Genomic DNA, 72,089 nt, shown 5'->3' with positions numbered 1-72,089 from the left:
ACCAGGTTTAAAGAGCAGCTTCTTAACCTTTAAGGACAAGAAATGACTCTGCCAGTGGTCCCTGCATCAGAGTTCTCATGACGCTCAGATAAAATACTTTCCAGTCAGACTTCAGGAAAATGGTGCTTGAGTATTGGCTGACAGTCTTAACAGTATGTGCTTCCATCACACTCTGTGGGGAATTCTGGCAATGATCTAGCTAATGATTTAATTAAAAGGTAGGCAGTCTGCCTATTTTATATTGAATTTCTTCAAATGACACAATTTTTGTTGTTGCTGATTTTTGCTTTTGTTGTTTTTCCTTTTATTCCCCGCCAGGGGAGAGCGCAAACTCAGGGCCCCATTACCACAAATTTTGCAGTCAAGTCTCCAAAATTTGGGAATCTCAGGAGTCAGCACAGCTTTGGTTGTTTTTCCTAACATTCGTGGCCTAATGTTTCTGTGTGTGTGTGTGTGTGTGTGTGTGTGTGTCTTTTCTGCAATCCCATCTGAAAAACACATAAATTCACCAATTGCATTTTATTACCTGGGTGCTAATATCCTCTATCAGTCTATCCTTCAGAACCTGCAGGCCATGATAGTCCAGGAAACATACTAACTTTTGTGAAAATTCAGGATTCGGGGAGAATTCTAGGGCCAAACAGGATCATTCAGTTCTTCATGCTGGATGCTGTATCTTCATCTTCACAGCCGCACAAAATGTCGGACACTCTTTCTGGTTTCACCCAGAGAATCCACATTTGTCCTGTTAATCAGCTTCTCATCCTCCTGGTGGCTTTGCTAGTTAATTTGCTGTTTGTTACCGGTAACATTCCCAGTATGCAGTGACACACAACTGTAGGTGAGGAATTTCAGCTATTTTGGTATAAGATCCTGTATAAAATGTAAGATTATGTGTGAATAACTTTATCAATGATGACTTTGTGGACAAGAAATGTCTTCCTGTGCCAAAGGTAAATTTTTCATTGTTGCAGGTACTCTTTTCACCTTAGAATGACTCTTGAGCAGATGTAAGAGTATAGTTGTCAAAGGAAAGCTCTTCCTTCTTAGTGACTTACAAAAGCCATTCCTATTTACAGCATACATTGAATGGGAGCCACTTTGGGCTGAATTCAATGAGATTTCTAGATTTAGCTGACCTTCAAACTTTTGAGTATCTAATGATTTTCCATAATCTATTGCAGAAGAGAAAATGTGTATCTGACAATTTAAGTATTCCTGGTTTTGTTCTGAGTGTCTTATAAAGATGTAAGTCCCCGAGAGAAGAATACAATTGCCTTTATTCCTAAAGTCATCCTAGTCATCCTCACCTTTCTCAACCATCTTCTTCATCACTTTCTGTGGCCTGAAAGAACAGGAGCTTGGTCTTGGAGAATGGAAAAATCATGGAAGGGAATGTGTTCTCTGAGGAAGCAGTCAAGGTTCTCATCCCAGATTGATTCCTTTTAAACTTTATTACAAACTTACAAATCGCATGCATACCAACATAGCCCATCAGATATAGTCTCATGATGTATTTATTCAAATTGAGGTCTTACTCACTCTGAATAATACACTTGGGATAATAGGCCTCATTGCCAGTATGTCAGTTTCTTCCTCTTCTTGGGGAAACTCTGAGGTGAAACGCTCAGGGATTGAAGCATGAGGTTTTGTGACTGCTTTATTTGTGAACCTGGCTCTTTCTCTCAAGGAGAAGCATATGCAAATAAAGGCCCTCCTTCTGCTGATAAAAAAAAACACCCCAATCCCAACAATACAGTTCTTGGAGAAGATCCTCAGTACCATAATCTACAAGAGTCCCTATTATGCAATCTGTATGAACACAGACTCATCATGGAGTCTGTACTAAGCTGTGTTTTTCAGGCAGCTATTTCAATAAGTAATGTTATTGAGAGCAAGTGTGTGTGAGTGGGCATGAGTTACAGACAGTTGACATGTGTGATCGTTTTCATGACCGGCATATACTGTTTGAAAATGTCAACTGTAATGTGCAACTGGATGAGTGTGTAATGTGCAACTGGATGAGTCTGAAGGAGACTTGATTGAGCATAAGACATCTTTGAGATTCTAATGTGCAAACTCTGGATTTACATTTAGTAACTTTTCCATGACCTGTAGCAGCCAAGTTCAAGGCCTGCAGGGTATCTTATCAGTACTGTTTATATCACGTATTGTACAGATTCCATGAAAGCTGGTTTACCATCTCCAGAGACATTGCCAAGAACACACTGTATCCGCTAAAGGACAGTCTAAAAGTCAATCACACATCCATGTATAATGGTGGGGAAGAGACACAGAGAGAAGTCAGAGTGAATACAGACACAAACCTCCTATGCAGGGAGGGAGGGAGCTGTTTTGCAGGGCTCTGTAAGGGCATGGACAGAAGGAAGGATTCTGGATCATGAGTATTTGGAAAGGGAGTTTCTAGTCTGTGTTTCTATTGTGATCCAGGGTTCTTCATCTCATTATTTCACACTAGGAATTTATGTTTGTTTGTTTTTTATGATTCAGTGCCTACCCTTAATATCTGTGAATTCAAAGTTGTATTGTAAGAAAAGAAAACATTCTCATAGAGAGAAAAACAGCCAACCAAAATGAGCTTGTTCCATAGATAGTAGAAAATTTCCAGGGGTAATCAGCATCTCTTTTGAGAAGGTCAATGTGCTAGTCCTGGTAGACTGGAGAAACAAATTCATGGACACTCCTACCTGTATAGGAAAAAAGTTTATATAAAGAACAATGACATATTGAGAACACATATCACTCCAGTCCAGACAAGCCCATGAGTCCAATAGTAGCCCATATGTCTGATACCGTCCTGTAATTCCTCTTCAGTCTCATGCAACACATGATACAACGCTGAGTGCAAGAAGATCACAGGTTAGTGGGTTGAAAGTCTTGTGGATCCAGTGGCATTAGAAGCATCTTACTGCTGGCGTGGGCCTCCACATGGCTCCTCCAGCTCCAAGGTTCTGGCTGCCATTAGCATAGCTCCATGTGGCTTGTCAACAGCAATGCCTCACAGGGAGAGAGTGTATCTAGCCTTCAGTGAGCTATTTATCTCCTTCGTACCTCCAAATGAGGTCACTAAGATGCGACCTGATTGACAGGATAGACTCCACCCCTTCTTAAGTTGACAAGAGTTCATGTAACTGCCAGTCGAAGAATCTTTCAGGCAGACTCAGTGGAGTGCCTGGGTAGTGCTAACTCTTATGGCTTCAACTAATGGCTGTACAGTTGGTGGTTTGAAACTTGGTGTCATTTATTCAAGTATAATATAGTGTAAAAAGTTGCTTTTCACCCAAACTAAAATTCTGTTGACATTGATCAGTTCCAACTCATAGTAATCCTATAGGACAAACTAGAACTGCTCCCATAAGATTTCCAAGCCTGTATTTCCTTATGAGATTATTCGACCACTAATTCTCTCACAGAGAAGTTGGTGGTTCTGAAAGATTGAATTTTCATTTAACAGCTAGGCAAGTCACCACTGTCTAACTGGGGTTGGTAGTTCTGACATATTTTTAGTGAATTTTTAAGTATTATATTCTGTCAAAAATCATCATACTTTAAAATTATGTATTTCACGAAGCCTTGCTCTTTTTCATCCAGACTCTTCCCCTAGATCAGGGGTCAGTAAATTTTTTTTCAAAAAAACCTCTGAAAACTATAATTGATGATTGCATTGGTCATATAGACTTGGAGACAAATATTCAACCTTACTGATTGTGTAAACAACAGCAGGCAGCAGAAAAGGGCATAGCAGTGTGATAATAGAATGCTATTCACAAAGACAGGAACTGGGCCATGAGCCTGTTAACCAAAGCCCTACACTGAGGGTCTGTGTAAGTAACAGATGATCTTCTGTTTCTTTTCTAAAAACAGTTTTATTGGAATTTCATGCACATATGATATAATTCAATCATACAAAGAAGAGGCATACACGTCAGTCTTCTCTGCAGTAGGAGCAGCTCGCCTGCCACTACCCTCATCCCTTAAAAATTTTTGTCAGCGCCAAATTCTTCTCCACCCCTCCTCTGGTCAGAAGCGCCTCCCAGCTGATGAGGTGACCCTTGTCTGTCGCGCAGAAACAGCACAGGCACTGACAGAGGAGCGCTTCAGCAGCTTGGCAGCCCCACATTCCCTGACCTCACTGATCTCTAGTCACAGCTTTCAAACCAGCATATCTCAATGGACTTTGACACAGCAACCACGCTCATTGGGGCTGCCACAGTTGGAGTGGCATCTATGGAGCCCGCATTGGGACTGGGTTTGGGAGCCTCATCCTGGGTTATGCCAGGAACCCTTCTCTGAAGCAGCCACCCTTCTCTTATGCCATCCTGGACTTTGCCTTCTTGAAGGCCCTCAGGCTTTTCTGCCTGATGGTGGCCTTCCTCATCCCTTTGCCATGTGAAGGAGCCATATCAATCCCCCCACATTTCTCAGTCCCATGTCTGTCTGCCCAAAATTTCCCTTCTCTGCACCTCCCCGGGCAGTCTGGGGAAAATAATTGGCTCAGAGTTTGACAGAGGAAAGACAAATAAATACTTTATTAATAAATATGTTTCTTTCTTTTAATAAAGTGGGGGGTATACAATTATCATCACTATCAATTAAAATTTTTTCTTCCTCTTTGTTCATATCATTACATTTTTATTTTGGCAAAATGTACACAGGAAAACATTCTCCAATTCAACCACTATTATATGTACAATTGAGTGTCTTTGATTATACTCTTCATGTTTACAACCATTATTGATATCCTATTCAAAATTATCCCGCCACCATTCATATAAACTGACTTCCCCCTAAGCAACAACCCTATCTCCTCCACCCACGGTAACCCTTGGTCAAGCTTTGTTTTTATGTAGTTTTAAAAATAGATGTATATAATATTCACATATCAGGCATCAAAGAACAAAAAATCATATCATTGTTTGCACACCTCCATGATATGATCGCCAAGGACAAACAAGTGCATAAGCAAATGTGGCAAAGAAAGCTGATGGTGTCCGGCTATCAAAAGAGATAGGGTCTGGGGTCTTAAAGCATTGAAGGTAAACAAATGGCCATCTAGCTCAGAAGCAACAAAGCCCACATGGAAGAAACACACCAGCCTGTGCCATCAAGAGGTGTTGAAGGGATCAGGTATAAGGCGTCAGAAAAAAAAATCTTACCATAGTGAATGAAGGGGGAAGTGCAGAGTAGAGACCCAAAGCCCATTTGTAGGCCGCTGGAGATCCCCAATCAGAGGGGTCTAGGGGAGGAGATGAGTCAGTCAGGGTGTAATGTAGCACAGATAAAGAATACAGCTTTTCTCTAGTACCTAAAAGCTTCCTTCCCCCCCCCCCCCCAACTACCATGATCCAAACTCTACCTTGCAAGTCTGGATAGAGCAGAGGATGTACACGGGTGCAGATAGGAGCTGGAGGCACAGGGAATCCAGGGTGGATGATACTTTCAGGACCAAAAGTGTGAGGGGCGACACTGGGAAAGTAGAGGGTGAGTGGGTTGGAAAGAGGGAACCAATCACAAAGATCTATATATGACCTCCTCCCTGAGGGGACAGACAACAGAAAAGGGGGTGAAGGGAGACTCCGGACAGGGTAAGATAGGACAAAATAATAATTTATAAATTATCAAGGGCACATTACAGGGGGGCGGAGGAGCGGGGAAGGAGGGGGAAAAAGAGGACTTGATGCAAAGGGTCTAAGTGGAGAGCAAATGCTTTGAAAATGATTAGGGCAAAGAATGTACAGATGTGCTTTATACAATTGATGTATGTATGAATTGTGTTAAGAGTTGTATAGGTCCCTAATAAAATGTTTAAAGCCAGGAAGATGGCCGACCTGGACACCTGCATACTCTGAGAGCTCCTCCAAACAAAGCAGATTTGGTGTCCAGGTAGCTGAATAGTAGGGGTCTGGTGAGTGAAATATCCCCCTGGGACAGCACCCCAGTACCACCCCACACATTTGTCCTGAGCAGGGGTCTAGGTGAAACAGGACCGGACTCGTGGGACATCTCTGGTCACTAAGCTGCCACCATCTCACTGGCGACTAGCCTAAGCTCCATCCCCAAACCGGACCCCCGCCCAGAGTCGCTTGCCTGCCCTGCTTAGACCAGCGCAGCAGGTCACGCGCTCCCCTACACCAGCGGCCCACTCGCGGATCCCCACTAGGAGAGAAGTTTTCCTCTCCCGTGGTTCCCCTCTCCCTTCAAGGCAGAGATCTGCCCTGGGGCCGTGTCCCTCCCTCCATTTATCCAAGCTCTGGGGGGCAGACCCGCAGGTTGTCTGGCGACCCCCACGGGTGACCACCACTCACACTGCTGCCGAGGACCTCTCCACCGGCCCTCTGTGTGCCGGCCGCCCACCCCCACCCACCCCCTGCAGCCTAGCAACAGCTCCACTCCCGGCAAGGACCCTGCGCTGAGCATTTCCCGCCGGCGGGAGCCATAGCCCAACCCGCGCCTGTCCCGGACCCTGCGCTTCCGCAGAGCGCCGTGGCCCGCACTGCTGAGTCTGCCCGAGGGCCCCTCCCGGTGCCAGGCACAAGAGTGGGTGCCTTACCCAGGATGCTGCAGGGACCCCGGCAGCCACTGCTCTGAGCTCTGAGCCTGAACGGAGGACAGGCGCCATTGCCCCCTGCCGTTTCGCACCAAGCCGCTGCTGTCCGCACAGCTCTGAGCTCTGAGTGGGGGCAGAGGACGGGCACCATTGCCCCCTGCGGTTTCACGCCAAGCCGCCATTGTCCACACGGCTCTGAGCTCTGAGCCTGGGCGGAGAACAGGGGCCATTGCCCCCTGCCGTTTCATGCTGCTGTCCAAGGGGCCTTCCCGAGCCCGCTCACAGCCCGGCAGATCAAACATTCCAACTGCGGTGGAGCCTAGGACTCAGCTTTGCAGAACCTGCGGAGCCGTCAGTGAGCTCCAGCCGGCTCTCACCACCTGGGGGCCCTGTGGGGTCCCCAGTGCCAGCCCTAAGCCTGCCGCAGCCCTCCCCAGCCACCACAGGAGACGGGCACAGTGGCCTGTGCCCCCCCACAGTACCCTTAGCTGTCCTAGCACTTCCCAGCTAGAGCACAAGGACTGCCAGTGGGGAGCAGCTGGACCTAGAAGGGCTTGCTGAGCTGAAGAGCATTCCCACCATCACATAGATCAGCACCATATCTTGGGACAACACGAACTCACCCACCTCTGCGCTCTATTAGGCATCACCAGCGCTTAGAGGAAAAGGGGGAAATTTTCAGATATACACATCTACACATCCTCCATCTAGCATAGGTTTTTTTTTGCCTTTTTGTGTTTTTTGTTTTGTTTTTAATTTCTTCTTCCCGTTATTTTACTTTCTGTGCTGTACTCTCTCTCTCCTTCCTTCCTACTTTTTCATTAATGCTTTTATTTCTCTTCTGCCCCTTTTCTATAGATTCTCCTTCTCTCTCTTTTTTTCTTCTCCTTCCACCTCTACTAGTATCACAGCTTGTCCCTCTTCTATTACAGATTCTCCTCCCTCTCTCTCCAATTTTTTTCTTCCTCCTTCCCAATATTTTGTTAAAAACTATTTTTAAATCGTTAACCTTTTAAATCCTTTTTATTACTAACCTCCACTCCCCATAAAGGGGGTTGCTAAGGGTACCCTGTCACACCTGGTCAAAGCAGCCTGAGAACACTCACTGAGGCTCCAGCCCCCATTCCAGCTGCTTATACATCTCTGCACTGCGGGTTACCAACCCAACAGGGAACTCGGTCTACACAGCAGTCTGACCCACCTTTACAGTAGGTCATAGGCAATTGCCTGAAAGAATCCTTAACAATAACATAGATAAGGTTACCTCGGTCTCCCAGAAGCATGGGGCCTATGAAAGAATCAAGAAAAAATCAACAGACCACATCACTCCCAACAAAGAAAGAAGAGAAACGAGGCACTTAAACAGACCTAATGTCACTCATAGAAGAAACAGATATGGATCAGCCACAAAAGGAAATCTTCAGAACTCTGCTTGCAGTAATACAGGAGCTAAGAGAAGCAACCCAGAATAAGGATGCAACAATAGAAGGGATGAAATACACAATAGAGGGGATGAAGTCCACAATAGAGGGGATGAATTCTACCCACCAAAGGGAACTGCAGAAACTAACAGAGGAGGTAGCAGAGGCCACACAAAAGGTCACAGAAGCTACATCTAGGCTTGAGGAGGCTGAGAACCGTATCAGTGAACTGAGGACACTCAAACCGAACGAAGCAAGCAAGAAAAACAATCAGATGGGAAAATTAATGAAACAGAAGACAGCCTGAGATCAATAACAGATGCTATGAAGAGGAATAATGTTCGAATAATCGGTCTACCGGAACACAACGTAACACAAAAATGGACAGCAAAGATAGCAAAGGAATTTCTGGAAGAAGATTTTCCCAACCTAGCAAAGGAGAATCAGACTTTCATACAGGAAGCAGAGAGGACGCCGGCTAAGGTAAACACCAAGAGCAACACGCCAAGACATATAATAGTAAAAATATCCAACTTAGAGGAAAAAGAGAAAATTTATGAGCATCAAGAGAAAGGAAGACAGTCACATACAAAGGAGCGCAGGTAAGAATATGCTCAGACTTATCAGCAGAAACCATGAAGGAGGAGAGAATGGAGCAACATCTTCCAAAAACTGAAAGATAAAAATGCCTCACCCAGAATCCTATACCCTGCCAAGTTATCCATTAAGATAGAGGGTAAGGGTCTTCCAGGACAAGGAAGAACTCAAAAATATGCTTCAAGTCACCCGACCCTGCAGAAGATACTGGCGGACTCACTATGGCCAGAAGATCAAGCTCCAACTAGAACCATCGGGAGGCCACCATATATCCCATCTCCATCTAGAAGTTAACATGCCAGCAACAAGTACCAGGACAACAGGGTCTCAGATGGAAAAGAGGACATGATAGAAACCCTCACTCAAACGCAGCACACTGATATGAAGGGAGATAGGTAAAGACCCAAAACACAAAACAGAGTATGGAAACTATGAAGCCAGAGATAGTAATAATCACTCTGAATACCAATGGGCTCAATTCGTACATTAAAAGTAAGAGGCTGGAGGACTGGATTAGAAAACATAACCCATCAATCTGCTTCCTGCAAGAGACCCACCTTAAGCTAGCAGACAAGCTGATGGTTCCCGGCTATCAAAAATATATAGCGTCTGGGGTCTTAAAGGCTTGAAGGCAAATAAGCAGCCATCTAGCTCAGAAGCAACAAAGCCCAAAGAGAAGAAGCACACGGCCTAAACGAATACAAGGTGTTGAATGGACCATGTAGCAGACACCAAGGAACAAAAACAATCATTGTGTGATCACCTTCCTCACATAATCACTGAAGACGAAAGTGTGCATAAGCAAGTGTGGTGAAGAAGGCTGATGGTGCCCGGCTACTGAGAGACATAGCGTCTGGGGACTTAAAGGCTTGAAAGCAAACAAGCGGCCATCTAGCCCAGAAGCAACCAAGCTCACACGGAAGCAGCACACCAACATATAGGTGATCATGAAGGGCAGAGGAGACCAGGTCTCCAACAACAAAGGTGGGGTGGTGGTGAGAATCATATCACCGTGAAAGAGGGGGAGTACATGATGGGGACCCAATGCCCAACTGTAGACAGCTGGACATCCCATCTCTTCCAGAGGGGTAGTGGGGAGGAGATGAGTCACTCAGGGTTCAGTGTAGCAACAATGAAACTAAAAACCTTCCTCTAGTTCCTGAACGCTTCCTCCCCTCCCAATTATCATGACCCCAATTTTACCTAGCGGGCCTGGTTATACCAGAAGATGTACAGCGGTGCAGTAGGGATCTGGAAACACAGGGAATCTAGGACAGACAAACCCCTCAACACCAGCGGTGGGAGTGGAGACACCAGGAGGGAAGGGGGTGTAGAAAGGGAGAACCGATCTCGGAGACCTATGTGTAACCTCCTCTCTTGGAGATGGGCAATGGGGAGGTGGGTAAGGGGAAGACGCCGGGGAGTGTAAGATAAGATATAATAATTATTTATAAACTATCAAGGGACCAGGGGTGGCATCGGGGAGGGAGGGGGACATGGGCAAAAAAGGGAAACCGAGCTGATTCCAGGAACCCAAGTGGAAGGTGAATTATGAGAATGACGAGTGCAACGAATGTGTAAGGGTGCTTTGCTCAATTGATGTATGTACAGATTGTGATAAGAGCCTTATGAGCCCCAATAAAAAGATTGAAAAAATAAAATAAAATGTTAAAAAAATATTCACTGACTTAATGTTTACAGTGTTGTAAAATATATATGTATATATGCATATATATCATAATGAATTCTTATGTTCTTTCCCCCTCCCACATTCATTGTTTGCTCCCAAAATTTCCTCACCCTTGCTACTCCTCTACTCCCCTAGGGCCCTATAGACCATTGCATCAGTTATTGTCTCTAGGGATCCGTGTCTGTGCATTGCAACTTTGGAAACCCAATAGAAACAACCAAAACCAAAACTAAAATAAAGCTGCAAGAAGAAAATAATAATAATATAAAGATAAAAATGAAAATAAAGAATGAGAAAGGAAAGACTACCATCAATATTTTAAAGTTCAGCAAAAAAAATACTGTTATGGAACAAGTGGGAAATACTTTACCTTAGAGCAAGTACAGGTTGGATCGAGAGGTAGGTCAACTGACCAATTGTCATATTATGCCATGGTCTGATCCACTGTGATCAAGTTCACAATCATCCCTGTCTGATGGTAAACCTTTTCAAGGGGATGTACCAGAGGTTTAATATGACTAGATATTCTTCAGATGGATTTTGAGTTCTCACTGTTCACCTACCCTTCGACAAGATGGATGTTCATCATTTGAGCTCTGGGACTTTTTCCTTCATTACATTTGAATTTAATTGTCACTATCTTTGGATCCCACATGCTGGTGTGCTTCTTCATTGTGGACTTCCTTGACACCTGACTTAGATGGCTGCTTCTTTGAAGACAAGCCTTTTAGACCCCAGATAATTGATAGCCTGGCACCATCTGCTTTTTTTCACCCCACTTTGCTGTAATGCCCTTATCTTCATTCATTTTTCAATGAAGGTAAGTATTGAACAGAGCCATGTTAAGATCTTGTACCCAGAATATGATCACCTAGAGGATGGATCTAGCTAAATCTTGTCATAAACCATGGGCACCTCTACCTAGTGCCTGGAAAGTGAACATGTGAAACTCCACAACTGTGTTACTCTGGGTTGACTAGGGAAAAAATTCATAGACATTCATATGTGTACAAGAGAGAACTTTATATCAAAGAGCAATTGTACATTAAGAAAGCATACCTGCCCAGTCCAGTTGAAGTCACTAAGTCTGAAATTAGCCCATATATCCAATACCAGACTATAAATTCTTTTCAGACTCACACAACATATACAATGATGTCGAATGCAGGAAGACCACATGCCAGTGAGTGGAAATTCTTTTGGATCCAGTGGAGGCGGAAACATCTCAATGCTGTCAAGGGTCTCCACGTGGCTCCTTCAGCTCCAGGGCTCTAGTGTCGCTTCATGTGTCTTGTTCACAGGAATGTCTCACAGGGCATGAGCTTGTGTCCCGCCTCCAGGGAACTATTTATCTCCTCAATGCCTCCAAATGAGGTCATCAAACTGCACCCGCACTGACAGACTAAACTCCACCCCTTCATTCTTAAGTCTCAAATTGACAACAGATTATGCAACTACCACAGCAACCAAGGAGGCAGATGAAGAGGAGGACAGGAAAAGAGAAGTAGGTGCCTTCTCTGTTTTATACTCTACTTAAATTTGTATCTTTATGTTATTATTATTTTTCTTTATGTTTCTTTTTTGGGTTTTTAATTGTTTTTGCTATTGTCTCCCTGTTTGGAAGCAAAAAAGAAGTGGATGCATGGAGACAATAACTGAGGCAATGGTTTATATGGAAGGGGGAGGGGAATTAGGGAGTAATTAGTGGATCTGTGAGGCACGAGTGAGCATTAAGCTTATTTGACAATGGATATACAACTCTTTTCTAGAAGTGTTTTAAGTATGGAAATCTGAATGTTATATCAGGAACATTACAAAAGAAAGGGGGGAGGGACTTGATCTATGGTTACCATGTGTGAAGGAGGAAGAATTTTTGCTTAGGGGATAGTGAATTAATTTTAATGGTGGTGGAAAAATATGCAGGGTGATTAAAATAATGGTTGTACAACATGAAAAGAATACTCAGTGGCACTGAATTACACATGCAGAAGTTGTTGAACTGGTGAAAGTTTTGTTACATACATTTTTGCAAGTATGTGAAATATATTACATGAATAATAATTATGGAGGGGAAAATTGTTCCATAATTGACTGTGGTAGAGATTGTACAACTCTTCTTGATGTGATTGAGGTATTGAATTATACGATAACTTGAAAAGTGCCAATAAAAGTGATTTGTTTTGTTTTGAAGAGAAGCAAATTCTCAGAAATGTTCATCATTTTACCTCCCACTTTAACCCTACAGCCTGCACATTTCATGGGGTACCCTTGTACTAAGGGTAGAACTGGGCTGCCCAGAGAGAAAGTGAAACATTCCAAGAATAATAGTATCCCCAGGAATTCCCTTCGTTATGGCTCACACCTCAGGCCAACTGTCTGCATTTCTACAAATCTACACATGGTTTTCAGGAAGAAATTGTTTGTCCATAGTGAGTGCAAATGATGAAGGGTAGAGATTGACCTCACAGAACAAAGGTCAGAAAAATTCCCTCTAGAGGCCATTACTCAGCTGCTCCTACTCAGAACCATCCTCCTTCTGCTTCCACATGCACAGCACACGTGAATCACCTAGAGTAAAATATGGTAACAGAGCTCCAAGTCACAAATGAAAGTCAGACTTCTTAGGTCTTCATCCTTACCATGTTGATCATAGATGCCTGTGGAGGTAACACCCTTCTGGATTCTTCCTGGTGACATGAATGTCCTACCCTGTAAGCACCTTCATGTCAAAAACAATGATTTTCATCTTAGAATGGTTTTAAATTATATCCCCCCCCCCTTTATTCCTAGGTGTGATTGTTCAGGTAGAGCTGCTACAGACCAGTCATGAGTTGGGAAAGCTATGTGCAATGTCTCAAAGTGCTATGTCTAACTTTCAGGTCTGCAGATATTAAGTTTCTAGATCTATCAGGTTCTGGGAAACACAACCTGTGTTAGGTGGCAAAGAAGTCTTGTGATGAGAGTCTTAGCAACAACTCAGTTTTCACATATTGATACATTGAAACCACAACAGCTCAACCAGCTGGGTGTACTTTAACTGAACAATCTGAAACCTGAGGACAATGACATGTAAATGTAGGAAACTTACCAGGAGACACAGTGAAGGCTAAATGGTCAAACATCTCAAGCATCACAACACTAACTGGGCAGCAGAGGGAGCTCAGGGTACATGGGACACAATCTTTGCCACAGGAGCAGGTGCAGGGGATGCCAAGTTTGTTTCCTCTTGTGTCTGGAGTTTCTCAGTTCACCCACGTGGAGTACCTCTTCAAGGACACTTCAGCAACTACAGTTCTCATGTCTCTTATTTTCCTGAAGGGAAGATCCTAAAAATTAAAATTCCTTGTTCTTCCTGAGAAGACAGGGGAGAAAGAAATCACACTTGGGACAAGTTGAAATCAATCCCAGAAGGACCGATAATCTCTCTAGGCTGTTAAAATCTGACCTCCATGTGCTTCTCTCAACATAATCAGTTACTCTCCATCCTAATTCTTTTTTACCAGTTACTGTAGGTTGAAACTATATGTGTGTGAATCCCAGCCCAAATATCTCCTGTGAAGAGAAAACAAAAGCAAACCTGATTTTACCATTTCTGAAATAATTGACAGTTGCATGTATTTTTGAAACTTGGAGAAACTGACATTTTGAGATTCTTAATAAAGCATCAAAATGTCTCATAGTCATTAGAAATCATATAATGGCGCTTGCCCCAATCCCAACTATGTGGACTCTCCCTCTTCCCTTCCCCCCACCCCTACCTAAAGAAGGCAATTCAGAGAACAGAACTGAAGCTGAAGCTTGGGGACATGTGCATCTGTGATTAGAGCACACGGGAGAAGCGAAGAGGGTAGGAGTGTGAGAAGAACACATCCTGACCCACTAATCCCCAAGGACGATATTACTGCTCATAGCAGATAAGGCACAGTGAGGATCATAGGGCCAGTCACACCACAAGACATGATGTCCCTAACTGAACCCTATCACTATGGGGGACAACACTGGAGACTCAGGGTGGGACTTGTGTCTGATCAGACCCCATCACATTGGGGCAAAATACTAAGGGCATGCAACAGCAAGGGAAGCAAAGCAATGAAGTCCCCGGGGAATGCCAAAATTAGATGTTGGGGACAGTGTGACACAGCATCCCTTCAGACTCGACTTGAAAGCATTCCTAAAAGTCAAAAACCAGCCTGCAACGATTTATATGCATTTCTTGTTTTGTCACTGGCTATCTTTTTGTTGTTATTTCTGTTTGTTCGGTTGGTTTTGTCTTCCTCTGTTGTTTTGTTTGGCTTTGCCTTGTTTTTGTTCTTATTAATGTCTCTGCATGTCGATCTAGATAGAAGACTGGATAAACAATTCAGAGAAGGAAAAACAGGACCAGTGGTCCCGGGGAGACATGGGAGAAGGAGAGGTGGGAGAATAGAAGGTGGGGGTGAGGGGATCAACCAACCCAAGGTCAAGTTAACAACAAATGAACTAAAATCGTTGGAGAGAAAGCATAGGATGCCTAGTGGGGATTAATCGAGGGCAAAGTCAGAGCGAGGAATTACTGAAACTCAAATTAAGACTGAACATGTTAGTGGGACAAGAGGAAAGTAAAAGGAAATGGAGGAAAAATTAGAAAGCAAAGGGCATTTACAGAGGTCTAAATATAGGCATATACCTATGTAAATATATTTATATGTAATGGCAGGGAAATAGATATGTTAGGTATTAAGGTTGAAGATGGAAACTGGAACTCAACTCAAATACTCCCCAAATGTAAGAACACTTTGTTCTAAAACCCTGCATTCTGTGATGCTCACTTTCCCAACACGATGGCGGTCGACAAATTGGGTGCATAAGCAAATGTGGTGAAGAAAGCTGATGGTTCATTGCTATCAAAAGATATAGTGGCTCTGGTCTTACTGGCTTGAAGATAAACAAACAGACATGTAGTTGAGAAGCAAAAATGGAAGAAGCACACCAGTCTGTGTGATCATGAAGTGTCCATGTGATCATGTATCAGGCATCAAAGACCCAGAACAAAAAAAATTTTTTTTAATCATATCCATGTGAATGAAGAAGTGTGTGCAGTGGAGACCCAAAGCCCATCTATAGACAATTGGAAATCCCCTTACATATGGGTCACAAGAAAGAGAAGAGTCAGTCAGAGTGTACTACAGCACCAATGAAACAGACAACTTTCCTCTAGTTCTGTAATGCTTCTCCCCCCACTATCATGACCTCAATTCTACCTTACAAATCTGACTAGACCAGAGTACGTACACTTCTACAGCTAAGATCTCACAACAAAAGGAATCCAGGACAGATAAAACCCTCAGGGCCAATAATGAGAATAGAGATACCAAGAGGATAATGGGAAGATGGGAGTAGAAAGGGGGCATCAATCACAAGGACTGACATATACCTCCCTCCCAGTGGGACAAACAATGGAAAAATGGGTGAAGGGAGACAGTGGAAAATGTAAAATAAAAATTTATAATTTATCAAGGTTCATGAAGGAAGAAGAGTGGGAGAGGGAGGGGGGAAATGAGGAGCTGATATCAAGGGCTCAGGTAGAAAGCAAACACTTCCAACATGATGATGGCAGCATATGTACAAATGAGCTTGACAATGGACGAATGCATGGATGGTGATATGAGCCATAAGAGCCCCCAATAAAAGTATTTAATAAAAAAGAAAGCATTAGTATTGTAAAGCATAATACCTAGATTTGGAGAACAAAATCAACTCCTTAACCATGGGAGACTTCCTCTAGTTTTAGGAAGATGCCCTGGAAACGTCCTGATGTGTTATGCAAATTCACGAACAGCATTGGCTTCTCTGGGAGATGTAGAGATCTTCAGCATTTAAAGAACATCTAAGTGTAACTTGATACCTTAAAATTCTTGGTGTGCAAAAGATTTGTGAAGGGAAGGCAAGCTTGATTAAGGCAAGACAAACCTGCAGGGAAGGAGCAAAACTCAGGAGCCACTGTCATATTCAGCTCTAGTGGACAATTAGGGAAGGTCTAGAAGGTGATGATGAGGGTTTTACTTTTAGCATATGAATTTCCTTTCCAAAAGATAATTTAAAACAGAATTAGACAAGGGAAGCTTGTGTCAGATTAAATATATATTTCTACGGGGAATATTTAACTGCATCAAGAAAAGAATAAGCACCACACAGAGGGGTGGGGAGGACGTGGGCACATTTCAAGGAAGTGTCTCTAACTGTAGGTTGACATTTCCATTAAGTCAATTCTTTCTCATAACAACCCTATAGGATAGAATAGGACTGCCCTTCTAGGCTTCTGCGTCTGTAAACCTTCATGGGTGTGGAGAGCATTCTTTCCCCTGCACAGCCATTGGAGATTTAAAATGATTGACCTTGCATTTAGCAGCCCATCGCATAATGAACTCCACACACAGAGCTCTCCAAGATATCTAGAACATCCTTAGCTACTCTTGGAGTGACTCTCTTAGAAGTCATTCAACATTACTTATGACTATATAGGCAAAAGGTATGCAAATAGACATCTCCCCTGCTGATGAAAACCATCCAAGTCCCAACTCTGAAGTTCTTGGAGAGGTGCTCCAACTCTGGAATTCCCAGGTGCCAACATTCAGGACTGAACACATCAAGTCACCATGGAATCTGTATTGAGCTCAATTTTCCTTTTTGGAATTTCAAATGGTGCTTTGATGCAGATAAAGTGTGTATGAGGGGGCGTGAGTGAGAGGCAGTGAATATGTTATGATTTTCATCATCAGGATGTCGGTGTGTTTACAGGTGTCCAGTGTGAGGTGGAGCTATGGAATCTGAGGGAGACTTTAGGCAGCCTGAGGCTTCTCTGAGACTCTCCCCTGCTGTCTCTGCATTCACTGTCTGTGTGTATAATACACAGAGGGTCTGCCTAGGCCCAGAGAATGGGCGGAAGTGGGTTTCATACATTAATAGTGTTGGTAGGAAAAGCCACATAGATTCTCTGAAGGGCCAATTTACCATCTCCAGAGACAATAGTAAGATATACTATAACTTCAAATGGACAATCTGAAATTCGAGGACATAGCTCTGTAATTCTGTGCAAAAGACTCAACAGTGTGGTAGTTATATAATCTGGTGTAAATTTGGGACTTGAGAGGATAAAGAGGGAAGGGTTGGAGTCTGTCAATTGGATCATAGCCAATGACGCCTATGTGTGGGCATCTCGATCTCCTGAGAATTCTGGGAAATCCCATATTCCATCTTTGAGGGGAAGACACTCTTTCTAATCCCTGGGAGACACCCTACTGACAAGGGTGACCCCCTGTGAGACATCCCTGAGTAGAAGCCATGTGGATCTACCTCATGAAGCCCTGGGTGCTGGAGAATCCATGTAGAGCCCCCGTCAGCACTGAGAAACTTACAATGCCACTCGATCCAAAGACTTTCTGCCCACTTTCCTGTGATCATCTTGCATTCTGGATCATTGCATGTACTTCATAAGTCTGAAGAGGAATTTATACATTGGTATCCGACATATGTGCAAATTATGGACGTATGGGCTTGGACCTAACTGGGGTTGAGATGCTTTCTTAATGTACAGTTGCCCTTTATATTAAATCTCTTATACACAATATGCGTGTGTCTATGGATTTGTTTCTCTAATCTACCCAGACCAACGCATACAGTTAGGGGAAGTCAGAGTTAACCAAGACACGAATGTACTCTAGTGGAAGAGGTTAGGCTGCAGGGGCCCTCAGGACCCAGAGCACAGGTCTCAGACCGAGGAGCAGGTGCAGATGGAGCTTCACCACTGGCTTCCTGTTGTGTCTGGGGATTCTTCTCCTTCTCGGTATCCCTCAGGGAATCAGTGCATCTCCTCACATCTTTCTCAAACACTCACCCAATCTCCCTGTGACGATAGGATGATTTTGAACTTAGTTTCTGTTTCGTTTTCCCCTTGAATCGCGCCACATTTCCCATATAATTGGTAATTCCTACATCTAGGATGAATTCTGTTCACATCATCTGCTTCATCAAGCTCTTTATGCCTTGCATTCAATACCCCTCCTGTATTCCCTCCTTCCCTGGGACAACAGTCCCTGCTGTGCAAAGGATCTCACTTTATTAGCTTGTGTGTATATATATTTTTCCAGACAACATATTACAAGAACTTATCACCAGTAGCCCAATCCTATATCAAGTCGCCTGTCTCCATTCATCCAATCGGAGACTTTCTTCTCTGAGTTCATTCATTTTATTAATTCACAGCTCCTGTCTGCCCTTGTCCACCACAGACTGATTTTAGAGTCCGTTTTTTTTTTCTCCAAAGGCTGTTTGTTTAATTCAGTAGTTGTGAATATTGATACAAGAGTGGGAAAAGGGAGACAAGACACATTTTATGCTTAGTCTCAAGGTACCTCCACAGAACTCACCTCCCTTCGTGCCCTATGTCCCCTTGTGCATGGGCTATACACGTCCTATTCTGCACAGGGCACCCACAGGTTCCCTTCAAGTTCTGTGGGTGGCTATGCCTCCACATATTATTGAGAGCAGAATATCCTTCTCTAGAGACATGACCAGGAACTGATTTTCCCTCAATTAGCAGTGTGACTGCTGTAGTTACGATCGTGTATTTCTGAGTCGGACACACAGAGGGAAAGGTTGTGGGAACCCAGACACAAACACCAATACAGGGATATGGCTGGGCTCAGGGGTCACTGAAAGCCCACAGATAAAAGGGGCCCTCAGGGGAGAAATGTAGAGGAGCCTAAGAAGGATTAGTTAAATTAGGTACCTATTTCCTCTACCTGCAGAGAAAATGTCCCTACCACAGACCTCCACATTCTTGTAGCTCAGTGTATGTTCTTGTATGCACTTTATTTTTTGTGTGTGCTTTTGTGTGTGTTTTGTGTGTGCTAGCACATTGCCTTAAGATGTTATACAATGTGACAGAACTTGTAGTCTGTTCTGCATTTATTTTATTATTATAATTCTAGTATATTTTAGTGTGTCTTTGTGGTTTTTCTTAAGTAAATGCATGTGTATTTATTAATCTGAGGGTATTATATGAAGATTTGTTAGTTGTAGTAGATGTGCTAATTTGTTCACAATATGTATGTGTATGTTAATATGACTGTTAGAATACAAATGTCATTTTGTGAGTTTCCTGCTAGTGTGTGTTCACTCCAACTCATCTGGGCTCTTCATCAAACTTTATGAGCTCGCATCTCCTTGAATAATCTACTGAGTGTTAAGAAATGACTTAGGCTGGGGGAATCCATTAGAGGCCCATAGTAATATGCACAGCAGAGTGTGCTAATCAGTGAAACTTCTTTTTGAAGTGGACAATAAGAGACACAGGGACATGAACAGCAAATCCTAGAGGTGAGCTGGTCAATGCAGAGACAGCCTTAACTAGGAAACAGGCCAAGGGGGATGCTTATTTTCTCCTCTCTGCAGCTCTTGTGTTTACAGATGGCAATGATAAAGCCTTTGTAAAAGGATGCATGCTATACTCAAAGAATGCCTAGTTGTAGGTAAATGGGTAAAGCCAAGAGCCAAGGTGACGGCTGAAGCTTGAAGGTAAATGAGATGGATCAAGGAAAGAGATAACTTATCTTCCGTCATCTTTGCCCAGAGCATGAGGTTCAAGCTCTCTAAATAATGTTCAACTGATGACAAACAACACAAACTGTTGGAAAGGGCTTATTCACTTGTATTCTAGGATGTCCCATCCATAGACTTGGGCTTCTAGGAAGAGGGTGGATAGCTAGTGTGTGGGCATGAGCTTGTAAAACATGCTCCACCAGGAGGCTGAAGGGGTAGGAAGACAAAATGAGTGTGGAGGGAAGAGGCTGTGCTGCGATCAAGTGGGGAGGCATTAGCCTGAGTGGCTACTTGGATATCATTACCATTGGCCTTTTGCAAGCACCAGTGAGTTTCTAAGGCAAGGAGGTGTGAAGTGGCAGTTATCTGACAGAGGTGTAGGTTAGTGCCCCTATAAAACTAATCTGCAAATCAGCCTACTAGAGAAATACACATTTCATAAAATTTCTCCTACCCACTCATCATGCATATGTGGAATATAAGGCTCACCATTCCCCTATGTTATAAGTCCAGGTTCCAATTTCAGAGCTCTGGGGCAGGCAGGTTGAAGAACAAGGTTGGATTCTAGGACCCTTGTTGAAGGCCATAAAGACTCAGCCTTGAAACGGCTGAGAAGTCTCAAGACCTATGTGTCACTGTTTGCTGATTTCTTCTGTGAGTTTACATTTAGAACAGACTGTTAAGAACAAGAACTGTGCAAGCTCTGGGAAAATAGGTCACAAGAGTTGCTATGTGTACCAAATATGCTTGCTTAACAATGAGATAATTAACCCCAGGTTGTTTCTGCATGGTTAAAAGGAGTATGAAAAATAAACGCGAGGCTTCAGTATTCACTATTGCCCTCCCAATAAATTCTGTCTCACTCCCTCTTTCAGGACTGTTCAACTCATTGGCTGGCTTGGACAAGAGTGGCGCCCAAACCAGGGACACTGAAAACGGGGGACAAAGTGAAGGACACCGTGGATTACAAAGGTGTACACAAAGAGATTGGTGGTGACGTGAGTAGCTATTGGGAGAAAAATGGGGCAAGGAAATAGCAAACAGATTTTTGTAAATATTTTTCAAGATATGTTAAAAGCTAGAGGAGCAAAAGTAAGCTACCAAAGAATAGAGAAGTTTTTAGATTTTGTGGTTAAGGTATGTCCTTGGTTTCCTGAGGAAGGGACTGTAAATATTGAAACTTGGCAAAAAGTAGGGAAATGGTTAAAAGATCACTACACCACTAATGGACATAGAAGGTTCCCATAGACACGTTTAGCTTATGGGATTTAGTTAGGGATAGCCTGTACCACAGGCATGAGGGACTCCAGCCTGAACACCAATTTGCATGCTCAAACAAAAGTGAAAGTAAACTTCCTTCTGCGCCTCTGCCTCCTCCTCAACCACTGAAGTCACTGAAAAGTTAACTGGAGGGCTTTGAAAGCAAGGATGAGGAACCCCTTGACCCAGGCGATGGGGAGCCCTTAGAGGACAAGGTGGCACATTATCATGATGAGGATTTGGGTATTTTCGCTGCCTCCGAGGCACTTCAACCTGAGAATCAAAACCTGGTGCAAGATACTCAGAAGTCCTGCCCAGATTAAACAAAGGTGGTAGGCTGGGAGGAAGCTTATGCATCATTAGCAGCAAAGATGAGGGAAATGCAAGTCAAGTTAATAGAAAAGCACTCTGAGATAGAGTCCCATGAATGGGTGCCAAAACTTAATGGGGCCAAGGTATTTCAGAGGCTTCAGAGTGCATTCAGTGAAAGGAATCCTTTTCTAGAAGACTTGCCAGTTGCAGCACTGGTTGTGACTGGGGCTCCAGGAAAGGATCTATGCTTAGTGCTGCCGCACATGCAGCAAAACAAGGAGAGGCTATAGGGGAGTTCAGTATGCAGTTCCCTGTAACTGAGTGACAGGATGCCCAGGGTAATCTGATGAGAGATCATACTCCTATTCCTTTCAAACAGCTAAAAGAATTCAAGGTTGCTTGTGACCAATATGTCCCGAGTACCCTTTTACTCAATCTTTATTAGATACACTTTCCATCGTGGTACTTGCCCTCACAGAATGGAAACAATTGGCTTTTGAAAATGCCAGGCAGTGCTGAGACCTTTTAGAAAAAAGGGCAACATGTCCGAATATATCAGACTATGCTCGGACATTGGACCTTTCTTTACTCAGGGGCTTGCGACAGCAGCTGCTTTGTAAGGAAAAACAGTAAAGGAGGGTTAATAATACTATGGAACTTATGGGAGCCCTGCAGGCTGGGCTCCCTTCCCCCTCTGCTATTCCAGCCAATACATATGAGATCATTTTAGATTTAAAAGATTGTTTTTATACCATGCCCTTGGATCCAAATGATTGTAAAAGATTTGCCTTTAGCGTCCCTTCCACCAACTTCAAAGAGCCTATGAAGAGATCTCATTGGCTTGTTTTGCCTCAAGGGTTGGCCCCGAACCGGTATTAATATGGGGACGAGGGCATGTTTGTGTTTTTACGCAGGATGCTGATGGAGCACGGTGGCTGCCTGAAGAGTTGGTGCGGTTTGCAAACCATGCGGATGGTAATTTGCCTCGGTGTGTTTCTGAGGACATTGCTCAGTGAGCAGTATAGGCTTCTGTTCCTGATTTACCCTTCTTACATCCTCCTGTCTGGGAAGGTCCGGAAATCAAGGTGTGAGTTAATGACTCATGCCCTCCCTGTACAAAGTGAAGGAAATGTAATCTCACCCACTCCGCAGTCTTTTTCCCCTTGTGGACTAGAGACTCAAAAGAATAAAAGCATATTGTAGAGATTGTGTCTCACGGACAAGCCCATCAGGTATAATATCTCAAAGGAATTATATATCATAGCTTGGTCTCGCAACCAGGACAATACTAAAAAAAAACACTGCTGAATGGGAAAGGGGGCTGTCTGTAGGACTTTGGTGGTCAGACTCGGGTTTTCCACAAATTCAATGGTGGAAAATAGGGGGTGCTTTAGTGGACACGAAGCTTATGGGCCCTTCTTCCAGACCACAGGGAAACGTAACTGCCTGCGTACCATCGCCTTATGTACTTTTGGCAGGGAATATTACTATAGATCATGATGATTCTAAGTTTAACATGTCTTGTAATAATTGTAATTTGTCTACTTTTATTACCTGGTCCCCTGAAGATATTATCATCGCCATTTTGTATCAATCTTCTTTTGTTATGCTACCAGTGAATATTACTGGGGCTTGGTGTTCAGAAAGAGGGTTACAGGTATTAGAAGAGATTGAAAAGCATTAACCAGACCCATGTGCTTTGTAGGTTTGCTTATAGCAAGTATTTTACATATACTAAGTTTAGGTGCTACTGCTACTACTGCAGCAATTGTACTTTCACAAATCATACAAACTGCCCACTGTGTAAATGAATTATCCAAAAATGTGACTACTGTGTTGGGAACTCAAGAAGATATAGACAGGAAGTTAGAACAAAAAGTAAATGCTCTTTATGACATGGTCATGTATTTAGGAGATGAGGTGCAAGGGCTTAAGGCCAGGTCTAGTCTACAGTGCCATGCTGTACGTACATGGATCTGTGTTACACCTAAATAGTACAATAACAGTCAGTATAGCTGGATTAAAGTGAAGAACCATCTTCAAGGTACATAGCACAATACTAATGAGTCTTTAGATTTATTACAACTCCATCAAAAAATATTAGCCATAAAATATGCTAAGTCTCTTGATTTTGATGCCGCTAAACTTGCTGAGGATTGGCTCCAGCACTTTTGAGTTGCTTTCCCTTCATTAGGAAATCTCAGAGGCCTACCTCACATGCTTATGTCTCTAGTCAGAGCGGGAGTGTGTGTATTGTTGATCTCATGCATACTCCCTATGATACTGCACAGGGTTATGGTTGAATTATTGGACTTAAGAACAAAGCTTCATGAAGTACACCTGTGCACTTTGCCCCCTCCCCAAACAGGGGTGTAAGACGGAGGCTGGTTAGTCAGAGATGCGTAAGATGGAGTCTGAGTTTCCCAAACTAACACGGGTCATAGTCACCAACAGGACTGTGACTGATGACAGGTAAGGGTGATTTGAGGACTCCACAACCTAAGACAGGCACAGTCAGTTGCCGACATTTTGAGTAAAGACACCTTCAGTAAATAGAAAAGGGGGAGATGATGAAGGCCATTAAGACTCAGCCTTGAAAGGACAGAATTCTCATGACCTATGTATCATTGTGTGATTTCTTCTGCGACTTTATGTTTAGAATAGACACTTAAAAACAAGAACAAGGAAGTATGCAAATGTATCAAATGTAGTTGCTTAACAATGAGATAATTAACCCCGGTTGTATCTGCATGGATAAAAACATATGTAAAATAAACTCCAGGCTTCAGTATTCCCTGTTGCCCTCCCAATACTTTTTGTCTCTCCTTTTTCCTTAATCATCACTCCCCCTTTCAGGACTGTTTGACTAGTCGGCTGGCTCTGACAGCCTCTCATTTATCAAAATTCTTAATCTAAAGCTTGAGTAAATTTTAACTCCTTCCAGAAAATTGGTTAGCTTATGGAAAAAAGACCAAACAAAAACCCTGAATACTGAAAATAATAGTCAAGAGATCAATAGTTACACTGTATTAGCTAAATCTGCTGAACTATGCCTCTTTAGAGCATTGAAAGGAAAAGATATTACCTCGAGGACTCGGTTCACCTGACCAAAACATGCTATTGTCAATTGATTTCATGTGCATTTGAAAGATGGACAAAGGAAGGCTGAGGAACAATGAATGCATTAGAATTGTGGTTCTGGTCAAGAATATCTCACTTACCATGGACAGGCAAAGGACAAACAAGTCTGTCTTGGAAGAAGTAATGACAGAGTGCTACTTAGAGGTAAGGATGGTGAGAGTTCATATTATATACTTTGGACATATTATCAGAAAACATCATTCCTTGAAAAGGATATTCTGTTTGCAAAAGACGAAGGGCAGTGAAAAACATGAATCCCTCTACTAAATGGATTAACAAAGTGACTGCGACAATTTGTTCACCCTCACATCACGGCCCACCAAACCCCAAGCATGATATTCTTGCTCAAATTGGCCAATGCACAGAGAGGACCATAGGCCCAGCCACACCACAAGACACAACATCCCTCAATGACCCATAGCACTATGAGGGACAACACTAGTGGCACAGTGTGGGAAATGTGCTCGATCTGACTCCACCACACTGGGGCAAAATGCTAAGGGCATGCAACAGAGCAGCAAGGGGAGCAAAGCAATGAAGTGCCCGGGAAATTAAAAAATAGAGTGTGTGGCCAAGGCATGGTACCACATCAAACTCAACCGATAGTAAAATACTCTTAATGGTCAAAAAACAAACCTGGGACGATTTCTAGTCTTTTCTCTTTTTCTCCAATAGTTGTTTTTTGTTTGTTTTGCTCTGTCTTGTGTTTGTGCTTACTATTGTCTTTGCATGTCTATCTAGATAAGATAGGCAAGATAAACACACCAGAGGAGAAAACAATGGGGCTGATGGTTCTGGAGGGGGATACAGGAGACGGGGAAGCGGGGGAAAGGAAGTGGTTGTTAACCTGGGGTCAAGGACACAAGTAATCTAAAATCCTAAAATCGATGTCGAAGATACTCTGGGATGCCTGGTAGGGCGTGATCAAGGGCAATGTAATGAGAGGAATTACTGAAAACTGATGAATGCCAAACATGATAGTGGGACAAGAGGAAAGTAAAAGGAAATAGAGGAAAGTACTAGGAGACAAAGGGCATTTATAAATTTCTAAATACAGTCATTTGCATATTTAAATATATATGATGAAATGGAAATAAATCTATGTACATATATTTAAATGTTAAGTATTAAGGTAGCAGACGGACATTGGACCTCTATTCCAGTACTCCCTCAATGAAAGGAGACTTTGCTCTAATAACCTGGCATTCTGTGATGCTCAGCTTCCTGACACAATCAATTAAGACAAAATGGTGCAGAAAGTTGATGCTGTCTGCCTATCAAAATAATTGCATCTGGGGTCCCAAAGGTCATCTAGCTGAGAAGCAACAAACTCCACATGGAAGAAGCACACAAACCCGTGTGATCATGAGGTATCAATAGGATCAGGGATCAGGCATCAGAGACACAAAACAAAAAATCCTATCAATGTCAAAGAAGGGGAGTATGGAATGAGACATACAGTCCATCTGTAGGCAAGTGGACACCCCCTTACAGAAGGGTATTTTATAAACTAAACCAGGACACTTGTAAATATATATACATATATATGTATATATATTTATGTGCTGTATACATCTATTATATATATTATATATATCATGATATATAAAATCATTCTATATAATATATATAATCATTATATATTATTATGTATTATATATAATGGATAGACATATAAAGCACAAAAGAATATAGCAGCTAATTAGTCCACACAGCTGTACAAAGTGCTCAGTTCATCTCACTTCCATGAAACATTTAATATACTGGAAATCCTTCAACTCATGAGAGCCCCTGGTTCCAAGGTCAAGGAAGCAGACAGGTGAGTCTTATGTAGGGCAATGCAGGCAGTGTGGACACAGGAAGCAAACAGAAGGTCAGGTCATCAACAGTCAGCAAGACAATGGGATCCAACAGTCCCAAGCTCAAGTGATGTATAAACCAGCAACATGAGGAACCACTTCTCGAAGGAATCTCAAGTTCTAGCGACATGATCCACAGGTTGGCAGTCCCACTGTTAGTGTAGCTCACAAGTTGGGGCAGAGAACTAGCAGGCACACCCTGATCTGATCAGAAGGGAGCAAGAAAGAGAGAGAGAGAGAGAGAGAGAGGCAGGATTTGCCTAGCCATTTATCTATTTGCCCTCCAATCAAACTGCAACATTATTAATACAATGTTCCTATTGCCCAAGTTGGCACAATAAACCAACCTATCAGAAAAGGTGAAAGGATGAGAAGAGCCAGTTAGGGTGCAGTATAGCACCAATGAAACATACAACTTTTCTCTACATCTTTAGTGCTCCCTCCCCCCCCACCCCCCCCTCCCCGCCCCACTATCATGAACCCAAACCTACCATACAATTCTGGCTAGACTAGAGAAAGCACATGGTTACCGATAAGAGCTAGAAACACAGGGAATCAAGGGCAGATAAAACCCAGCAGGACCGATAATCAGAGTAGCAATACCAGGGGGGTAAGTAGTAGGTGGGGGGTGAAGGAGGAAATAAACACAATGATCTACATATAACTCCTTCTCAGGAATGGACAACAGAAAAGGGGTGGAAGGGAGACATCGGTCAATATAAGACACGAAAAAGCAATAAAAACATAAATTATCATGGCTTCATGAGGGAGGAAAAAAACGAGGAGCTGATACCAAGGGCTCAAGTATAAAGAAAATTTTTTAAAAACAATTGATAGCAACATATGTACAAATGTGCTTAACACAATGGATGTATGCATGGATTGTAATACAAGCTGTATAAGCCCCTAATAAAATGAGTTAAAATAAATTAATTAATTAAATTTTAAAAAACATACATTCATCCTCAATTGTGAGGATGGCACAGGAGAGTGCAGTGCTTTGTTGTTGTGCAATGGGTCCCTGTGAAATCGAATTGACTCAATGACAGCTGACATAACAGTCTCAGAATCCACAAATATGCATCCAGCACAAACACAAAGACATTAGTGTGTGTTTACATAAGGTATTATTTCTCTCATTAAAAAAGGGAAGAGGTTTCTTCAGTTAATAAAATTGGAACAAACAAGGTGACAACGAAATCACTGAGGCATTCCTACCCCTCATTAATCCATTCTTTTGGTGAGCTGAAGGCAGTTCTCTAAGGGCCTCACAGCATGCCAGATGGCAGAGTATTTTCACAAACATGAGCTCTAGTCTAAGGGCAGCACAGTCACTAAGTTTTTTTTTTTTTTTTTTACAAACCCTTGTGTGGAGGGCTGACTTTCAATAGATCGCAGCGAGGGAGCTGCTCTGCTATGTACAAAACCCCGACCCAGAAGCAGGTCGTCTACGAATGGTTTAGCACCAGGCTCCCCACGAACGTGCGGTGCGTGACGGGCGAGGGGGCGGCCGCCTTTCTGCGACCCGTTTCCCGGGACGTGGGGCACTCTGTACCAGACCCCGGTTCCGAAGCACAGCGGGGGCAAGCGTGTGGCCCGCCGAGGCGGATGCGCTCGTGGCCCGCCTGCCGGCGGGGACGGCAGAGCACCAGCTATCCGAGGCCAACCGAGGCTCCGCGGCGCTGCCGTATCGTTCCTCCTGGGCGGGATTCTGACTTAGAGGCGTTCAGTCATAATCCCACAGATGGTAGCTTCGCCCCATTGGCTCCCCAGCCAAGCACATACACCAAAGTCACTAAGTTTTGAGTAGCTATTTGTCTTTCAAGGAAACTGTGAATCATGTAGTCCTGTACACTGAGGGTTCAGCTGGAAGATCAGAGATCTAGCAGAGCAAGAGACTGGCAATAGTTAACTCACTGGATTTCAGTATGTTTAGAAGGTCTATAATCAATTGAATCAAAATAAAATGTCATGAGAAACTTCCAGCCTAACTGTATGATACATGAAAACTAAAAATTTTGGCAGAGTATTCACAAAAGATGAATAAACACTTTTTTTTTACTGTTTTGTTGTTTAAGTTCAACTTATTGGGTTCCAACATAACAATAGTTTTGAGAGAGTACTTAGTAACACCATCTCTGAGACCAGAAGTAACCTGAGACCAATGTCAGATAATGATACTTTAAGAAAACTGTAGACCAGTGTTGATAAGGGATCTGAATGAAAAAGTTACATTAAAAGCAGGAAACTGAGACAGATAATATATTAAAATAAGTATGTATCATGATTAATTCTAATTCATCCCAGAACTGAATTAACACAAGAAAATAAACACTCAAATATGTCTACTGATGGGGGGGAAAGTCAATTATCTAAATAGACACAGAATACATACTAAACAAAGTCAAAAGCTTTTCACGTTAAAAACAACTACAAATCTAACATGAAATAGGTCAAATCCAATATGCTAATACACATTCATGAAAAAAACTGCAAATTTCACATGTAGAAGCGGAAAAAATTCACACTACCTCAGAATCAGCATAAACATACGTGTCCATTTCCACCACTCATATTAAAAATTGTACTAGCTAGATTAATCAGAAAAAAAGAATTAATAAAAGGAAGAAAAACTTCCAGAAACAAATGAAAATTCCTTCTTCATCATAAATTGATGATTTCATATAAAAAGATGCCAAATAGGTGATAAATGCTATAGCTAGTAAATGTAAAAAAGTTGTAGGCTACATTTCAACACTCAAAAATAATTTGGTACTTAAATCCCTAGTGATTAACTGCTAATCTCCAACTCCCAAACTATTAACTCTTATATATTAAGATGCTGACTATCTTTCCAACACACCGATACCCTCCTAAAACACAAGAGGAGGAGGAGGTGATGCTGTTTGCTAGCGAATAGTGAGCTGGCCAGCCCGGCTGCAGGGCTAAAATGGGCACAAACAGGAATAGCGGATTTATATACGCACTTGGCAGGTAGCACACATATTTCCGAACAAGACTACTGGTCGACCTCCTTAGTGGTGATCCAAAAGGATACTACAAAAACGTGTGCATGGTACACACACATGCACATATGTACACACAAAAATCATGTAAGTAAAATAATAGAATTGAAAATAGACATTTTGTGAAACATTTTGAAACAATGATAAGATCTAAGAAACTAAAATGGAATCCAACTCAACTATTTAAAAGTTTGTGAGAACAGGAGGGAGAGCCTGGGGACCCCAGGGTTGGAGAGCGCCGACAGTGGGCCAGGGATCCAACTGGCATGCTGACACACAGTGCACAATGTGAGCATCTCCAACGTGTTTTCCTAATAGGATCTACCAGTCGACCACCTACGTAGTGTCTAGAAAAACAATTAAGTCCCCACTCAGTGGCTGGTATACCCACCTTGTCTGGCAGGGGGCAGCCTGGGAATCCAGATTAGGGGCCATCAGGGTGTGTGGAAGCTGCTCCAATCTCTCTCTTTCTCCTCCTTCCGCTCCTCTGTCCTCCCTCCTCTCTCCTCTAACCCAGCCCTTCTCTCTCCACCCCCATCTTACAGGGGAGATCAGATCAAATCATTCCAACATTGAAGGATTAAAAAGTGACATCACTATGAACACTTAGCCACCACAAGCCAGTTATCCCTGTGGTAACTTTTCCAGCAATTCCTGCTGAAAACCCAAAAGGTCAGAGGAATCTGGAGGTCCTGCTTTCACAGTCTATATTCCTGAAAATCAAGATCCAGCAAGCTTTAGCCCTTCTGCTCCAGGGGAGGTTTCTGTCCTCCCTCAGCTCACCTTAAGACACCTACATTACCTTTGCCAGGTGTACTGTCCCAGTCAAACAACCCACTTGACCCTGATAAGTCCATGGAGACTCTAGCTAAGGCTCAGAGGGAGCACTGTAAGAAATGCCAGTGCAGCAGCAGAGGCTTACTCTTGTGTATGTGCACAAGGTGCTCCAGTAAGTCCCCTTGGACTTCAGCATCTCATTCAGGGCCATGGACATCGTGCACTCGTTGATCGACAACTGTGGGCTCATCGCCTACCAGGCATCTCAACTGGCACATTCCAAACTGCTCCACCATCAAAGCCTGGGACATCCTGGCAACTGTGCGCCTGCTGTTGCCCTGCAGGCAGGCTGGCCAGCTCTCGCTGCACTCTGGTAAAGTAAATTGTCCTTCAGCCTCACAACGTTCATAACCCAAGGGCCCATTTCAGGGTCACTTCCATTTTCATCCCCAAAATAGAAGTCAAGTACTTTAGCATTACTTTTTTTTTTGTTTCTTTGTTTCAGTTTGTTTTTTTGATTCTTCTGTGCATAGTTTAGTTAGATTGCTTTTGTGATGGAGAACTTTCTTTTTTTCTTTAACACTTTTTGGGGCACTGAATCCACATACCCCACAAATTCCCACAATTCCATAGTTCAGCCATCTTAAGCACTGCAAAATCATTACCACAATCGATTTCATATTGTCTATTTTCCCACCATGATTCAATCGCCTTTAAAAAGGCTTATTAGTCACTTTCAGTTCTAGTGTTCAGTCCCCTCAATCCTTCATTCTTAGTGCCCAACTCTGCCAGCCACCCACCCCGACCCCACCCAGACATCCTTACAAACCATCGCATGTTATTTCATCTCCAGATATCCACTCCTTCTGTGCTTCACAAACTGAACCCAACAGAAGCAATAAAGAATACCAAGGAAAGGAAATGGGAATGGTTTAAAAAACCATAGTAATATATAGATAGAATTCTAAACAAGGGGTTAAGAAAAAAAAGGGCCGCGACCAATATTTTAAAGCCAGGGAAGACGTTTCTGTCACGAACTCAGCAAGAAATCTTGTGCCTAGAACAGACTCTGATCGGGTCCAGAGGGAGGTCAGCAGAACAAGACCCCGGGGCTCACCTTTGAGCTGAGGAGGTGCAAGGAGTCTCGGGGAGCAGGCATCGCTGTGTGGAAGGAAACAAGGGAGGGGGGTTAGGAAACTCACAAAGCAACAAATCTGGGAACCCGGACCCCAAAACCCCAGCCGTGATCCCCTTTCTCCAACAGGGACTCCCACCATGAACCCCACCCAATCCGAAAGCGGGGAAATAGGACTGGCCTTAGGGACACCCGCCCACCTCTCACCAAGAGAAGCACTGGTAGGGTTCCTGGGGGAGAGAAAGGGCGCTTGCACCCTAGTCAGCTGGACTAAAATAGCCTCCGCCCACATACATGTCCCGGAGCCCAGAGCCTCCCACCTGGGAGCGCCGGCAACAGGGTGCTCAGGCTGTGGGCGCTTCTCTGGCACCCCAAGCAGAGTACCTACAGTGGAATCCTTGCAGTGAGTTGCAGTTCAGAATAAGACACCGCCACTTCCGGCCCTGTCTGGGCGTGACCCGGGGTGGGAGGAGCTGGCGGGGTCAGAGAGGGGTAGGGGTCTGCCTTCACTTCCTCTCAAGGCAGCTCTTTCCCCGCCCATTTCTGCTGAGATGCCAGCACAGGCGCCTGGTGAGGGGGTGGGCGGGGCCTGGCCGGCTTGGGGCGGGGCTTGGGGAGGAGCCAGAGAGGAGAGAGGCGGTCCACGCCAAAGGGCCCACACCTGTGGCTGAAACTCCAGCGGCAAAGACTCAGATAACAATGGCTGAGGCACCAGTAATTTGGCCCTTTGCAGAGGGAGTGCATGGGTGACATGGTTGAGATAGAACCATGTACATTGGGTGTGGATGTGCATCCTCCTAACAAACTGGAAACACCCAACCCCCCAACTCTGCCAAAGTGTTAATGGGGCTGAAGCAAGAACTGAGGGTCCCTGCTTAACATATGAGTTCAAACAGTTACCGTACCATGGGCTCAGAAGATAAAGGGGGGCCTGGCCTCTATCACTTTCTGTTTATAAGGACAGGACTCCCTCATATGCAAATTATCTTTCAGGCACTAGGGTACAATTTCACCCTTGGGGTGGGAAAACTATCAGTTCTCTTCAGACAGGACTGTGGGTCTCTTGGGAAACAGAGCTGTGGTCTAAAGATGCTATTGCTGTGTGTTCTGCTGTGCCTGGTGACAGTTCCCCAAGGTGAGAGATTCAGATATCCGACCTGGGTCTATGGAGATAGTTATGACTTCAAGTGACTGACATGGAATATTTTTTTTTAATTTGCAGGCGTCCTGTCCCAGGTGCAGCTTCAGGAGTCGGGTCCAGGATTGGTGAAGCCCTCCCAGAAGCTGTCCCTCACCTGCATTGTCTCTGGTTTCTCCATAACAAGCAGTGGTTACTGTTGGAGCTGGATCCGCCAGACCTCGGGGAAGGGGCTGCAGTGGATGGGGTGCATAGATTATGGTGGTAATACAGGTTATAACCCATCCTTCCAAAGCCGAATCTCCATCACCAGAGACACATTGAAGAATCATTTCTCCCGGCAGCTGAGCTCCGTGACCGCTGAGGACACGGCTACGTATTACTGTGCAAGGAGCACAGTGAGGGGAAGTCAGTGTGAGCCCAGACACAAACCTCCCCTGCAGGGAAGACACTGGGCAGCAGGGGGCGCAGAGAACCCAGCCTTAGACAGGCACAGATGGATGACAGGGAGGATTTCCTGTTGGAATTAGGGCTTTCTCACTTAACTCTTAGCCTCCTCTGGCACAGGTTTTCATTTTGCCATCTTTTTATCTATTTTACATTGGGATGCAAAGTTCAATGTCAGTAGTTTGAAATCACCAGCTCCTCCAAGCGAGAAAGATGAGGCTGTTTGCTCCTCCAAAAGATTAACAGTGTCTGACACCCTACGGAGCAGTTCTACTCTGTCCTAGAATCACTGTGATTCGGGATTCAACGGCGCCAATGGCTTATAGTTATCGAATTTCTGAATTTGCATCTTGTTTTGTTTATTTATGTCCATTAATTTGTTTTCTGTGTATTCTGCATTGTGTTTAATCATACTTCATATTATTATCAGGAATTGTTCTATTTTTAAAAATTGTTCTATTTTTTCCATCATCCTGGTCTCCACAAAACTTCATATATCGTATTCTCATTTTAATTATATCATCCTTTTCTGTGACATCTTTTATATTATTTTAAAAATCTTTATTAACATGTTAATGGTTTTCCTTTTAAATATATTTTTCCTGATTGTGCTTCAATTTACAAGGTTCTTTTATAAAAATAAGCTTATTCTCCCTTCAAGTTGAATTACTCCCCTTCTTGTGTACTGCACACATATAACTGTTGATTTCTGTTAAACCAGTGTCGTAAGTCACTGACAAAAGCTCAGCTCACACACAGGCTCTGTGTGCAACAGTAGTTTGCTCACAGAGAAGAGACAGAGCCGGCTCACCATCAGAGTAGGCAGCAGTCCTCACAGCCAGTGGTTTCACTCTGTGGCCAGTGCAGGGAGGGAGGTTTGCAAGCATCCCTCCTTTGTGCTGCAGTTGAAGAACAGCAAACATAGAGAAATAAGGCTGTGCTGTGAGCTGAAATCTCCTTGAAGGCAGGGAGTAGGTGTTTTTTGTTGTTTCTTGCTGTATTCAATATCATGCATATGACAAGCAGTTTGTGTGTTCAGCATGAGCCACAGGGCGTGTTGCAGGACACCAGCTACTAAAGAGTGCTTTTGGATCCAGAATATCCTGAGAAAGGCAGTCAACTGACAAGATCCTCACATTGCAGTAGCCAGACTGACACATCCGAAGCACACCTAGGTCTGTTATGGATTCCGAGGAAGGGTTGCTGGCTGCACTTGGACTGCCTGCTTCCTCAATTTAAATTCTTATTGGAGTTTATCTCATGTATTTTGTCATTGGGGGATAGCATTCTTGAATTTCAGCGATATGTTTTTCTTTTTGATGGTAGATGAAAGCCAGAATTGATTAACATAAAGAGACAGCAAGTAGAATAAGGGTTTCTGGGACTACAGTGGAGTGGTGGTGGTGGTGGAATAAAGGGAGATGGTGCCACTAGTTGAGAAAGGAAGATGATGTTTTCAAGCTAATTGGGGTAGCAGTTGTATAATACTGCTTGATGCACTTGAACTACGGATGGATATGACAACTGCATTTGCTCCCAATAAAACAGTTTTGGAGGAAAAGTGAGACAATAAATAAAATATTAAATAAAGAATATTTATTCCATTGCTAACACTTTTTATAAATTCAAATTTCTGGCTTATATCATAATCTCTTTTCTGATTGAATATTTTAGCTAGTCTTTTGAAATGTTGTACCAGCAACACTCTCCATCAGTTTCTAATTGTGAGTAAAAAATGAAAACTATGTCATATTCTAAGTTATTTTTATCATATATGTGCTACAAAATAATATTTTCAACATTCTTCTCATACATAATTCAATGGAGAGGTACATAGTTTATTGTGCCAACCTGGCCGATAAACACTTATGGGGTCAATTGAAGGGCCGAGGGATAAATGGCTTGGTGAGCCTCGCCTTTCTAGTTCTAGGGTCACTTGTTTTCTGATGGTCAGACAAGGGTGCAGCTGCCTTAGACAGTTCCCTGCTTCATCTGGCAAGGCTCACTTCCTGCAAGAACATCCCTTAAGAGAAGCTGCATGGACCTACCCCCATGAAGCCCTGAGTGCTAGAACAGCTGAGGGGTGACCCTGCCTGTGCTGAGATGCTTACACATTCTCTTACTTGGCTTTCTTCCTGCCATCGGCCTCATTGTGCATGTTTTGTGAGATGGAAGAAGACTTTGTGGATTGGTGTTGGGCATATGGGCTAATGTTGGAGTTGTGGGCTTGGGTACCACTGAGTTAGGATGTTTTCTTGATGTGCACTTAACCTTTATATAAAACTCTCTTATACATATGAGTTTCTGTGGATCATTTATCTAATGTACCCAGACTAACACAAATGGCATTAGATTATTATTGTGTTCAACAATTACCAACAGCTGCAAAATTCCCTCCCAAACGCATCACAGAAACCCATAAAAAGAATTCTCACTTGACAATTTCTTCCTTAACATGGAATAAATAACTCTATAACTCTCTTGCTTGAATTACTTTGAATAGAAATCTGCTTTAAGTATGGTTCCTATTTCTGTGGACAGAATGAACCCTAACCTCTGTTTAATACTTTGATTGTCTTTCAGGCAAATGTCTTTCTTGATTGATATTTTATTGTGGCATATATCTCATAACAATATCTATATAAATATCTACATGAATCGATCTCACTTCATTTCACTGCAACCAATTCAGAGTGTTCGCAACTTGTATCATTCTCTATGGCCAAAGCTTTTCACGGTGAGTGAGAGTCAGTGTGAGTCCAGACAGAAAACCAGTCTCAGGGAGAAAGCAGACTTGCATGGATGCTAAGGACCCACCAGCTCTGGACCAAGAGAAGATAGAAGTGAAGACAGGAGTCTGGGTAAGGACTGCAGTGCCTGGTCAGCTAGAACTGCTGTGCTGACCACTATGGTAGCTCTACTGCCCATGGCAGGAAACCTGCAGAGACAACTCCAGGTAATACTCCTGACCAAGAGTCTGAAAGCTCAGTACCAGAAAAGAATGTTGCTGAGGTACCCACAGATGTGGAAGACAGTGTAAGTCCAGGAAACGCCTCTCGCTGTTAGCAGGCGCCTCTCAAAATACACTGAGCCCAATGCCCACCCTTGGTACTAACTCATGAGAGGATAAATGCACTTTTTCTTATTTCTGTGGTTTCTTTTAACCACACAATAACCATATTGTTAGGAAACCTTTTATTCCAACTCTAAATCTAGAAGATAGGGTTAAAGTATTTTTACTCCTTTCTAAATATTCTGAAATATCATAGGGCCAAGGAGCTTTATGGATGACATACTCTTGTTTCCCTATGTGTTCAGATGTATGGAAAGATTCAGGTAGGCCTGGTCTTGTTACCTAAATATCGTGAGGATGGAGATTGTCTTTAATTTCAATAGAACATCTGGGTATTTTGATGGAAATGACATAAAGCTACATTAAACATGAAATCTGCACAGATGTTTGTATGATTGCTAGAGTGAAGACCTCAGGGAGAAGACTGTATTCTCCCATGGCTGTCAGGGTAGCCAGCGCCTCACAAATCATCCCAGGTCTGGTAGGCACAATTGTACAGTAATAATAATTAAAGATTATAGTAAACTCATAGAGAAATACAGGCGATAGAAGAAAGAGTAAAATGATGGAATCAGACAAATTTCATGTTAGCATGCTCACCGTAGCCCCGCTTGGTGATTCCCATAGAGATGGGAGACCTGAGGGCAGGAGAGTGAGGGGAAGGAGAACAAGGGGAGAGGGGACACGGAAGCGAGGACCACAGAGGAGAGCACTACGGGAGAGAGATTCTTTATTTCTAACCAAGATTTATATACCTTTGAGGGTGTGCAAGCCCCCTAATTTCAGGTAAAGACACACATCACAGGGAGGTGTCATACTATAGGTAATACAGTAATGAGAGGATGAAAATCTAGGGGTATATAGGCAATAGGAAGGGGAGGGATTGGGGTATACCTGTGGCAAGATGGATGGACCTCATTTCCCCACTTCCATCCTCCTCCCCCTCCCTCATAAATCCTTGGTAATATATAAATTATTTTGTCATATCTTACACGTCAAACATCTCACTTCCCCCACTTTTCTGTTGTCCGTCCCCCAGGGCAGAGATTTTATGTAGATCCTTGTAATCGATTCACCCTTTCTACCCCACCTTCCCTCCACCCTCCTGGTATTGCCACTCTCACCACTGGTCCTGAAGGGATCATCTGTCATGGATTCCCTGTGTTTCCAGCTCCTTTCTGTACCAGAGTACATGTTCTGGTCTAATTCTACCTTATAAATCCAGAGAGAGAGTTTTATATCAAACAGTCATTGTACATTAAGCAAACGTCCCAGCCCAGTGAACATCAAATCCATAAGTCTGGTATTAGCCCATATGTCTGATACCAATCTATAAATTCCTTTTCAGACCCATAAAACATGTGCAGTGATGCTGAATGCAGGATAATCACAGGCCAATGGGTGGAAAGTCTTGTGGATCCAGTGGCATTGTAAGCATCTCAGTGCTGGCTGCGATCTCTCTGAGGCTTCTTTGGCTTCAGAGGTCTGGTCGCATCCATTTGGCTTGCCTTCTGCAATGTCTCCCAAGGAGTAGCAGAGAGAGAGAGAGAGAGAGAGAGAGAGAGAGGTGTCTTCCACCTCCAAGGAGGAAGTACCAGATTTCTCAGAGTTCTCAGAAGGAGGCTATGCCCACATAAAAATCTCACTGACTATCTCCAGATTGGCAGCCTAAACTCCACGCCTACACTCCTAATCCTTAACTTGACACAAGATTAGGTGACTACCACAGGCTCCTAATCCATAACAAGCCCATTTATTTTTTCCCTGCATACCGACACCAATCCAATACCCAAAGCTTTACACAATGGGTGGAGATCTACTTCTAAAACATGAATATAGAAAAATCGCTTTTGCTTGAAGGCTCTCAAGGAAATGCTCACTGAAAACTCCATTCCTATTATCTCACCTCCCCCAAATTAGTCTTCTTCTGGGCTTTCAGTCACACCAAGATCTTTCCTGCCCCAAGGCCTTTACATGCACTGTCACCTCTTCCAAGCCCTGAAGTGCCAAGTTCAAAGTTCCAGTTAATCTCCCTGATCCTCAATTTTAAGAACTGTGTGTGTGGGAGGGAAGGGGTTGGGCTGTTTGTTGAACTGCTGGGTTTTGGAGCCATTTGTCATGCAACCTCATTTTGTCAATGACTGGTTAATTAATGCAGCATTCATTTGCCCTTCTTCCACTCACAGCACATGGCTTGTATCTTTGGGATCACTTTCCACCATGCTCCATCTCCATGCTTCTGCTGGCATTGACCCAATCTGCCAGCTCCAGGCCTGGCTAGTCAGGGCATGACTTTCCTCTGTCCAAAGGGACTGGGTCAGACTCAGTATGAGACTCATGCTAGGTTAATGATATCTAACCCTAAAAAATACCCCAGAAACAATTTCCTCATTGCCAATGAGTCCATTTTGAATCATAGAAGGTCCCTGTGGGGTTTCTCAGACTGTAAATATTTATGTGAGCAGAAAGTTCCATCTTTTTCCCTATGAGGTAGCTGGTAGGGTAGCACTGCCAACCTTGCAGTTAGCAATCCAATGCTTACCTGATAGTACCACCAATGATTAGAAAGGAAAAGAACCTCTCTCTAATAGAATTCCTGAGCTTCTAGATAAAACTACAGCTGTCATCAGGAAGCCTGCGTGAAACTCAAAAGGAAACAGCTCTGAAAGGAAAAGGTTCAAACTCTGATGGTATCAACTGAGTGCCAGAACCCAGCTATTCCTGATGCTCTGGCCCCAGACTTACAAATTCCATAAACCTACCCATTAATTCCTTCTCCTGCTCCTTCCCTTCTCACGCCCCAAGGTACTTTGACTTAGCTTTGAAGGCACTCACAACTTCACGGGTTCTGCCTTGCACAGGTGTCTGCTTGCTTCCAGTTCAGTCCTGACATTGTCCCTATCTTTAGCCATGTTAGGCTTGCGTCCTAGAGCTTTCCTTTGCTTGTCTCCCTATTGCTCTTGTCCTATGAAGTCTGTGGCTTTATCTTTAAGTCTAAGTCCTGCCCTTTCGCTTTCGTAGAAATCTGTCTCTGTATCTTGGCTCATGGCAGGTTGTGTCCTTCAAAGATGACTGTCCTAATGTTGCACATCGCACATTCTCTTGTTACAAGATGAGTTTGTGTTCATTTTTCCAGAAACAGGGCCTGCTTTCCCTCTTCCTTGCATCTTGGCAGGCCTTTGACTATGGCAGAAGTGTTGCTCTGTGACTTCCACCTGGTCGTATTGGGTTGTTCACCATTGGGACCCTGTCAGGATGTTGCAAGGAAGACCAAGCCAAATGAAAATGTCACATATAGGGTTCTTCTTGAGCTCCAACCAAAAGAAGTATCAGTCGTGTGAGGGAGTGAGTCTTAAGAGAGCTGCAGCCTCTGTCCTTTGAGCTACCCCAGCTAATGCTTGATGAAGCCAAAACTAGTGTCCTCACTGAGCTCTGCCCAGATTGCAGATTTGTGAGCAAAATTGATATCATCATTACTTTAAGATGTTATTTGTGGGGATACTTTCTGTTAGCAGCAGATTATCAGAATACTGCCTAATCAGACTGCATTGCCAGTTTTACTCTCTCTCTCTCTCCATATATAGATATAGATATCCTCCACTCATCTGTCAGTTGGTTGTACTATAATGGTTTGTGTATTGTTATGGTGCTGGAAGCTCTGTTCCCAGAATTTCAAATACCAGCAGGATTGCCCATGGTGGACAGGTTTCAGTGAAGCTTCTAGACTAAGACAGACAAGGAAGAGGGGCCTGCTAGTCCACTTCCAAAAATTACTGAAAGGAAACCTTATGGATCACAAGAGAACACTGACTGACTAATGTGTTTTGGACACACTATCAGTGGACAATTGCTAGAGGAAGACATCATATTTGATGAAATAGAGGGACATGGAAGATCCTTATTGAGGCAGATTGACCTAATCGCTGCAACAATGGACTTCAACATTCAGGAATGTGTGACAATGGTGCAAGATCAGACAGCACTCCATTCCATTTCATATAAGGTCTCCATGGATCACAGTACACTTGATGGCACTCTCTATATGTTTGTCTTCAGTGACTTCCCAGAGGGCTGCTCTGCCTGGCAGCCTCTATTCTTCATGCTTCCAAATGGGGAGCACAACAGGTCCATAGTCACTGATATTCCCCTCAATCCCCAGGTCAGGTAAGGAGGCATGAAACTAACTATGTTGTTCTCTTTGCCTTGTCTCTCTTCCTTTTCCCCTCCTCCAACAGGGCTAGAGGGGGTAAATACTTACCTTGCGGTCTAGAAGAGAATTTCTTCCACACCAAAATCTTCTCCTTCCTCAAAAGGCACATACATGCTTTTTGCCTTGTTTTGAATTAAAATGGCAGATGGGATGGTAGGAAAGAAAATGAACTAGTCTAACAGAATGGCCAAACAGATTTACCTTCCACATAAGAATGCAAATAACTCCTCAATCTTGTTATAGAGTCATGATATGATGAGCTCCATCAAAGCAGAGTAGAACACCACGGAGGTCAGACCAGAAAGACCATATTGAGTTGATTTTGTATGAGAGATTCTAGTTGCTAATTATACTTTTCATAACAGACAGATGGCAGGTATAGAAGCCCAGACTTAAAATGTCTTTATCTAATTGCCTGCCTAAATATATATTTGCAATATGGTCCTCAAAGGGAATACTTTCTTTACCTTAAATTCCATTTCTTTTTCCCCTTTTTTATGTAATTTTATTGAAGTATCATTGATGTACAATAAACCATAGTGTGTTTTGCTCTTTGAGGTTTTTAAAAAGAATCATTTTATTGGGGGCTCCTACAACTCTTATCACAATCTATACATACATCCACTGCGTACATTTGTTGCCATCATCATTCTCAAAACATTTGCTTTCTACTTGAGCCCTTGGTAGTAGCTCCTCATTTCCCCTCCTTCCCCCTTCCCCTCCCTCATGGACCCTTGATAATTTATAAATTATTATTCTGTCCTATCTTACACTGTCCGACATCTACCTTCACCCACTTTTTTGTTGTCCCTCCCTCATGGAGGAGGTTATATGTAGATCCTTGTAATCAGATCCCTCTTTCTACCCCACCTTTCCTCCATCCTCCTGTTATTGCTACTCTCAGCACTGGTCCTGAAGGGGTCATCTGTCCTGGTTTCCCTGTGTTTCCAGTTCCTATATGGACCAGTGTATATTCTCTGGTCTAGCCAGGTTTGTAAGGTAGAATTGGGATCATGATAGTGGGCGCGGTAGCATTTAGGAATGAGAGGAAAGTTATATGTTTCATCGTTGCTACACTGCATCCTGACTGGCTCATCTCCTCCCAGCGACCCTTCTGTAAGGGGTTGTCCAGTTGCCTACAGATAGATCTTGGATCCCCTAACTGTACCCCCCCCTCATTCACAATGATATGATTTTTTTGTTCTTTGATGCCTGATACCTGATCCCTTCTACATCTTGTGATCACACAGGCTGGTGTGCTTCTTTCATGTGCGCTTTATTGCTTCTGAGTTAGATGGCCACTTGTGAACCTTCTAGTCTTTAAAACCCTAGACTCTTTATCTTTTGATAGCTAGGCTCCATAAGCTTTCTTCACCACATTTGTTTATACACCCACTTTTTGTCTTGAGTGATTGTGTCGGGAAGGTGACCATCATGGAATACCAGTTCCTTAAATTCCATATCTATAGGCTTAAGTCTTACCCACAGGAAACCTATTTTTATTTTATCCCTGGAACAAAATCTTGCAATAATTTTCTCTTTTTGGGCAAGTCCATCCTCAATCACTTATCCTTTAACATTTACAAGAATTTATCTGTAACCAACCCCATTTACATAGTCTCATTCATGCTATTTCCACAATAATTGCTAATAACCCTATTTTTTAGAATCGGCAGAAAGCATCAGCATCAATATCCCATTGCCACTGGGTTGATTTCAACTCAGTGGTACCCTATAGGACAGAATAGTATTGCCTCATAGGTTTCCAAGGCTGAAAAAAAATCTCTTTATTGTGAGTTGGGTGAAGGTTTACAGAATACATCTGTTTTCCATTTGACAGTTCACACATATTTTGCTTCATGATATTGACTGCAATCTGCTCAACGTAATATCACTTATCGCACTTCCTCCTTGTATTTCCTGTTTCCATTCCCCCTTCTTTCCTGACCCTTCTGAACTTGATCTTTGAATAAATTATATCCTTTTGATTCAAAGAGTTGATTAGTGTTACTTTTTACCTTATAGATCTACCTATTGTTTGGCTGAAGATTGAGCCAAGGGAGTGAGTTCAGTTCCAGATCTGAAGGTGCCTAAGGACAACATTCTTGTGGGTTCCAAGAATCTCTCTCTGAGCAATACCACTGAACATTTAAAATAAGTTTAAACTTTGTTGCACATATTTCTCCTATTCTATCCCAAAATTCCAAAGCAAACTCATTATCATTGTGTTGAAGCTGACTCATTGAGACCCTACAAGATAGAATAGAACTTCACCCTTTGATTTTCCAAGGCTTAAATCTTTACCAGAGCAGACAAACTCCTATTTCTCACATGGACCAACTGATAGGTTAGAACCACTTTCCTTGTGGTTAGGAGATCAATGAGGAGTCCACTCTGCCATTAGAGCTCGTTAAGAATGCGATCCAGCATCCCCTAATGCTATCCCTCTCAGATCAGTTGGTAGTGGTAATCAATGTAAATCTTAAGGGGGTCAGACTGCCACATCGTAACTCTTCCTTGGGGAAGATGGTGGGTTTGAACTGCTGATTGATTAGCCCTTAAGTGCTTAATTACTGCCTCACCAGGGTTCTCCTTAACATCAAAACAGTGGACACTTATTGGTTTATCTTACTGGTCTCTGTTCCCTAAAAATTGCACTTCATCCACAGGGTTTTCTTCCACAACACACAGCTGCTAGTGTTTTTGGTTTGTTTTTCCACATGACTTCACCTTCCTGGTCAAAGCTGATTTGTCCAGGGCTAAACACACAATGAAAACATAGCCATATTTGCACACTACAAAATTTGAAGTGAGACAGCAAGCTATTTGTTGAGTTTTTTGAATGACTGAAGTCTATAAGGAAGTGTTATGATACAGGAAACAGTGAGTTTTGATGTCCAGGATCTATGCTGGGGACCCAGTTGGCACTCCGAATGACTATTCAAAGTGATGGTATGAATTCTCCTCTTCCATGACCTACACATATAATAGCTATAACCACTAAGTCCATGATTTGACAAATGTCTTGTGTGATTGAGTTTGGGTTCCCCATAGGATTAGATCCTGAGACAAAGGTTTTAATTAAGCCATTTTCTGGGGAGATATCAATAAGGAAATGGGAAATAGAAAAGAGAAAGAAGGCAGCCAATGAAAAGTACATTATCAAACAATTTAAAATTGTGAGCAACTGGAGGTTAATCTTACTGGAGACACTGTAGAAAATCCACTAGTTATTCTGCCCAGAATGTGAGGGAGTGTGGCTATTTGTCCAACAACTCCTATGGGTCATTGGTTAAGGGTTACTCCAGGAAGCAAGAATTAACTCCACAACCTCCTAAGCCATGCATGCTCAGGTACAGTGGTCTACAGAAACTAGAGAAAGCAAGAAGAGAGATGTGATGGCCATTCGGAATTAGACTAGCATGCCAAGTTGTCAGACATGTCAGGTTCTTGAACTATCATAACTTGAAAGTCATCATGATCCTGTGAGATATACCACTGGTATTTCAAACACAAGCATAGTTACCCGTGGTGGAAAATTTTCAGAAAAGCTTACAAGCTAAATAGACTAGAAAGAATAACCTGCCAATCTACATCTGAAAAAAATAGTGGTGTTTGTGGAGCACATTGATAGCAGTGGAATATTGTTTCATATAGTGTAGGATGATGAACCCCTCAAGTTGGAAGACACTCGAAATATAATTGGGGAAGAGCTGTCTCCTCAAAGTAGAGTTGACCTTAGTGATATAAAGTTTTCAGGACCTATATTTGTTGATGTGGCAATGACTCAAAATGAGAAGAAACAGCAGTACTGCAATAATCACTAACAAGAAGATGGGATGCATGAAATATGGATCTAGAAAAATTGGAAGCCATGAAAAAATGGAACACATAAAGATCAAACACTCTAGGTGTTATTGAACTGAAATAGACTGGTATTGGCCATTTTGAATGTCACAATAATATGGTTTACATACCAGAGTAACAAATTTGAAAGGAATGGATGACTTTCATGTTAAAAATGAGAATGTTTCAACATCGATTCCAATGTTCACCATTGTTAGGTGTAGGATATATTACACCTACAAGGATGAATAATTAATAAAGTTATTATTCAAATTTACACACCAACCACTAATGCTAACAATAAAGCCATTGAGGATTTTTACCAACCTTTTCAGTCTGAAATTGATGAAACATGCAATCAAGATTACTGATGACTTGAATGCAAAAATTGGAAACTAAGGAGGAGGATCACTAGTTAGAAAATATGGCCATGGGGATGGAAGCCACATGGGAGATCTCATGATAGAATTTTCCAATAAGGATGGCTTATTGATTGAAGATTTATTTTTCAGGGATGTAAACAGTAACCATAGACATGGATCATGTATATTCGATAGAAATACACACGAATTAAATCAACTATATCTGTTGAAATAAACTACTATACATACTCGAGTATAACCCAAGGCAACTAATTTTATCCCCCAAAGCTGGGGTGCTTTTTCAGCATAAAAAATGTGCTGAAAAAACCTCGGCTTATACTCAAGTATTTACGGTATAAAGAAGTTCAATATCATCAGTCACGAGACTGGAGACGAACTGTGGAACAAACCATCAATGGCAAATTCAACTCGAATTCCAACAAAATTAAAACAAGTCCCCAAGAGTCAAAGTATGAATTTGAGTATATCTCATCTAAATTAGAGGATACTTCAAGAAGAAAGTTGACACATTGAACACAAATCACCTGAGATGATACGAGTTCTGCAATAATATCAAGAACATCATAAATAAAGAAATTCAAAGATAATTAAAAAGATACAAACTAAAGAAAAGACAAAACGGATGTCACCTTGAATGTGGAGTAGCTGAAGCCAATGAAAGAAATGATGAAGTACGAAAAAGAGAGAGAGAAATATAGAAATAATTGATGAAGTAAAGACGCTGAATAAAGAAGCTGAACATAAAATTTCAAAGGGGAATTAAAAAAGATGGAATAAAGAATTATATGAAAAGGTGCAAAGACCTGGAATTAGGACAGCAAAAATGAAAAGCATGTGCATTTCACTAGCTGAAAAAATTGAAGAGAAATTCAAAATACAGAATTACACAGATAGCATCAAAAGAAGATGAAAGGGATATACTGACCACGTGAAGCCCAGGCTCCACAGCGCTGAGTCCAGAAGACCAAGATAGCATAGGGTTCTCACTGCAGATTGCTCTGAAAGTGCTCACAGTAGTAGGCCCTGGATCAACTGGGGAAAATGTAGAACTCAAAATAAGAAGACTAACCTTAGGATATGATAGGCACTAGTGGAATTCCCATTTGACACCTGACCTCACCTCCATGGCTCAACTTTCAGCCCCCAAATAGGAGACCTATACTGTCAACGATGTACAATTCAGAGCCCAGCATTTGTCAGGGAGTTACTCAGAAGGCAGGAAGGCATGGGAACGAAAGACCAATGGAAACGGCAAACAAAGGGAGGGAATAGGAAAAGTAGTATTGCATTGTAGGTATTGCAATCAATATCATAAAACATTGCATGAATTGTAAAGAAAATCAATTTACTCTGTGGATTTTCCCTCACGTCACAATCAAAACAGTGTAAAAAGAAAATAAGTCATATGACCGAGTACTCTGGTAGATCTTGCTGAAGACCAATTTCCAGTGTTAAAAGATGTCACTTTGAGGAATAAGGCACAGCTGAGCCCTAGTGGTATAGTGGTTACAAACATAATGCGTCAGAACCAACCAAGTTGGGTTGCTCAACACAAGATCAGCAGTTCTGCTCCCATACAAAGTTCCAGTATTGGAAACACACAGGGATATCTCTCCCCTGTCCTATAGAGTTGCTAAGGGTTGGAATCAACTTGATGGCAGTGAACTGGATGTAAGCCAGGCTGACTAGAGACACAAATCAAGTGACACTCATATATGTGCAATAAATTGTTTTTAATCAAGAAGTCATTATAGTATTTCTATTTCAAGGAAATATCCCAGGCCAGTCCAACTCAAGTCCATAAGTCCAACACTAGCCCATAAGTTCCTTTACAACTTACGCAGTTACATGCAATGATGCAGAATGCAGGGATGTCAAAGGCCAGTGATTGCAATGTCGTGTGGACCCAAGGTCGATGGAAGCATGGCAAGACTCTGGCAGCTCTCAACGTGGGCAGGAAGCAGTCAGGTGAATGCAAAAAGAAGGGGAGGTTCCCAGGGCCCTCCTTATGAGAAGGCCATGGTCACAAAGAGGCACCATCAGGCTATGGTGTGATTGACAGATTGGATACCAACCTTACACTTTTACATATCTTCAAACTGACATAAAATTATATAACTATCATACTATGGCATTTTCAATCACCTCATATGTACTTGAAAATGGACAATAATTATGAAAGGTAAAATAAAAGTTGATGTCTTTGAATTATGATGCTGGTGAAGAATATTGAATATTCCATGGACTTTCAGAAGAAGGAACAAATCTTTCTTGGCGGAAGTAGAGCCAGAATGCTTCCTAGACGTGAGAATGGCAAGACTTCATATCACATACTTTGGACATCTTAACAGCTGAGCATAGTCCCTAGAGAAGGATATCATACTTGGTAAAGTGGAGTGGTGAAAAAAAGAAGAAGGTCCTCAATGGGATGAATTGGCATACTGGCTGCAAAAATGGTCTCCAACATTAACTGTGAGGAAACAGGCTGTGGGTGCTATGAGTTAGAACCAAATTAACAGTGTCTAACAATGACATCTCCCCTCCCGCGCCCCATCTGTCAATTTGCTGCACTGTGGTAGCTTGTGCTTTGCTGTGATGCTGGGAGTTAGTCCACTAGTACTTCAAATACCAGGCAGGATCACCCACGGTGAACAGATTTCAACACAGCTTCCAGACTAGGAACTGACAGGACGACAAAACAATCAGTCCACTTCTGAGGGATTCACCATTGAAAACTTTATGCATAGCAGTAAAATATTGTCTGATATAATGCCAGAAAATGAGTCCCTCAGATTGCAAAACAATCAAAATATCACCGAGAAAGAGAGCTTCCTCAAAGTAGAGTCCACCTTAATGATAACTCAAAACCTCACAACAGGAGCTGTAGATAACATCATAATAAATGGAGAAAATATTGAAGTTATCAAGGATTTCGTCTTGCTTAGATTCACAGCTAATGCTCATGGAAACAACAATCAAAAAACCAAATAACATATTGCATTAGGCAAATCTACTGCACATAACCACTTTAAAGTACTGAAGATCAAGAATTTCACTTAGGATTAAGTTGCGCCTGGCCCAAGGCATGGCATTTTCCGCCACACCTTATGCATGTGAAATTTGAACATTGAATGAGAACGACTGAAGGAGAACTGGTGCATTTGAATTAAGGTACTGACAAAAAAATACTGAAAGTACCATGGGTGGAGAGAAGAACAAACAAATCTGTCTGAGAAGAAGTGCAGCTAAATGTTCCTTGGCAGATAGGATGGCGAGACTTCATCTCATGTACTTTGCAGATGTTATCAGGACAGACCAGTCCCTGGAGGACATCATACACATTACAGTGGAGGGGTTGCAAAAAGAGGAAGACACCCGATCAAATGGATCGAGACAATTCCTACAACAATGGACTCAAACATAACAAAATTTTTGAGTATGGGGCAGGACCAGGCAATGTTTCATTCTGTTGTGTAGGCATTATTATGAGAAAGAACTGACTTGAAGGCATCTAGCAACAAAGTGTACTAAAGCTTCTTCTGGCACCTTCATTTGCTAATGGATTATAATTCAAAATGAGAAAAATCATTGCAACCATTCATTAATAATCAGAACATGAAACGTGCAAAATAAGAATCTAGGAAAATTGGAAATCATAAAAAAAAACGGAATCTGACCTATAAAGATCAATATCCTAGGCATTGGTGAGTTGAAATAGTCCCTTTGAATCTTAAAATGATAAGAATGACTATGCTGACAATGACAAATTCAAAAGAATGTCTCTTTCATCCTCAAAAAGAGCATTTTTAGATCTATCTTGAAGTGCAATGCTGCCTGTGACAGAATAATATTTATCTTCATACACAAGGAAGGCCGGTTAATAGAACCATTATTCAAATTTTCTCACAAACCACTAAAGCCAATGAACAATTGTACCAACTTCTTTAGTCTGAAATTGACCACACATGTACTGAAAATGCATTAATAATTGCTAACAATTGGAATGCACACATGGAAACAAAAAGGAAGGAAGAGTAATTAGAAACTATGGCTTTGGGGATCGAAAAGAAGCTGAAGACTGCATGATAGAATTCTGCAAGAGCAATAACTTCCTCATTGCAAACACCTTTATTCAACAACAGGAGCGGCATATATACATGTGGAAAACACAGGAATGGAATTGATTAAATCTGTGGGAAGACATGATAGAGAAGCTCAATATCATTGAGACAAAACAAGACCGGGGGCCAACTATGTAAAAGACTATCAATTACTAATATGCAAGTTCAAATCAAACCTGAAGAAAATTAAAATAAGAACGCAAAAGAGCCCAAATACAGTCTATATTATATTTGTGATCGGCTGGGGTTTCTAGAGAAACAAACCAGTGATACTGATACATGTAGAAGAAGGAAATTTCTATCAATAAAGAATTTTACATTAAGAAGTCCACACAACAAGAAACCCCAGTCCAACTCCAGCCCATAAATCAGATGCAAACTAGAGGCCCTTCCAGACTCCTGAAGCTGTTGGAGGAATAGCCCAAGAAACAGGAAAACCACAGGTTGGTGGAAGCAGAGTTGGGAGAATCCAATGTCAACAGGCAGTTGGCAGGCCACAGACAGCTCTTAGGGTCAGCAGGTCTCATGGTGATTGCCATCCCAAGAAGCCAGACGTAGGGTCCAGGGTCATTTCATCAGGAAGAAAAAGAGTGAGCCCATTCTCCACAGTCTACTTATAGCTATGAAATAGGTCATACCCCCAAGGAGAGTGTGAGCTGCACCTTCTGAAGATCCTGGTCAAGCTAAATTGACACGAAACCTTACTATCACAATATCTCACCTGAATTTAGAGCCTATCTCAAGAATGGTTCGGACATATTGAACATTAATGATCAGCTACCAGAAGACTTGTGAAATAGCATAAAGGTCATCAATGTTGTTTTTTTTTTGTCATGTCACCTGTGGCTATTTATTTATTTATCATAAATCATTTTATTGGGGGCTCCTCAAAAAGATCATTAATAATACAGGAAAGAAAGAAAATACTACAGTGGATATCAGAGGAGACTGGGAAACTTGCTCTTGAACCTAAAGCAGTTAAAGCAAATGGAAGAAATGATGAAATAAAAGAGTTGAACAGAAAAATTTGAAAGGACAGCTTGAGAAGATAAAGTAAAGAATTATATTGTAACGTGTAAAGACCTGGAATTAGGAAAGCAAAAGGAATGAGTACAGTCAGCATATCATAAATTGAAAGAACAGAAGAAAAAATCCAAGCCTCGGATTACAATGTTCAAGGATTATTTATCAAACTATTGAATGATGTAGGGAGAATCCAAAGAATATGGACGGAGTGTACAGAGTCTCTGTTCCCAAGAATTAGTTGAGGTTCTACTAGTTCAAAAGGCCAAGAGGAAGTTGAAGCTGCAATGTAAGCATTAGTGAAAAGCAAGGAAGGGATAGGAATGGAAATATTTCAACACGCTCATGCAGTGATAGTCCATGTCAAGAAATTTGGAAGATAGCTATCTGGCCAACCAACTGGAAGTGATTAATATTTGTGTCCATTCTAAAGAAATATGACGCAACAAAATCTGCAAATTAATTTAAAATAACATTAATATGACATGCAAGTACAATTTTATTGACGATACCTTTAAAAGTAGTTATAGCAATATGTCAACAGGAAGCTGCCAGAAATCCAGGCTGTATTACAAGAGGGCATGGGGCAAGGTATATCAATGCTCGTTTCAGATGGACCTTGGCTGAAAACAGAGGATACAAGGAAAATGCTTACTTACGTACTATTGACTATGCAGAGGATTTTACTGTGTATCATAACAAACTTTGGGTAGCATATGAATACATATGAGAACAATGGGAATTCCCGTACATTTAATTGTGCTCCTGTGGTACCTGTACACAAACCAACAGGAAGTGGTTCGAATAGAACAAGTGGATAGTGCGTGGTTTAAAATCAGGAGAGTGTGTGTTGTGGTTATATCCTTTCACCATATGTGTTAGACAGGGTTCTCTAGAGAAACAAAACCAGGACATTTATGATTTGATAGATAGATAGAACACGAAGGAATATAACAGCTAATTAGTCCACATAGCAGTACAAAGGACTCAGTTTAACTCACTTCCATGCAACAGTAAATATGGCAGTACAGCCAGGCAGCAAACTGCAGAACTAGGTAAGGCAGCCACACACTGGTCTGATCACCAGAGAGCAACTGAGAGATAGGTGTGGCTTGCTGAGCCATTTATCTCTTTGCCCACGAATCAAACTGCGAACTTATTAATCCCACATGTTCTTATTGGCCAGGTTGGCACTATAAACCTACCTATCTATCACACTATACTTATTCAAATAATCTGAGAAGCTGCTCTGTATGAAGAAGTTGAGGCATCTGGTTTGGAGGAAGAATCATTAACAACCTGTATTATGCAGATGACCCAATCTTGCTGGCTGAAAGTCAATAGGCCTTGAAGTACTTACTGATAAAGCTCATATAGTACACCTTCAGTATGAATTAGTCTTCAACACTAAGAATACAAATGTCTTCTCAACTTGACAAATATAAACACACAACATCATTACAAATAGAGAAATGTAGCTAAACTCTATTTTACTTGGACCCACAATCAATACTCACAGAAGCAGCAGTCAATAAATCAACGTATTTCATTGGAAAAATCTGTTGTAAAAGACCTCTTTAAAATGTGAAAGAGCAAATGTTTTACTCTGGGGATTAGCAAATTATGCCTGCTTTTAGCCTTGATATTTTTAATCACCTTAGATGCATGTGAAAGGAGTCTTAATTTCAGTGTCTGGTATGGGTTGAATGACTAACAGCAAGGTTGGTGGTTCAACCCACTTGCTGCTCCACAGAAGAAAGAGGAAGCTATTTGACCCTGTAAAGATTTACAGCCTTGGAAACCCTATATGGTCACTATGAATAAGAATAGACTTGATGGTAATGTTTGACATATGCATGTGAAAGATGGACCATAAATAAGGAAGACTGAAGAAAATATGATGTTGCAAATAATATTGAATATACCATGAATGCCCAGCAGAACAAAGAGGTCTATCCCGGAAGAAGTACAGCCAGAATGTATTTTAGAAGTGAGGATGGTAAAACTCCATTTCATATACTTTGAACATGGTATCAGGAGAAATTAGTCCCTAGAAAAGGACAAAATACTTGGTAGAGCATCGTCAAAAAACAGGTAAGCCCTGAATGAGATGGATCAACACAGTGGCTGTAACAATAGGCTAAAATATGACCATTGTGAGGATGTCACAGGACTAGAAAGGCTTTTATTCTATTGTGCATAGGGTCACTATAAGTGACAGTGCGTGAGTTTTTGTTGATTAACAACACTGGGATATGAGCAATGTGCCCATGGCATATGCTAAACTGTCACCATGCTGGACACAGTTGATCTTTGTGGCTTTAGAGGGTAATTATTTAGAGGGTTATGATTCCACTGAATTTTTTTCTGTGTATTCAAACTATTCCATCCTAAGATTCCACATATCTATCCAAACCAAGCTCACTGCCATTGAATCAATGCTAACTCATATCGACCCTACAGGACATGGGTAAAATTGTACCTGTGAGGTTCTGAGACTGTACCTCTTTACAGAGTAGAGTCCCATCTTTCTCCCGAAGAGCAGCCGGTGATTTCAAAATACCGACCGTGCAATTAGCAGCCCAATGTGTAACCAAGAACGATTCAGGGAAGCTAGAGGGAGAGCATGAAAAGAAATGAGTAGTTGAGGTGGTTGGATGCGCATCCATCCCTTTGTTCTACTCTCTATGACTTTTTCTGAGTTCATTCAAAATGTAAATTAAGACACAAAATAGATTTCTACCCAACCCTGCTATATGCCTAAACAGTATCCATTTTTCTCATTCTTACTACTAATAGAAGCTCAATTTTGTTTAGGGTGATAATGTACCTACTTAAATCGCTCCCTCCTAGGCTCCCTTGCAGCTATGCATAAGCATTTGACCCAGTTTGGGCCAAATATGTGTAGGTGAAAGATACTGAGTAGGACTCCCAAGAAAGTTTTTGTTGTTGTTTAAGGCAAAACACTTGTCTGGCATAACCCATTTCATTTTTGTCCTTGGCTCTTCTGCTGTCATGCTCCCTAGTCAGAATATTGAAAGATGAGAGGGTCACATAGGTTACATGAGTTTGGCAGACCAAAAAGCATGCATTCTCCTATATGCAAGATGAGTCCCTGAGCAAATACGCCAGACCTAGGCTACCTATTTCAAGACTTACTATTGTATAAGACAAACCCCTGTGTGGTGCAAAGGGTTAACACAATTCACTGCTAAGACAAAGATGCCTTGGAAGAAAAACCTGGCAATCTACATTTAAAAATTCAGCCCTTGAAAACCTCATGGGGCACAGTTCTACCCTGAATCATATGGGGTAACTGTAAATCAGAATCAATTCAGTGGCAACTGGTTTGGTATTTTTGGTGTTAATATAAGAAAAATGAAGCTTTTGTGATTAGACCACTAGAGTCGGTTTGTTTTTTCCCATGTAGCCAGATGCAATTTGGACTGATAGAGAAATAATTAAAAGAATGTAGAGTTAAGTAAGCGTAATGATTATGGAACTAATCATTTAGCAATGGGCTGCTAACCACAAGGTCAGTAGTTCAAATGCACCAGTCACTCAGGGGGAGAAAAGTGAAGCTCTCTGCTTCTGTAAAGATTTACAGTCTTGGAAGCCCTATATGGGGTTGCTATAAGTTGTAATCAACTTGATAGCATTGTATTTGTTTGAGTTTGGTGACTAGTATGTAAGCTTTGAGGGGGTAGTAATAGATACTTTGAATACTATTCTTAGCACTATAGGTATTATGTCTTTTGCAAATGGATAAACGAACAAAAGCGATATTCATTTTGTGTTTTCTGTAGTTTGCCTTATTCTTCCAAGAAGATTGCTCAAGTGTTAAGACCTAGTCTTCTCTGGCATACTTGAATAAAAGAATAACTGATAGACACAGACTTGAACCCTGGCCTGTGTGATCTTGGGTGTGTCACTGTTTTTCAATCCATTTCTCATCTGTGAACTGGGGATTACACACGTAGCCCACAGGGTTGTTTTGGAGATTCAGAGTAATGTGTGTGTCTTGGATTGAGTGCCCTTGCATACCGAGCTTATTCCTCAGGCCTGGGTGCAGGGAGTCTATTTGAGATCTGATGGCAAGGAGTGGGAATAGGAAAGCAGACGCAAGACTGAGTTAGGGGGAGAAGCAATCACAATGGGAACGGGGTGTTGAGGCTTTTAATTTAGGATACAGGGGCTTGATTCCCCCAGGACTTCTGAGCAACATGGGTTCTGTCCTAGAATTGTCTACCAGAAACAGGAGGCTGGGCTCTTCTTCGCCTGTAGTGGTGTTGAGCATTCCTCCTAGTAAGGTGACCTCTCCTACCTTCCTGGGTTTGGCTTTCCATGCCTTTGAAAAGGCTTCGAGGCAGAAGGACATGGAGAGCTGCGTGCTGCACAGTTGTGATAAGACACCATTTCAGCAGGAGCCTGCACTTACATAGAGCCGTTCGTCACTGCTATGATGGATATCAGGAGGAGCCCTGGAAGTGCAGTGGTTACAAGTTGGTTTGCTAACTTCAAGGTCAGCAGTTCAAAACTACTAGCTCCAAGGAAGAAAGATGGGGTTTTCTACTCCAATAAAGAGTTGTAGTGTTTGAAACTCGCAGGGGGCAATTGTACACTGCCCCACAGGATCGCTATGAGTCGGTATTGACTGGAAGGCAGTGAGATGGTGTCAGAGATGGGTCAAAGGAATGTGGCATGGCAACCCTAAGAATCTGCTACAGAACCATAAAGTGCCTGGGATAGATGAGTTTATTGTGCTTGACCTTTTAAAACCATCAAACGGGCAACAGTTAGAAAGACAAACATACCAAGTGTCATTGGAGATCCGGGGAAAGCAGAGAAACACTGCTAATGATGCAGGTTTGCTGCACAGCAATCTGGCAGAGCTTAGTGAAAGCCCATTGAATGGACCCTAGGACCTAGTGAGCCCCTCCTGGGCGTACAACCAAAGAAGCGCAATCACTGAGTTGACTTTCATTCCTCATGACCCTATCAAACAAAGCTGAATGGTCCCATGATGTTTTCAAGGCTTCTATTGGGAAGTAGACAGCCATGCCTTTATCCCACAGTGTGTGGAAGACGGCTTCAAACTACTGACCTTTGGGTTAGCAGCCAAGCACTTAATATCTCCCCCATCAAAGCTCTCTCCTGGATGGATAAAAACAAACAAAACCCCAGTTGATTCTTCCTCATTAGCAACCCTACAAGGCACAGTAGAATTGCTGCTATAGGTTTACAAAACTAAATTCTTACGACAGCAGACAGCCTCTCTTTGCTCCATGGAATAGCTGGTGGGTTGGAACTGCTCACCTTGGGGTTAGCAGCCCAACGCATAATTCCTGGGTATATAGGCCAAGCTATTTATCCAATTCACAGGGCCCTTGGGGCATTTTTAAAAGAATGGTCACCACGCTGATACCTGCAGTAGAGAAGAGTTGGAGCCGAATTGGATGCCAATCAACAGACAACTGAAGAAGGAAAAAAAAGAAAGATGATGATTGCTCATGACCAAGTGGCATGCAGCAGCACATGCAATTGATATGCAGCATGGCAATAACTCTTAATGACATTGCAAGGAGTTGAAAAGGTCAGAAACTGAATGAGATTTATATTGCAGTACCATTCATGGAAGCTGAAAGCCCATTCACCAAGCAGCATGGTCTAGTGCACATGGCTGTATGCCTATAAGGACACACACACACCAAGCACCCAGCAGGGGGTACTTGTCTGAAGAGGGGAATGGAAGTGATGTGAATGTGGAAAAGGAGGGACAAAACACAAGCAGGGCCTGACATTGATCAGGGTTCACTGTGTGCTATAAAGTAGGCATGATTAATCACTTCCCTGTACCAGAAGGCTGAGCTAGATTTTTAAAGCAAATCGAGTGCCTGGAACACAATGGTTGTTAGCTGCTGTTGAGTCAGCCTCCAGTCCAACTCACTGTGACAACCAGCTCCCAGTGACTCCATGGGCAATATTCTCCCTGGTCCTGCACCATCTCTTTGGTTGTGCATCAGATTGTGATTCACAGGGGTTTTCGTTAATTGGTTTTCAGAAGTAGAATACCAGGCTCTTCTTCATCGCTCATCTTAGTCTGGACACATCACAGAAATAGGTTCAGTCTCATAGCCGCACCCAAACAAGCTTCCCCATTTCAGTATCATAGCAACACAGAAATCAGTTCAGTACCACAGCAATAACCAAGCATCCCCCTGACAAATGAGTGTTGGATGCACATGAGTTGCATTGTCTTGGACTCAAACCCAGATCTCCCACATGGAAAAGGAGAATTCTACAACTGAACCACAATTTACCCTCAGAATATAATAAGTATCCAGTAAATGGTTATTAAGAATGTGGCTGCCAGGAAAATCCACCAATTTCCTGCCAAGGCTTAACACTAATATCTTCCCCCACACACTAGAAGGCTGCAGAGGAATGACTTTCTCCATGCCAGCCCTGGTATCTAGACAAGGGACCCTAACACTGAACCACTGAGCCCCAGCAGGCTGGGGAGCAATGTCAAATTGGATGAGGGACAATCCTGGTTGAGTTAGTTCCCCTAAGCTCCTAGGGCAGTTTAGCATGTCCACAGCTGTGTTCTGAATAGCCATGCGATTACCACCGAGAGAAATTCTACATGCTTTCACACCCCATGCTAGTCGTTGCAGCCATCGTTGAGTACAGTTCATGCTCATCACTATCTAGAACTCACGGTGACGCTGTGGGTGAGCCATTGGGCAGGTAACCTCAAGGTTGGCAGTTCAAAGGCACCAGTTGTTCTCTGAGAGGAAGGTGAGATGATCTGCTCCTGTCAAGATTTAGCCTGAGGAATTTTATATAGGGTCACAGTGAGTCAGGATCAACTCAATGGTGTGGGTTTGGTTTATTAGACCCACCATCAGATCATATTTAATGTATTTATTAACATGTATATTTGCCACAAATCCAATGTCTTATTTTTATCACTGCATTTCAATACAATTTGTGCCTTTGTGATTCTGTATTTCATTGGAGGTATTTGGAAATATTATTCTGGGGAGTGGGCAGGTGTTCCATAGCCTTTCCTAAATGCCAAAAGGATCCATGGGGTTGCAATGGTTAAGACCCTCTGATAGAGTTTATCAAAGAGCCCTGGAGGCACAATGGTTAAGTGCTCAGCTGCTATCCAAAAGGTTAAAGGTTTGAACCCACCAGTGGCTCTGTTCTTGGAAGAAAAACCAGGCAACTCATTCTTGTAAAGATTACAGCATAGAAAAGCCTAGAGCAGTGGTTCTCAAACTTCCTAATGCCACAACCCTTTCATACAGTTCCTCATGTTGTAGTGACCTCCACAACCATAAAAATATTCTCATTGCTGCTTCATAACTGTAATTTTGTTACAGTCACCCTGTGCAAGGGTCCCACAGGTTGAGAACCATTGGTCTAGAGAGCTCGGCACTGATGCATTGAGTCACTATGAGTTGGACTGGACTAGAAGGTTCCTAACAAAAACACCAACAATCATTTTTTACCATGACCTTGTTAACTCAAAAAGATTAATAAGCAAATTCACAAATGAGGACATCCAGTTGCCCCTCCAAACTGGAGAAGCATGAGTTAAATGGTGACCCTGACCCCACGGTGTCCTCCAGCTGGTGCCATGCTGCCTTTATTCCTTCTGCCTCTCAGTTCTGTGGAGAAGAAGGGGAAAGGGAGGGAAAGAAAAAGAAAGAAATGAAAAGATAATTTTCCCAGCTTCTTCACATCACTGAATTGAACTTTACTTTTAATAAAAGTATTATGAAATGGAAATGGTGCTTTCACTATTTTGCTTTCAGGTGATATTCAGAGACATGGTGCTGGTAATTATTTGAGCCGGGGAGGTTAGTGTGCAGATTTTCTGAATATGGTTGAGCCACATGCCCCCTTCCTGGCCTAGCATTTCCCTGGGCTATGAGAAGTTATAGACAGTCTACCCTCTTCTTCCTCTGACTTCGCTGCAAACCATGGACACACTGGTTCTGACTTGACCTGGCTCCAGTACAGAAAAAAATATCCTCCTTGCATAATTGTAGTGCTTGAATTGGAAGGCACCCAGATACAAATCTCTCTTCTGGTGGCATAATGGGTTATGTGTTGGGCTATTAACTGCAAGGTCAGCAGTTGGAATTCACCAGTCGCACCTTTGGAGAAAGATGAGGCTTTCTTCTCCCATAAAGAGTTATAACCTTAGATGAGTATAAAAACTCAAAATGCATTGGCAGAGATTCCACAGAGAATAAGCCTCCATTAAATCCCCTGGGACCATTCACCAGGGATGGGATTAAACCCTGCTCAACATCAGTACATCAGAAAGTGTATTGTTGCAGATATGATTAGGTTAAAAATTAACATCTTATCATTTGTCTTTACTCTTAACGCGTTTTTCATTTGTTCTTTTTTTTAATTTTCTGCTTTCCTTTTTATTGAAAAATTAACTAATGTCACTAAACAAGTAGAGAATTTGTTAAATGAAAATCTAATCGGTTATGTAAATTTTCACTGAAAACATAACACAATTTTATTTTTACAAAGAGTTATAGCCTTGGAAACCCAGGAGGCCGCAGTATTTTCTCTCGATAGGATTGTTATGCACCCAATGGCAATGAGTGTTGTTGGATTTTGTTTCTTTATTGTTTTCTGTAGCTATGGTGGGGTATAGGGGTTATGTGTTGGGCTGCTAAACGCAATGTCTGAAATGGCAAATTTGAAATCCCAAGCCACTCCAAGGGAGAAAGATGAGGCTTTCTACTCCCCTAAAGAGTTCCAGTCTCAGAGCAGCCAGTCCACAAAGAGAACAACATGGCTGGCCCCACTATGAGACAAGATGCCCCTCAGTTACCAAGGGTGATACAGGGGACAGCACTGGAGACACAGTGTGCGAATTGCACCTAACCTGATTCCACCACACCGAGGCAAAGTGTGGTGGAGTGCAGTGGAACAGCAAGGGAATGGAGTGGCAAGGTCCCCAGGGAATGCTGAAAGTGGACTTTGGGGCCAGGTTGTGGTGCCTCAACAGACTGGATTGGAAAACACTCCTAAGGTCCAACAAATGATCCTTGAACTAACTACAAGCTCTTCTTTCTTGATGTGTTTTGTTTTGTTCTTTGTCAGTGGTTAGTTTTTGTTGTTTTGTTGTCTGGTTGTATACTGTTGCTTTGTTTTCCTCTGTCTTGTTTTCGTGCATGTTAGTGTCTCCACAGGTCTGTCTAAATAAGAGAGGCTGGATGAACTATCTGGAGGAAAAACAACAGGACCGACAGTTCCGGGGGCACTTGGGATAGGGGGAGGTGCGGGAGGTAAGGAAGTGGTGTTAACAAACACAGGGACAAGGGAACAACATGGGACTCGAAATGGTAGTGAGGGGGAAGTGGCAGGCCTGGTAGGGAATGATCAAGGGTAAGGTTACGTAAAGAAGAGGTATAGCTGTAACCCAGGTGGGGACGGAGCATGGTAGTGGGACAGGAGGAAAGTCAAGGGAGATGGAGGAAAGAGCTAGGAGTCAAAGTGCATTTATAGAGGTCTAGACAAAGACATGTGCATGCAAATATATATATGGATGGGGAAATAGATCTATGTGTCTATATTTATAGGTTTAGTATTAAGGTGGCGGCAGGACCTTGGGCCTTAACTCAAGCACTCCCTCAATGCATGAATACTTTCTTTTATTAAATTGGCACTCTACAATGCTCATCCTCCAGACACAACTGCTGAAGCTAAAGCTGGTGAACAAGTAAATGTGGTGAAGAAAGCTGATGGTGCCCGGCTATCAAAAGAGATGTGTATGGGATCTTAAAGACTTGAAGATAAACAAGAGGCCATCTAGCTCAGAAGCAACAAAGCCCACATGGAAGAGCACACCAGCCTGTGTGACCACGAGGTCCCGAAGGGATCAGTTATCAGGCATCAAAAAACAAAAAAATCACAGCATTGGCTGCACACCTCCATGATACGATTGCCAAAGACAAACTTGTGCATAAGCAAATGTGGCGAAGAATGCTGATGGTGCCCGGCTATCAAAAGAGATAGTGTCTGGGGTCTTAAAGGCTTGAAGGTGAACAAGCGGCCATCTAGCTCAGAAGCAAAAAAGCCCACATGGAAGAAGCACACCAGCCTGTGCGATCACAAGGTGCCAAAGGGACCAGGTATAAGGCATTATGAAAAATATATGGTATTATATGATATATATATATACACATAATAGTGAATGAAGGGGGAAGTGCAAAGTGGAGACCCAAAGCCCATTTGCTGGCCACTGGAGATCCCCTCACAGAGGGGTTTAGGAGAGGAGATGGGTCAGTCAGTGTGCGATGTAGTACCGATGAAAAACACAGCTTTCCCCCAGATCCTGGATGCTTCCTCCCCCCAACTACCATGCTCCGTATTCTACCTTGCAGGACTGGATAGGGCAGAGGTTGTACACTGGTACATATAGGAGCTGGAGGCACAGGGAATCCAGGGTGGATGATACCTTCAGGACCAGGAGTGTGAGGGGCGATACTGGGAGAGTAGAGGGTGAGTGGGTTGGAAACGGGGAACAGATTACAAGGATCCACATGTAACCTCCTCCCTGGGAGACAGACGGCAGAGAAGGGGGGGGAGGGAGACTCCGGATAGGGCAAGATATGACAAAATAACAATCTGTGGATTATCAAGGGCTCATGAGGGAGTGGGGAGCGGGAGGGAGGGTAAAAAAAAGAGGACCAGATGCAAAGGGCTTAAGTGGAGAGCAAATGCTTTGAGAGTGATTAGGGCAAAGAATGTACGGATATGCTTTATACAATTGATGTATGTATATGTATGGATTGTAATAAGAGTTGTATGAGCCCCTAATAAAATGTTAAAAAAAAAAGAGTTCCAGTCAGAGAAACTCTCAGGTGCAGTTCTACCCTATCCTATAGATTCGCCATGAGTCGGCATCAACTGGATGGCAGGAAGGACACATAACGATTCAGACCTGGGCTTAGTTTGGGTTCTCACTGAAGCAGACCCTGGCCAAAGACTTAAAGGCAATGAGCTTATTTAGGAAACTCTGAGCATGCAGGTAATGATGTGGCATTGTGAGCCAGTGGAGGGAAGGCCACCGATAACAAATAGATTGTGAATCCAATTACAAACCTGGGAACCTGCTGCTTAATCACTTAGGAAGTCTCCAGGGGTAGGTGTAGCACACGCCTCTCAGAGTTTTGCCATCCAAGGAGTGAGGGGCCTGGTCAGGGCTGTTCCCAGGGGCATATGTTCCTCAGCACATTCAGCCAGCACCAGCAAAGGGACCTTCAGAGCTGGCCCTTGGTGACTGAGGCGAGTACACGGAATCAGGAATTTGGGAATGAAGAGAAGGAGCACCGGGAATGTCTGCTACAGATTGGAGACTGGAAAGTCAACTCGGTGCTCCTCAAGGGGACAGGCGCTCCCCTCTCTGGATCTCACTTTTAACATCGATACACAAAGGTCGATTCTGTGAGGGTCACAGACTGGGGACTCCCATGGCCAAATGAGGACCTGTGTGGACTCTGGTTGGCCTGCTTATTCACTGCCATCTAGAAGATTCCAACTCACAGTGACCCTGTAAGACCGAGCGGAACTGCCCCTGTGGGTTTCTGAGGCTGAAATTCTATATGGACTAGAAGGTCTCATCTCTGCACAGCCCCCCACCCTATCCCCCACCCCCCGCTCCCCCAGTGTGACTGGTGGTTTCAAACTACTGACCTTCTAGTTAGCTGCCCAACACATAACCCACTGTGCCATCAGGGCTCTTTGGCCTACTTGGCTTCTATCCAATGTTATTGAATCGCCTTTGAAAAAATCAGGAGGTTTTTAAGAAAATAGGAATTTTGACTTTCTCTAGAAAAATCGATCTGGCATCACTGGAACCTAAACTAGAGGATCCACAATTCCACGTGGCTCTGGGAATCTCAACATTTCTTCCTCCTGCTCAAAGTAAAATGGTTTAAGGGGACCTTTCACAGCTGGTGGGCTGGTCTCCTTTCTAGAAAGTTGCCTCTGTAAAGAAAATGCATCTTTCTTCCCTGTTACCTAGTTGGGGGTGGTGAGGGTAGCAGGAGCCATTGGGTTAAGAAAAAACAGTCCAGGTAGCTTCAGTCTGCCCTGCCAGGGCTTTAGAGGCCAAGCCTTTTTTGCTCCAGCTGACTGGCCTGCTGTTTCCAGGGCAGCCCCACCATCTGTTCCCAGATGCAGGGAGGGAGCCGACTTTCCTTCATCACACCTGCCCCAAACTCAGGCCCAGAACTACTGTCTAAACACAGAACAACTTTTGTCTGTGGCCAAATGTGGGACCCCAAATTTCTTCCCTCTTTCCCGATACTCCTTCAGTGACTTGATGACCTGGGCCAGGCTGAGATGAATTAGCTTGCTCCTCACAGCTGGCTGCTGGGTTCCAGTCAACTCCCAGAGGCCACTGGCTGTGCCCATCAGTAGAAGTGGGAGTTGAGAACCCTCAGCTCTTGGCTGAGCAGCTCTGTCAGTCTGTAGCCGTTGACTGTAGCTGCTTCTGACAGCCAGTCTAGCTGGTGCTTTAAGTCATTTCAGTCGCTCCACTTCAGCTGTGATTAGTCTAGTCTCTGTAGCCTCAGAGGGAGGGAAAAACAAAACACCTCAATGACTTTGAATCAGAGTGGGTTATCCTCTTTTAAAAGGCAGAAAGTCTGAATTGGAGGATATTTTGGGGGGGGGGTCTCTTTTATGCATTTCACATTTATGAAATAAGAACTAACAGTATTTGTTCCAGTAAGTGGATCAGAACCACCTAAGAGCCCACTCCTCCCACCAGGCCACGCCTCACTAAAAATAGAGGTCCATCACTTGTCTGGCATTTTGTGGTACTGTGGTGACTTTTGTTTTGTGAGATACTGGGAGCTATGTGATTGGCATTTCATATACCAGCAGGGTCACCCAAAGAGCTTCCAGACAAAGAACAGACAATGAAGAAGGAATTGGCTACCTGCATGGGAAGAATGAGCCATTGAAAACCCTATGGATAGCAGCAATACTGTCAGTTACTAGACCCCCCATGAACAACAGAAGAACATTGTCAGAACGTGTGCCAGAAGATGAGCTCTTCAACTTGGAAAGTACTCAAAATACTGGCTGAGGAAGAGGAAGAGCTGACTTTTCATAGGCAAGTCGACCATAATGATGCAAATCGAGGATAGCCATCAGGACCTTCATTTGCTGATGGGCCACAACTCAAAATGAGGAGAAACAGTTCAAATCGTCATTAATAATTGAAACTTGGGATGTATGAAATATGAATCTAGGGACATTGGAAGTCATTAAAAATGAAATGGAATACATAAAGATTGATATTGTAAGCATTAGTTAGCTGAAATGGACTGATATTGACCATTTTGAAACAGAAAATCTTATGGTTTACTCTGCTGGAAATGACACAATCAAGAGAAACAACATTGCATTCATCATCAAAAGGACATTTTAAGATCTATTTTAATGTACAATGTTATCTTTGATAGGATGCTATCTAGCCCCCTTCACGGAGAACCAATCAATACAACTATTGTTCAAATTTATGCACCAACCACCCAAAGCCGGTGATGCAGAAATTGAATAATTCTACCACCATATTCAGTCCCAAATTTGTCAGACTTGCTATCAAAATGCTATTGGAATGCAAAAGTTGAAAACAAAGAGGAAGGATCAGTAGTTGAAAAATATGGTCTTGGTGATAGAAACCAAGCTGGAGATCGCATGACAGAGTTTGCAAGACCAATAAATTGCTGATAGCATATACTATATTTTCCAACTTCTGTTCTTTCCTCTTTGGTTCCAACATTTGCACTCCAATCACCAATAATTACCAATTTATCTTGATTGTATGTTAGAATTTGGCATGATTAATGATTTCTTCAAACATTTGATCAACAACAAAAAAGGTGACCATAAATGTGGACTTCTCCAGATGGAATACACGGAAATCAAATTGACTACACCTGTGGGAGGAGACAATAAAAGAAGCTCAATATCAGCAACTGAAACCAGTCCAGGGACTGATTGTGGAACAGATCAGCAATTTTTCATATGTGAGCTCAAGTTGAAGTTCAAGAAAATGCAAACAAGTACACGAGAGTCAATATACAACCTTGATAATAACCCACCAAATTTTGAGAACATCTCTGAATAAAGCACAGTGTCATTTAAAAAAATGGAAATAAAGAAAAGATACAAGTGCATGTCAGAAGAGACTCTGAAACTTACTCTTAATCAGAGAGTAGCTAAGGCAAATGGAAGAAATGATGAAGTAAAGAGCTAAATAGAAAATTTCAAAGGACAACTCGAGAATACAAAGTAAAATATTATCACAAAATGTGCAAAGGCCTAGAGTTAGAAAACCAAAGCAGATCATATTCAGCATATCTTAAACTGAAAGAACTGAAGAAAAATGTCAAGTCTCGAGGTGCAATATTAAAAAATTCTATGGGCAAAATATTGAATGATGAAGGAAACATCTGAGGAAGATGGAAACAATATGGAGTCACTGTATCAAAAAGAATAGACCAACATTCAACCATTTCAGGAGGTAACATATGAGCAAGAACCAATGGTCAGGAAAGAAGAAATTCAAGATGCATGGAAAGCACTAGCCCAAAACAAGATGCCAGGAATTGCTGGAATATCTATTGAAATGTTTCCACAAGCTGATAAAGCACTGGCAGCACTCACACATCTATGTCAGGAAATTTGGAATACAGCTACTTGGCTAACAGACTGGAAGAGATCCATATGTGTATACATACCAAAGAAGGGAGACCAACCGAATGGTCAAATTATGTAACACTATCATTGGCATCACATGTGAGTCAAATTGTACTGAAGCTAATACAACAACAGTTGCATTAATTCATTGACAGAAAGTTACCATATTCAGCATTCAAGAGCCATCGTGGCACAGTGGTTACAGGTTGGATTGCAAACCCCAAGGTCAGAAGTTCAAAACCACCAGTCACTCCGTGGGAGAAAGGCAAGGTTTTCTACTCCCATAATGAGTTACAGTCTCAGAAACTCACAGGGGCAGTTAGTTCTACCCTATACTATAGGGTCAGGATGAGTTGTCATCAACTACAAGGCAGTGAGTTTGGTTTCCCAGAGATTTAAGCCAGATTCAGAAGAGGATGTGGAACAAAGGATATCAGATATCAGATGGATCTTGCCTGAAAGCAGTGAATACCCAAAAGATGTTTACTTATGTTTTATTAACACCCAAGGTATCTGACTGTGTGGATCATAACAAAACATGGATAGTTTTGAGAAGGGAATTCCAGAACACTTTGTCTTGCTCATGTGAAACTTGTACATGGATTAAGAAGCAGTAGCACAAATAGAACAAGGGTAGATTGCATGGTTTAAGAATCAAGAAAGGTGTGCATCCAGGTTGCACCCACCTATTATACTTTTTCAATCTGTATGGTGAGCAAATAATCAGAGAAGCCAAATTATATGAAGAAGAACACAGAATCAGATTTGGAGGAAATATTATTAACAACTTGCTATATGCAGACGACACAGTTTGGCTTGGTGACAAGGATGGGGGACTTGAAGCACTTGCTGGTGAAGATCAAGGATTGCAGCCTTCAATGTGGGATACAACTCAACACAAAGAAAACCAAAATACTCACAACTGAACCAATAGGTAACATGATGATAAATCGAGAAAAACTTGAAGTTGTCAAGGATTTTGTCTTGTCTGGATCCACAAGCAATGCTCCTGGAAGCAGCAGTCAAGAGATGAAAAGATACATTGCACTGGGTAGATCTGCTGCATAAGAGCTCTTTAGAATGTTGAAAAGTTAGGATGTTACTTTAAGCAGGAAGTGCACCTGATCCAAACCATGGTATTTTCATTGGCCTCATCTGCATGTGAAAAGCTTGCCATTGAGTGAAGAAGACCCAGGTAAACTGTATGAATTTGAACCATGGTACTGGCAAAGAATATTGACAGTACCATGGACTGCCAAAAGAACAAACAAAATCTGTCTTGGAAGTACGGCCAGAATTCTCATTAGAAGTAAGGATGGTGAGACTTTGGACATGTTGTCAGTGGAGACCAGTCCCTGGAGAGGCATCATGCTTAGAAAAATGGAAGGGCTGTGAAAAAAGGTTGAAGGCCCTTGAAGAGCTGGATTGACACAGTGACTACAACAAGAGGACTGAGCATAGGAACACTTGGGTGGATGGAGGAGGAGCTGTTATTGTTACATTCTGCTGTGAATAGGTTTGCCATGGATCAGAACCAACTGGATGGCAAACTAACAACAACAACAACAACAGGGAGAGACATTAAAAAGCCAAACTCACTGCCATTGAGTTCACCTTGATTCAGAGCAACCCGTGAGTTTCCCGAGAGTGTAACTTTTCACAGGAGGGGAAAGCCTCTTTAAGCTACTACTTAGCAGCCCAGCCCATCACCAGGGCTCCACAAGGATAGAGAGAAGCACTGTTAGGGCTGGATAGGGCAGAGGCTGTACACTGGTACATATGAGGGCTGGAGGTACAGGGAATCCAGGGTGGACGATACCTTCAGGACCAAGGGTGTGAGGGGCGATGCTGGGAGAGTGGAGGGTGAGTGGGCTGGAAAGGGGGAACTGATTACAAGGATCCACATGTGACCTCTTCCCTGGGAGAGGGACAGCAGAGAACCGGGGAAGGGAGACTCTGGATAGGGCAAGATATGACAAAATAACGATGTATAAATTACCAAGGGCACATGAGGGAGGGGGGAAAGGGGAGGGAGGGGGAAAAAAGAGGACCTGATGCAAAGGGCTTAAGTGGAGAGCAAATGCTTTGAGAATGATTGGGGTAGGGAATGTATGGATGTGCTTTATACAATTGATGTATGAATATGTATGGATTGTGATAAGAGTTGTATGAGTCCCTAATAAAATGTAAAAAAAGAAAAGAGGAGAAAAAATGATTAGGGCAAAGACTGTACAGATGTGCTTTATACAATTGATGTATGTATATGTATGAACTGTGATAAGAGTTGTATAAGCCCCTAATAAATTGTTTAAAAAAGTGATCCTCAATTCTATCTGAATCCTTGCCAGAGCTGCAAGTTGCCTTAATAAACACGAGCAAAAAAGTACCTCTGGCAGCAGACCGCTCAGGTTCAAATCCAGGCTCTCTAACTTATTGACTATGTGACCTTGGGCAAACCTGGACCTCTCTGTGCTTCCAAAGACTCACTTTCCAGAAGGGAAGTCATAAGCCAACTTTTCTTATTCCTCACTGGGTTGCTTTGAAGATGAAATGAGACATCTGTCTAAAAATGCTTCTGACCATCCCTTGGTTCTCAGAGCTCCACAAATGCTATGGATTATTGTTATTAGATTATGAATGATTTTTTTCCAAGGTTAGTGCAAAGATTAACATCAGTGCTACTTCTCTCTGACAAAATATAAATCCAAATTTCTAAATAGCAGGGTCTGAATGGATGCGCTGTTAACAGCATCTTGCTTTTCTCCCATCACTTGTCACAGTAAATCTGATAAGAAATGCTGGGCTAGGGCCTGCAGCCAAGCCCCTCACTGGCAGCGTGCAGGATCTCAGGTTGTTGGCAGGCCAAGGGGCATCACAATGGCAAGAGGAGACTCCACAAAGGGCCCCTGCTTCCTCCACCACGCCCCCCTTCCCCACATTCAGGGTGAAATGTCAAAATACAATTTTTTTGTCACCTGGAGAAATAATGAGCCCCCTTTCCCGTTGCCTTGGCATCATCAGAGCGCAACAGCCACGTGGGGTAATCACTGTCTCAGTGTTAATGCTGCTCAGTTCAAACATTTACACAGGCCCTGGCGAAATGAAACCCGTGCTTTCTACCTAGGTGGAGTTTCAGGCGATACAGCCCATTTGCTTCTGCTGAAGAGGCTACCTCAGAAAAACAGGAAATAAAAACATAGAGGGTGCCATTGACATTAGGTTTCTCGTTTTCTTCCTTTCTTCCCTACCTTCCTTTCTTCTTCTTGCCCTTCTCTTTCTCTTTTCTTCCTCCCCTCCCTTTGCTCACGTCTTCCTGCCTGCCTTCACCTTCCATCTTCCCTCCCGCACTCCTCCATTTCTTCATCGCTCCTCTCTCCCCACCCCCACCTTTCTCCTTTCCTTCCCTGCCTTTTCCCTTCAGCCTCCCAGTCTCCCTCCTTCACTCTCTCCCTTTCCTCCTTCCTTTCCCCACCTTGTTTTGATCCAGTGATTTGTACTCCTTTCTTCCTCTCATCCCACCCCTCCCCATTGCTGGAGAAACATCAGCTCCTTGTGGCGCTGGTTTCTTGGCGCCAGACCCTGTTCTTTGGGTGTTCACAAGTCTGCGTCCTGTGTGCAAACATAAGACAGACATATGATCAGGGTTGGACAGAAGATGGGATTTGACAGGTGTTCTGCATCCCAAATGTTCAGGAGGCAAAGGTAAAGTCAGGCTCCTGCCTTTAAGGTTATCTCTCCCATTGTAACTGCATCCCACAAAGGCTCCTGCCTCCTGGCCACATGAGGCCTGCTGCCTGCCTTCCTCTAGCTCCTGGGGAATTGGGGCAGCAGTGGCAAGAACAACAAAAATCCCCAGGAGTTGACAAGAAGGGAGGCTGCCTTGCTCGAGAGACGCCCCCCTCACCCACCTGCATGTTGTTGAGACGCAGGTTCTCATCCCTGTGGCTGGGCAAGAAACGCCTCCTCCCCAAACGCAGTGGCTTCAAACAAGGACCATCATCGTGTGGTTGCTGGGAGGCCACTGGGTCGTGCTTGGAGTCTCCCATGAGTTGGCAGTCACATGGGAGCTGGGGCAGGGGCCTCTGGTGACTCCAGTGCCTACACTTGCACTCAGAGGGCTGGCAGCTGAAGCTGGCCGTTAGCTGAGTGCTTAGCTAGGTTGTTGGTTGGAGTGTCTCCACGTGGCCTTTCCAGGTGGCTCAGGCTTCTTTCAGCATAGTGTTCGGGTGCTGAGAAGTGTCCTGAGAGGTAGCACGTGGAGGCTAGACATTCTAAGGGTGAGCACTCAAGAAGAAGTCTTTGAAGGGATTTTTCAGAAGCCGTGAAGCACTTTGGGGGAGGAAAGGGGGTTGCCCAAACTAGATGTCACAGTGTCATCTTCTCCATAATCTATTGGTCACAGAGGTCATGAAACATCCCAATTTAAGGGGAAAGGACATAGACTCTACCTTCCTATAGGTAGCCTGTCAAGGAATTTGGGGGTCACATACGAAGACTGGGAGACCCTGGGTGGCACAAATGGTTAAGGACTCAACGTATCAAGAGGTGGGCAGTTGCACCCCTCAGAACAAATAACTAATGGCCTGCTTCTAGAAGCCCACAGGCTTGAGAATCCTGTGATTTGTAGTTTCTCCCTGGCACCCAGGGGGTCCTCGGGAGCCAGAACCAACATAACAGCAACGGGTTGGGTTTTTGTTGGTTTTGTTTGGGCTAATATTAAAATGACTAGTATGAAATGATATATGTATTGTGTTTAACTCTCAGGACTCTGATTATGCTGAAGTTGAACAAAACCGTCTGCCTCTTCTATGAACGCCAGCCGATGGAGGCAAAGGGTGAGGGTCTAGAGGAAGAATAAATGTCAAATTCCCGTCCTCATGTTTCAGCTGTCCTTAAAGGGCACAGGGGATAAACCAGATGTCTTTGATATGATTTTAGCCTAATGACGTGCTAGTATGATGATGAGCAGCCTGAAAAGTGGTTTTAACTAATGTGATCCAAAATTTGAAAAGTTGACGATTTCACATCGAATTTTATATTCTCAGCATCTCAGTTACAAACAGAAAATCAGGCCTTAAAATCCTTGCATTTCCCCAAGGCAACAACAGTCTGGAGCTAGAATTTGAATGTCCCCTGTGGATGAGCTGACACGTGCCTGTTAACCACAGTCCCCATCCATCCCTATTGCCCCCAACACAGAGGTTGGCTACAAGTATCCTTTATCTATATGGCTAAAAAGGTTAGTTGGTTTGGATTGGGTTGCTAGTTTTTCCTGTTTTGTTTTTGCTTACTTTTGATTTTTGGGGGGCTAGGAAATGGTGTGTATTTTGGTACCATGTCTTCCAAAGCGAGAAAATAAAACCCAGTAAGCCAAGAAGGTCAAACAGTCTAGATTAATGATGAAAGGAGGAGCCCTGTTGGTGAAGTAGATTATGAGTTGGACTTCTAACGGCAAGATCAGAAGTTCGAAACTCCCCCCACCACCACTCCACAAGAGAAAGATGAGATTTTCTACTCCTATAAAGATTTACAGCCTTGGAAACCCACAGGGGCAGTTCTATACTCTGTCCAAAGGGTTGCTATATGTCAGAATTGATTCCAGGGTAGTGAGGTTTTCTTGATTGACATAAATAATTTTTGGTGAGTATTGAAAAAATCAGTCAATATTATTTTTTAATACACATCAAAGAAGGTCCACATTAATTGTTCACACAACCCTGCCACCTTCTTTCTTTATTCCCTTGCCTCCCACTCTCCTTTCTTCCTCCCTATGGTCTTTTATGTCATTCTTTTTCTTTCAAGGGTTAGCCTAGGAGTGGGAAAGTCTGACTAATTCTTAACCAAAAGACTAAATTGGTTTTATTGTTGGTGTTATTACTTGGGTTAATTTTTTTTCTTTTCTCTTCTTCTATTGGTTTGTGTCATGTAACCCAGAAAATGGGAAACATTTGGAACATCAAAACACTATCCTTTCTCAGTAGACTACAAGCATTAAAGGCAACAGAGATAAATACTCCAATAATAACAATAACATACAAGGATAGCTAAAGAGATAAATAGATAGATAGAAAAACCACAAAATCTTAGCAGTTGTGGGAAGGAGAATGGGACTAGCCCCATGAATAAATATAGGTTTGCCAGAGAATAGTTCTATATACATATTAGCATATACTACAAATATGCCCATGAATATAATAGTGCATCCAGGAGGCATAGTTATGAAAATGTCTTAGCTATAACAAAACCCCTTGAGGGAGTGTGTCCTAAATATGGGGGATCAGGAACATAGCTCTGAGAGACCTCAAGATCAATTGGTACAAACTAGCTCACAAAGACAATGTTCTGTATCCATCAGGGAAGTGACTGGGGTCTTCAAAAGCTAGTGAGTAGCAAACTAAAAGTCAGTTCTTGGTCTCACCCTATGTGTTGGACAGGGTTCTCTAGAGAGACAAAATCATATTGCTAGTAATTATATATAAATATATCTATAAAGCTAGATATACAATACAAGAAATGAACCACTAAATTATATACAGATAGATAACACAAGAAACTAACAGTTAAATTATAAAACAGTGAGACACTAGCAGTCCTTTAAGGCTTGAGAGCCGCCAGTTGCCAGTCCCTTTCTGTAGAGAGAGCTGGGCTATAGATACCCAGGCAGCAAACAGCAAGGCAAGTCACCAACTGTCACCAACTGTCGGTCCCCAGCTCCAGAGACGAACATTCCAATCCTGTGGGATTAAATGGACCTCAACTTACAGCGACACAGTCCACAAACTAGGCATCCCACAGGCAGTGTACCCCTTTAAATTGAGGCACAGAACAAGCAAGGCGAGGCTCACGAAGCCATTTATCCCTCTGCCCTTCGATTAATCCTACTTGTGTTTATCGGCCAGGCTGGCACAATAAACTATTGCACCCTGTCTGGAGCAAATAACAGTGAAGAAAATCAAGATGCCTGGCAACAATTAGTCCAAATCAGTAATGGACTATGCGTACCTCAGCCTCTATGATGCTAAGGTCAGAAGAACTAAATGGTGCCTGCCTATCACAAACAGCTGCTCTGAAAGGGATCATGGTACATGATGCTAGATAGAGTGGGGAGTAATGTGTAAGAAAACTGAAAGTCATACTACTACTACCAATAGTAATAATAATAATGATAAAAGATGAGGTTTATTGGTTAGATAGACTAGTGAGATCCCCACTACTATGGTCCTTCATCACCCTTCAGGTCTGGAACTGAATTCAACCCCCTGAAAAATAAACAGGTTTATAAAGTGAACCTTATGAGAATCAAAGATTGCAGCCCTCAGTATGGATTACAACTCAATGTCAAGAAGACACACATGCTCACAACTTGATCAATAGGTACCATGATAAATAGAGAAGTTTGTTGTTGTTGTTTTATTTGTTGTTATTTGTTGAAGTTGTCACGGATTTTTGTCTTGATGAGGTCTATAATCAATGCTCTTGGAAGCTGCAATCATGAGATCAAATGACGCATTGCATATGGATACATTTGGTGCACAATACGTCTGTAGAGTGCTAAAAAGCAAGGATGTTACTTTGAGGACTAAGGTGCACCTTACCCAAGCCATAGTAATTTAAATTGCTTCATAAGTATGTGAAAGTCAGACATTGAATAAGGAAGGCTGAAGAAGAATTGATATGTTTGAATTGTGGTGCTGGTGAAGAATATTGAAAGTAACATGGACTGCCA

General features: G+C 42.6%; 1 long non-coding RNA gene across 1 annotated transcript; it reads right to left on the bottom strand.

Moving 5' to 3' along the window:
* Positions 1–12,644: 12,644 nt before the first annotated feature.
* Positions 12,645–31,750, bottom strand: LOC142435943 (uncharacterized). The gene is made up of 4 exons (XR_012781679.1): positions 31,686–31,750; positions 31,348–31,391; positions 13,365–13,628; positions 12,645–12,995 (listed from the first exon to the last, which is right to left on the bottom strand). It is a non-coding gene; the product is annotated as an uncharacterized LOC142435943 (long non-coding RNA).
* Between the last annotated feature and the right edge of the window lie 40,339 nt (positions 31,751–72,089).

Source organism: Tenrec ecaudatus (genome assembly GCF_050624435.1).
Source record: "Tenrec ecaudatus isolate mTenEca1 chromosome 14 unlocalized genomic scaffold, mTenEca1.hap1 SUPER_14_unloc_8, whole genome shotgun sequence".
In the NCBI taxonomy this organism is placed as follows: Eukaryota; Metazoa; Chordata; class Mammalia; order Afrosoricida; family Tenrecidae; genus Tenrec; species Tenrec ecaudatus.
The sequence above is the reverse complement of the archived record's forward strand: the minus strand, read 5'-3'. Positions and strand labels throughout refer to the sequence as shown.